Here is a 60,948-nt window from a genome sequence, read left to right as displayed (position 1 = left end):
AATGTGTGCTGTCTGTTGGGCTACCAGAGGGGCCGATCCTTCTGGATTTCCTGGAGCCTGGACAACTCCTGACTGCTGCATCGCAGTGCCAACAGAGCTGAAGGCTCCAACTTCCAGTTGTTTGCCTGAGGACTCTGTGATTTATTTATTTAAGTGCATAAACTGTCCCTGTCAGGAACAGATTGTAGGTTATAGCTGCTCTAAATGTGAAATGTTTTAAGCTGGACAAACTTCTTTTCAGTTTTGAGGAGCTGCAGTCAACGGGGGGTTCTTGCCTGGGATCTCTTGCAGAACAGGGTGTGCTTCCATCCTCCTCTTTCCTTCTGTGACCAGGGAATTGTTGGTTGTTTTTTGCAGCAACATGAACTGTGAAGACCGAAATGTGCTGCGTATGAAAGAAAGGGAAAGGCGAAATCAAGAAATCCAGCAGGGTGAAGAAGCCTTTCCACCCAACTCTCCTCTCTTTGCTGAACCGTACAAAGTTGTGAGTTTCTGCCATTTGTACAAATGTGTTTTTTTATTTTGTAGTGGAAATTGTAGGGAAATATGTGCTACAAATCTGTTTATATCTGAAATCTTTTCAGGTCCCAGTTGTCACCTTAACCAGCATTTAAGCAAGTATTGAAACTAAGGATGGACAGTTAGTTACTAATCATCTCCATAGGCAGATTTATGCTAATACTTATGAAGCAGGGAGTACTTTCAAGGGAGGAAAGGGATAATGAGACAAGATAATTTATTTTTTGAAAAAACCTTTTTTCTGCTTCTGCTGCAGTGGTCATTAAGTGGTACCATTGAAGGTTTTCATTATACAGTTCAAAACTCACTTTGAAAACAAAGCCATTCCCTTATCTCTGTTTTGTTTGCGGGAGGTCAAACATTGCAGCTGAAGACTTTTCTCCCTCAGGAGGGAAGTTGTGAGTTTTTTGATTCCTGTCTTCCCTTCTGTTTGCTGTGCCTGATAACTAAAACCTACAAGTATGAAGCTAACTAAAGCTGGTTGGGATACAGTAAAACTGATTTGAAGGGCAAAAAAGAAACAACAGAAAAAACCCCAACTGGTTTTTCAGGAAAGAACCCCTATAACTGTGTTGGCAACAAGTTATTCCAGTATAAATACCAATTAAAAATTACATAACTGAGTGGTGAGGTTGAGCTGATGTTATTTTACTGCTAAGTAAAGCGTTGTCTGACCAATACATTATAGACTTTAAGGTGACAATGTCTACAGTTCTTAAAGTCTTCCATGCAGCTCACCTATACATTCTTTGAAGCACTGGTTAGTGTTTCAACTATTCTTGGTCAATTTAAGTGGTGCTGTACAGAAGTACTACTTAAAATCCCTGTTGAAACTTGCCTGAAGGCCTAGAATTTGGCTGCAGATTAAATAAATCCACTTTCTTTGCCCAGAATGAGAACTGGAATATAAGAAAATAACAGAACTGAGTTTGTGAAGTGATTGATCCATTTATTTGAAGTCAGCTGTAATTCATCTGCCTCTCAGGGGAAAGAGGAAATTTGAGGGAGAAAAAGATGAGCAGAGGGAGGGAAAGAACTGCATTACTGTGGTTGGTTGGGGAGAATTGGGTCACTGTGACTCTTTGTAGGGGTTTAAGATACAGGGATCTTCAGGCCATTTAATTAGTATTTTTCACTTGTGTGGCTGCTTGCCTGTTTCCTTCACCTTCTAATGCATGGGACTAAAAACTCTATTGACTGTGTAGATTTTAACAACGGCTTCATTTTTTAGAGAATAAGCATGGATTGGGCATCAATAGACACTTTTCATTTGGCTTTCTTTCTATCAAAATAAGTGTAAACTGTCAAAATAAGTATGAAGTATTGCAAAGTATTTTGGTCTTTTTCCTTCTCTTCTCTGCCTGTAGGGATTTAGTCATTATTTTCTATGAACAGGTGTCTTCTCAGCCTCTGCTAAGACAGTGGTAATCTCCTCTGTATAGGAAATCCTATTTGACGTGCAATCAAGAGGGCAGTTTTAAAGGGGCCTGTATGCAGAAGAACACATAGAAGCGGTTTTTTATTTGCTAATGGCAGTTCTTTCATTCAGCCCTTGGTAGTCTTTGATAAATAGATATGGCTGACATTTTAGTTTGCTTCCTTTCACCTGCCTCCCTAAAAAGCAATGCTTTAAATAATGCTTTTCTTAGAGTTCTGTGTCCTGGGTGTTTTTGTGTCTTCCCAGGCTGAAGGATAAATCTTCTTCACAGATACTTTGTTGGCCATATGAAATAAAATGAGAAAATGATAACAGGGCAAAGTTGCATTTAAATTTGATCAAAGATTTTAATAGAGTTGTTAGTTACTTCTTTGTTTGAAGCACACAGACAGACTACTTTTTAAGTTATCCAGCTTTTCAACATTTAAGAATTCAGAGCAGTGTGTGAATGGAGCTTTCCAAAAGGCTCCGACTACAACTCATGGTTGCTTTTTGGCCGAATGTTCCAGGCTGTGTGTTGTAAGTGCACATCCACCAAAGTGCCACAGGCTGACAGAAGGTTGGATGGTCCTGGTACTGTCACTGCCTGGGTAGCCCAGAGCTATGGGCAGCTTTGGTGTCAGCAGCCTGTGTTGCCTACGTTCTTCTCTCAGTGGCTGTTTGATTCAGGGGGGGAAAGAAAGTGTGCAGAAATACAAAGGCCTTTGTGCTGCAGATAGGAACTGCATAATATTGCACAGCCTTGTTGACGTCTGAACACAAAAGGGAGGCTGTGTTTTTCTTTCTGAATCTGTCAACCTTGGATTCTGTTTCTTCACAAAGTTTGCGAAAAAATTCCATGTATGGCTGCCCTGAGCCTTTCAACTTTCTGCCAGCCTATTTATTTTGTGTGCGTACATCTTAGCCATGGAACTTTGTCAAATTCTCTGTTTCCAAAGTCTGTAATTTCCTCTGCCTTCTCCCCTCTGTCATTCTTGGCAGTGGGATTTCTCCAAATTCCAGCAAGTTAGTGAGCCGTAGGCTTGTACAGCCTAGACCCGGAACAGAATTCAGAAGGCTGAACACAGCGCTGGTTTACTTGAATCAAGCCACACTGTTCTAGAAAATCTTATTCTCCTTAACTTTCTATTTATTTACAAGTTATATGCTGCAGCATCTCACAGCATTTCTCTTGTGTGCAGAAGTCTGGTACACTTTGCCTACATGTAGAAAATGAGGCTTGTTTTGGTGGATGGGTGGATTTTATGTCTAAGATTGCTGGCATAAGATCATTTTCCCTGTGTGCAGCAAGTGTTTGCAGGGACCCAAAATCCTGACTGGGGCCTGTCTGCATTACTATAAATATATCTTATAATTATCAGGAAGTCTTTGAATCAGAAGATAAAACTTCATGAAAATAGGTCATAAAAAGTTTTATGGGTGCTGTGAAAAACAGATTCCTGACTCTTGATAAAAATGTTATCCCATCACCTAACGCTCTGTAATTTCATCCTGTGTAAGTCTTTAAAGCCAGGGGTTCACAGTCAAAAAATGCAGAGCAGGAGGACTGGTGTGTTTGTAAAATATATTCAGAAATGCAGCTGTTTCTTATTGGATGGAATCTTTCCATCATAGAACAGGGAGTGTGATGTCACTGACAGCTGTTATGTCTGTGTACCTGAGCGGTGACCTGCAGACATCTCTGAAGAGGTGCACTGGTCTCTGGGTTTGCTCAGTGTCCCGTGCTGTAGTAGTTGTGAAGGCAGCAGTCAGTTGCGTCGATCCCTTGTGATCCAGAAACTTTATTCTGAGAATTAAAAGTGAGGTCTGACCTGGGTTGTCAGATATTAAATGGAAATGGATCCTATTCACCACAGCCAAACCAAAAATGGACAGGTAAGAATTATGTACCTGACTACCATTCTAATCACCATTTTGTGTCAGAGTCCAAGCAATGGTTTCTTACCTGTTGAAGTGTCTTCCACTTAACTTCTGCAATCTGCTATGCTTTTGTGAAAAGCATTTCCATCCTTCAAAATGTTCTTAATTTCTTCTTTCTCAAGAAATTGGACTTGAAAAAATATATATTTCTGTTTATTTCTTTATTAATCTTTGAGTTTCTGAGAGACGTGTATTCAGAGGCAAAATAGATGGTGAGTTATTTGGAAGAAGTTGCACATTTAAGCATAACACCTCGTTAAAGTGCCCTTAACTGGAATACTGCCTTAGAAATAGGAAGCTGGCTGAGGTAAGCACTGAGGCAGACACTTTCTGTAGAATTTATGGTATGTACATTGATGAGAACAGTCCCAGTTACTCATCTTGTGCTCAGCACAGCGCAGTCGTTCTGCATATGTGGTATTTTGATTACTGTAGGGTCTTTTTTTTGGTTTTACCTACATTTTATCAGGTACTTTTATCAAGTATTTACCTACTTGTCTTAGTTGACAGGAAAAAGGAAACTGAGGAATCATGCTTGTACTCATTGAACCTGTGTGAAAGATAAGAATCAGTTTGTATTCTGAAGAGAGTACGGCTTTTGCTCTCTGTTGAAGTAAGAAGACTTCTGCAACTTGATCTTGACTTTGCAGTTTAACCATAGGTTGATTTTAATGTCTCTTCTTTCAGTCAGTAAAGATGAAGGGCATTGGGAACATCTTAAAGTTCCCTAAGAGGTTTTGTTTTTGAGAAAATTGCACTCTTTCTCCATTCCACTGACAATACTCATTCAAGTCATGATTTCAACTGCTGCCACTTTTGAAATAAAAATGTTAAAGGAAGTCAGATATATGTAAGTATGCCTTGCCATGTAGAGCTTTTGTGTGTTTATGAAGTTACAATTGGAAACTGCATTTATAAATTGCATCACGTCACTGAGCTGGCTGTTTGTGAAGACTGCTGTACAGCTGTGCCCCAAACCCCTGCAATTCACTGTCACAGAGTACATCTATCAGCTTGGTGAATTGACTCAAACATTCTCTGTTTTTATGTGTAAGGTCAGCAGTTGTCCTCATTTTAAAAGGAGGTCAGGAAGGTCCTATTTTAAAATGGCACACTAGCTTAGAAGTAGGTTTTCAGTAACACAATACTCTCTGATTATTTGTTTATTTATTTATTTTTTAACATTTCAAGTGTTTGATAACGTACTGTGTTTCAGGAGGCAGAATTGGGTTTTCTGGAACAGGAATACAGAGATCTTACCAGTGCTAGAATTGGCGAGGCTCTGTCTTTCAAGGCTAGTTTCATAGACAGCAAATCCACTGTATATCGAGGCAGGTATTTATCACTGTCTGTTGGCTTTTATACAGCCAGGTTGCTCAGTTACATGAGGATTTGGATGAAGGTGAGAAAGGGAAGATAGGGTTTGCAGAAGTTGCACAGTTTCTGGAGATTCAGGTACTGTGTATGACAACTGCACGTGGCCCATCTTCCAAGCAAGCAAGCAGGGACAGATGGGTCAGTGGGACAGATGAGCTAAGGATGCTCTTCCCATGTACTCGCTGCTCTGTCACTGCTGGGGAAGGCAGCTTGGGCCCAGGAAAGGGCTCCCTGTTTCTGTTTGGTTGTTACCACTGGGTTTTGTTTTTAGCATGTTGGTTTTCTTTGGGAGTAGGTGTTGGTTTTGTTTTGTTGTTGTTTTTTAAAGGATATGTGCCATCCTTTAAAGTCAGAACAATAGCTTGATTATGGCATGATTTTTGAGATGTTAAAATTCCCTTTGAAAAAACTCCTGTGATCTTTTGTTCCCTTAGGAGTCTCAACAGTCCAGTTTTGGCACTGGAGAACAGAGTAAGTACATTAAACTTCCTTTCCTATGTGCAGTGTTTTTGTTACAACTGAGTATTCTTAGTACCCCTTAAGAAGTCAGGCCATTAGATCATGAGACCTCTCCAGGCTGGTAATGGAATGGGTTGCACGTAAAAATTGTCCGTATTTTCTCAAGACTTATGAAATAAACACTTGATTTTATTTGTGGCTTCTTGCTGAGAACTGGAAAGTTAATAACTGTTGTGTAACTCACTCATAACTTCTAGAAAAGGGGAAAAAAATAAAATTGTTTCTTTAAATTGTTGTTATTTTTTTAATTCTCGAAAAATAGGCTTCCTTGGTTGATATGATTGAAAATAGCTGAGTGTGAAAACACCCACAGAGAAAACCCCTGGGTATGCTGGAAAGCAACGAAGTTCATATTTTAATAGAAAAAACACAATGCATTTTCTTCCTTTTTCTTGTCCACTTTCGCATTATGGATATGAAAATTGAAGAGAACTGCTCAAGAATTGTTAATATTCTTGAGTGTATTATCCCAGAATGTATTTCCAAAGTCTAGACAAATGCACCTTTTATTCCTATTTGACTGTGTCTTCATTTTGAATATTACTGAAATGAAGCATTTAACCAGGTAACATATCTGGCAAAAATGAATTAGATTTGTGCTGTTGCCTTCCAACAGTCTTACCAGTCCCTGTCAAAGTGATTAAACAGATTAAATAGTAAAAGCAGAATGGTTTATTCTTAGGTATTCACAAGCAGCTTAATCTAAACTCCTAATACAGTGGGGAATTAAGGAAACAAATTAAAACTTAATTCCATAAGGCTAGCCAATAGGTTACATTCTGGAAACAGCTGATCTTCAGGTATGTCATCAGGGAGGCCAAATAGATAAAAACACAGAACCATTTCTCAGCTCCATTTTCAGTTTTCTGTGACACTTCCAACAACCTCAGATATTGTTTCTGTTGTGCTATGTTTAGTAATTTACTAGAACTAAAGAACAGGGAAGGAAAAAGAAGACAAACCAAAAAGCAGATTATATCACAGTGTTCTAACTGTAGGGTTTGGTTTATGAGTTTGCTTTTTGGATTTAAAGACTTTTCATTCATTAAAAAGCTGCGTAGGAATGCTGAAACAGATTAAAAACTTGATTTAATTGATCTCCTCAGCATGTAGAGGGTAATAGAATAATTTTCATGGGAGGGTTTGGGCTCTAAGGTCCCTTAGATGCCATCCAGTTCCAAGCTTCCCCCCAGACCAAGCTGCCCAGGTCCCACCCAGCCTGGCTTCAGGGATGAAGCACCCACAGCTCTCTGGCAGCAGTGCCAGGGCTTCCCCACACTCTGACTAAAGAATTTCTTCCTAATATCTAAGCTAGACCTATCCTCTTTTACTTCAGGATTGTCACTTGTATCCTACCTTGATAGAAGCAGAAGTTTTTCACACCTTCAGAAACATATTAAGTGTGTGTTGGTTTAGACAGCAACGATTTAAAAAAGCCTTCTAGATTTTCTTGATTAAGGTCATTGCTTCTCTTGGCAGTCTGTCTCTGCTCCTCTCTCACTTGGTCAATGTGTGAGAGGCTGCACCTGACGTCAGCTGGTCCCTCTTTCTCCTGTTCACTCCGCCATTCTTGAGTTTGTTTGGCTAAGCCTGTTTAGTTCTGTCCACTTTGCAGTGACTGTTTTGCTGTCTGTGTTCAAAAGAGTACAGCGTTATTTCTTTTTCCTTCTAGAACGATATAATCCTTCATCAAAAACATCCAATGGCCATCAATCCAAATCGTAAGTAGCAGTTGAGAAAACATTTCTCACGTAACAGTCAACTTTTAAAAGATTCTGGAAGTAGCTGTTTCTTTACCAGAATGTGTCAGTTCTTGCACACTCTTTGTCATGCTTTACACTTAACTGACAGGAGAGGGAAAAAAAAGTTGATTTCAACCTATTTTCAGGAACAGTAGGGCAAATAATGGCACACCGGTGTAACAGGTGCGCTGTGCCTTCCTTCCATCCCCCTGCTTTCTTCTCAGCTGTAGGATACTGAGCAGGAGTTTGGCCCTAGGAATTGGCTGGTGAGCTGGAAGTGTATCAGTGTGTGAGAATGGGCACGATGGGACAGGATTTACTAAACGTGCATTGCTAAGCTGTCAGCTGGAAGCAGCTTGTTGCAGTTGCACAAATAGGATGAGGAACTGTTCTGTTATTAGAGGAGACAGTAAATTAAGTTTGAGATCTAGTTAAGTTTGTACGAGTAGTTACTCATTCTCTTAAGTGACTGACAGGCATTTTTATTAGTTGCGTACACAGACCTAACATTATGCTTCATTAATCAGACATCAGAAAGAAAAAATAAAAAAGCAGCAGGAAGAATCTAACTGTCTTTTGCCCTATTCATACCTGAAAAATTGATTACATTCTGTTTAAATACAATTTCCAAACAAAAAATGCCCATTCCACCTGATGGAATGTTTACTGAAAGCAACTGCAGATTCTGAAGGTATTCTAAGTTAGTATTTGTGATGCAGTTACGAAATGAAGTTTAGTTTTTCTGTTTACATTTTTAGTATTAATAAGATTAAAAAACAAATCATCTGTGAGAAAGAAATGGGAAATAATTGAAGAGTGGCTTGTTCATTTATTTATTTATTATAGACTATGTCAGTTCCTTAAAACATGAGGTTTCAGATGTTTATACACAGCCACTTCAATAAGTGGTAGCAGTAGGAGTTCATCATTTGGCTTTTCTTTTGTTATAGCAGTGTAGTCCTCTATGAAAGGGCTGTGCTGGTTCCAGAATGGGAGGGTGTAGGAAGGTGCAAGAACTGGAGTTAGCACTTCACATTAGTTAAAGTGAGGTGCATGGGAAGAGGGGTGAGGAGATGTTTGCTGTGTCAATAGAATTTCCGATAAAGCGATTGTGCTCTGTTAAGAAAGCGTTAAAAAGTGAGATAAATGCATCTTTTGATAAGGGTAGCAGCTGAAAATAGATGTCTAAGTAGATTCTCGAGGTTGCTGTTTCTTTTCAGATTATAAGTAGAACAGCTGTACTGTGAAATTGGGAAGTATTCTAATCCTTTCTTATCTTCTTTCTCCAGATGTGAATTGAACCAGACAGAGTAAGACGTTTTATTTTTGTAACGAAGGTGTTTTTAAATAAGCACAAATACCCCACTATGTTTTCTTTGTGTTCCTGTACTTTCAGTGTCATGAAATAGTATGTGTATGTATGACTACCCTAAATAGGAGCAATTATACCTTTGAAGAATAGTAGAAAATTTATGATGTCGAACAGTTGGGATTTTGCCACTAGACATGAAGCAATCACATTTCTTAATTCAATGGGAAACAGTATTCTTGTCCGTGGTGTGTAAGAGGTTGAACGCAGATGTTTTAGCTCCACCTGCATTAGTAAAACGTGTCAGAATTCCTTTCTAAACTTTAAAGAACGAACAAAGGAATCAAAGCACTACAGCCCGTAGTTTTCTTTAAAGAATGACTTAACTTGCCATTCTTAGACATTAAATGTTTTAAATGGTAACTTGTGGATTTCACCCACACACCCAGCTCTGTAGCATAAACAGTAACTTGTTGGAATATAGAAGAGTGCTTTGAATGTAATTAAATTACATGGAAAAACTTGTCTCACTTTCTCCCTTTTACTTACTTAGTATGTTGAAAGATGACTTAAAACTTAGCAGTAGCGAAGACAGCGATGGAGAGCAGGTATGTTCACAAGATACCAAAGATTCAGTAGAATAAACCAAGTGTATTGATGGTTTGTTACATCAGCAATGTTCAGTAGTCCAACAGCAAACTGAACAGCTGAAGGAGAATTTGCAATTGAGGTACGAAAAACAATTAGCAAGTTTTCAAACAAACTTCAGGTACTCTAAAATGCAAATGTGAGGAAAATGATCTGGTTTTGTGAGAACAGTACTTTTTTTTTTTACCTAGGGACTCATGCTTTGATGATTTCAAATGGGCTTTCTCTAAATGTGGAATGGAAACAGAGTCAGTTTCCTAACACACACAATGGGCTGCCACCTAAGGGAGAGCCCCTCATGTTCTGTGCTGGCTAAAGAGTGCATGGCACACAGATGTCCATGCAGCAACTGTTCAAGATAAGAGCTGCTGTGTGTGTCTTTTACTCCCAGGTTGTTTCTGTAACTATAAGTCTAGCAGCTCCTTTATTTTTATCGTATCTTTTGCTCCTTGGCAATATTAACTCTGTGCATCTCCAGCCAGAGATGGTGTTCAGCCTGCTGAATTAAACATACCTCTTGAGTCTGTGCTACCCAGCAGAAGTCCATGCTGCTTTTTTTGCTGTTCTCAGTTCCACTGTTTGTTATATTTTCACATGGAAAACTTGAAGATGGTGCATTTAGTTGTTTAATTACTGGGGCATGGAACATTTCTGGAATAGCACAGTAAAAATTTGTATCATCTGGTTCTAAAACATGGCATGGGGGAGTGGAGAAAATAGGAAATCTCAGAACTACTGTCAGAATATGGAGGGTTCTGAGATGACACGTTTGTGGTAAAAGCTTGGATAAAAGAACTGTGATTTATTTTTCCTTTTGTACAAGCCAAAGGCAGGCAAATTTAAACCTCTGTATTTCTGAATTAGAGCACTCTTCAGGCTAAGTATTTAGAATCTTTAAGACTTGATATCAATACTTTGCAATGTAATTGCATATGCTTCTAGAAGCCTCATGCTCTTCTTCTTAATTGCAGGACTGTGATAAAACAGTTCCAAGGAGCACACCTGGAAGGTAGGCATTCCTTTACTTTCTATGCTGCAATCCAATGGTAGTGATGTTTGGTCCAGTCAGCGCTTCTGGCTTGATCTCGTTTCTAAAATCAGTGTTAGTTGTTTGTCTTTGATTAGACCAGAAGGTGATTAGAGTTTAATCAGTGGCCAACACATATTCTGCAAATATTATACTGACAACATTGTGAAGGGGGGAGGGGAACAAGGTGAATTGTGCTCAGTTGAACTCTTTAGCAAATGTTAGTTAAAATATTACATTTTATTCTTCCTAATGGAAGAACTTCCAGGATGCCTTTGCACTGAGTAATGTTTGTTTATTTTTCTTCCTTTTTGTTTTCAGTAGTTCTGAACCTTCACAACATAACAGTGAAGGAGCAGATAATTCTAGGGATGACTCAAGCAGCCACAGTGGGTCTGAAAGCAGTTCAGGATCTGACTCTGAAAGTGAAAGCAGTTCCAGTGATAGTGAAGCTAATGAACCATCACAGAGTGCATCCCCTGAGGTAGGATTTGTCACGCATTTGGGCTGTCATCAGGCATTAATCCTGAGTTTTAAAAGCAGAAAAAAATGAACATGTTCTCGGTCTCTTTTTTTTTTTTTAACAAAAACTTGTCAAGTGTAGAATTATTTCCACATATTTCCACATATTCTTTTGCTAAAGTACCTGTAATTTGACATGATAACTATATTTTCTATAAGCACACATTTGCTATTTGAGGTGATTTTTACCATAGTTATCTGTTGGAGTGCAGAAGACATGGGAACAGTAGCTTAAAGACCAGTAGCTTTTAGTCTGGAATGCCATGGCAGCAAGTGCTTCCTGTGGACTGCAGTTCTTCTGATTGAAGGAAAAAGCAGACCTGCTATCTGTAGTTATATGCATTTTTCATTAGTTACTGACCTCAGATGCTCGAGTGCACCGCTTGCTTTGGCTTGCAGCACAGTAGGGCTGCAGAAAAGATGGAAGCCACGTGAAACACTGTATCTAACAGTGCTTTATTGAAATTTGTTTTTAGCCGGAGCCACCGCCAATAAACAAGTGGCAACTGGATAACTGGTTGAACAAAGTTAATTCACATAAAGTGTCACCAGCTTCTTCTGTGGACAGCAACATCCCATCCTCACAAGGCTACAAAAAAGAGGGACGGGATCAGGGAACAGGAAGTGGGTACGCTGATCAAAGCGGATCCAAGGACTCGATTTCTTCAACACCAGGGCGAGATTCCAAACCCACCCAAAAGGGCTCAGAGAGCAGTCGTGGCACGCAGAAATCACCTGCCCAGAGTGACAGCTCAACACAGAGGAGGACCGTGGGTAAAAAGCAGCCCAAGAAAGCAGAAAAGACATCTGTTGAAGAGCCTAGAGGAGGTCTTAAAATAGAAAGTGAAACCCCAGTAGACATGGCAACAAACATACCTTCAAACAGGCATAAGGCAGCCACTAAAGGTTCCAGAAAACCTAATATAAAGAAAGAGCCCAAATCTTCCCCTCGGCCTACAACAGAGAAAAAGAAATACAAGGCTTCAAGCAAATCTGCCCAGAAATCCAGGGAATTCATAGAAACAGATACCTCATCCTCTGATTCAGATGAAAATGAAAGCCTTTCTCCTTCATCACAAACACCCAAATACTCCGAGAGCAATAGGACTCCTGTTAAATCTTCCATGGAGGAGGATGACAGCTTTTTTCGGCAAAGAATGTTCTCTCCTATGGAAGAGAAAGAGCTTCTTTCACCACTCAGCGATCCTGATGAAAGGTACCCACTTATTGTGAAGTGGGTACCTTCACAAAATGGATACCTGAGCCTCTTATCAAGAATACCAGAGAAGCCTTACAAGGATGCTGATGTGCCCAAAGTGGAAAAGAAAAATGTGCCAGAGAAGCATGCAAGAGAATCTCAGAAGCAGCCTTCTGATAAGAGTTCCACAAAAGGCAAAAGGAAACATAAACAGGTAACAGTATCGTAAATAAAATCTTGCCTGTTATCTTAGCCTTTTAGTATCTTGCTAAAGGGGTTAAGCATATGGCCCAGTAACCAATGTCATACCTCACTGCAGTGGCTCAGTAATTTAGGAGATTACTTTGCCTACCTATTCTATGTAGAATAAATTGATCCTTCCTGTGCCGTTGTAATAGGGAATATTGGAGTTTTCATTCATGAAAGGCAGAGGGTTGTACCTTTAGATGTGTTAGCACTGTAGCTTGCATTCCTGGAGGTAGCACAGATTGTGTATCCTCTTAAACTCTTCAACTTTAGGATTAGGTTTATATAAAAATCTGGTCTTCGACATCTCTTACAGACTCCATGGGTTTTACAGTTCCTGGCATTCATAAGACACCTGTGTTTGACTCCCCAGCATAAAATCTGATTTCGTACCAAAGCCTTTGGCAGATTTTTGTTATTTCATAGTGATATGCGTGTTATAAAATGAACAACTTGAGACTGCCACTTTTCAAATATATGATACAAGGTAGTTGCTTCAGGGGATGTTTCTGTAGCCTGTACAGGTATTATTCTGTACGCTGCAAGACGCCCACTGAATTAAATCCGTTAAATGTGAAAAATTACTGTCTTCGTGAAGCTGTAAATGTAGACATTTATCTGGATGTGTTTCTTGTTTGCTGTATTCAGAATGAGGATGAAAACAGAGCCAGTGAAAGCAAGAAAACAAAACTGGAAGAAAAAGCTCCATCAGGACACAAGACTTCTAGCAGTAGGGAGTGAGTATCTTGCCTGTCTTTTCAGCACTGAAGGCTCAGAGTGATCAAGGAGAAGACTCATGCCTGTATCCATCTCTCCCTTACCTTCTTCTCCTTCCTCCACAACAAAATGTCTCCTTACTAATCAGTGGGTAATATTTCATGGTTTCTGATTCTTCAGTTTGAAGTTTCCATTAGTTGTTGGTGGAAATTCATATCCATAACTGAAAATATTGACTAGGTAAACCCTACTATGAAGGGTTCACCTTTTTCAGATCAAACAACAGACAGCTGATATAATTATATCATGGAAAAAAAATTCTCTACAGCGAATATTTGTTGAATTACTGATGTGTGAGAAGCTGCAGCTTCTGGCTACAGATGCTAGAAGTCTTTCTGAGTTAAATGCCTTCTTTGTTTCTGTTAAGAAATGTAGAAAAAATGGATGCTCGTCTGTCATGTTTTTTTTCCTTTAGTCCTGATATTTTGTTTTGTTGCTGGTGTGATTTTCTGAAGGGCACTTGGTTAAATGCAACAAGATGGTTTTTCAAAAACTTCATGTAAATAGTTATTTTGTGTACTGTTCTCTGTGAAAAGGGATGCCAGAATTAGCAACTGGAATCCTCAGCAGCCAAGGTAAGACTGTACCAAAAGGCCAATGGATTCTAGAGAACAGTTATCTGGGCCATCTTTTTTCTGAGCTGTTAGGCTGACTTGTCTGCAATAGACAGACTGGCGCTAATGCTGGCATTCATTTCTAACATTACAAGTGTTTAGGGTGTTTTTAAGAACTGTTGAGGGATGTGGTTTTATGGTTAGAACTTGCCTTCTGCGTTTTCAGGTCAGAACAGATAAAGTGGTGAAAACTAGTTTAATCAGGCTTCGTAACGTTTAGTTACTGTGGTGATAATTTGCTTCCTCTGAATCTGTCTTGCTATGTTTAACATTAAAAATCTTGTTTTATTATTTTTTTTGGGGGGGTGGGAAAGGAGAGGGAAAAGGCTTAAATGGGGGAAGGGTGTGGAGAGAAAAAAAGAAGTGATGCTGGATTTTTGTTTTATTTCTATTTTGAAAAGTAAAAAACAAAACTGAATGTATTCATTTTGTCCAGGTCTTTAAAACCAAGTGCTGTTAAAGAGAAGGATTTACTGCCATCTCCTGCTGCCCCAGTCCTTCAGAAGGATTCCAAACAAGAGCACGGGTCCCGGAAGAGGACAGCCAGTCCGTCATCATCCTTGAAGTCCAGCAGCAATGTTAGTAAGGACAGCAGCAGTGGCAGTAAAAGCTGCTCATCTTCTAAACAGAGGAAGATAGAGGGAAAAGGTTCTGGCAGTGCTAAAGAAACAAAGGTAAAGGGCTTGTTCTGTGAATGCCTTGAACTTATTTCTTAGCTTTGCATTTTGACGTGCAGTGTCATCTAAATAATTTGCAGTTGTTGAAATGTAATTAGTTTCAGATTTGCCTTGTTTCGTACCGTGGTGCTTAGACTCTAAATTGGAAAATAACTTAGGAGATATTGTCGAATGCTAATGTTTATTCCTACCAAATATTTATGTTAATTACTAAAGTGCATTTAGTCATCTTTTGATGACAGATGCTGCGTATTTGCTGTTTAATTTGTTAATGAGAAATATCACTACAGATCTGCTCACACTGAATGAATAATGAGGTTACTCTTATGTCGCTGGAGCAAGTACAGATCTTGTCCTCGTTTTAAGGAGAACAGGAGCTGGGTCCGTGCACAGTGCTGAGATACAAAGCTGTGGCTCTCATTTTTCACCCTAGGATTCTAGAAAGGTTCATCTGATTCCAGATCAGGATGGTACAGAGCTCTCTGTGGTTAGAGTAGAGAAAACACTGTGGAAAAGGTGATGCAGAAAGTGTTTTTTAAGCAACTTAGATTAAGAACAAATGTAGTTGAAGGGTTTCAAAAACATAAGATGATGATAGTGTAAGGTCATGATATGTAATGTGCTTTTTCATTAGTATATAAATGTGTATTACTGGACAGGAGTAAACTTGTGAGCACATCTGGGTATCTTCATAGAGTAATTTCTGTTGTATAACCAGATTTGAGTGTAATATGTTCAAGTTGGAGGGATTTCACCTTTATCTTTGGGATTCCAAATGTACCATTTCTCCTTGATTGCTCTGAAGTGTTCAGGAAGGGTAATTGATTTGGGGAGGAGTGAAGCAGCAAATTGCCATCGGCAGTGGCAGAAAGTAGCTTAGTCATTAGGGTGGAGTCCATGCAATATTTAAACTGGGAGACCTGCTGGATTAATTTACATGCCATTACTGTGAAATTTTAGAAACCTGGGAAGGTTGTGTGCATCGGTGTCTGCACTTACAGGAAGCCTGTAGATAGCAGATTTGCATCATAGACTGCTGCTCTGGCCTTTCCTTATTCATCAGCATAGAACTGTCCCTAAACCAGCTGTTAACTTGTTTGATGTTTTTCTTTTCATACTTTGGAAATGCTGCATTTCCCTGCATGTTTTGGTGGTGTTTTATGTTACACTGGTAGTTAGGGCATTGCTGTGCAAGTGCAGTGCCTCGCAACTTTGAGATCCTTCTAATTAGCAAGGATCTGATAAAGGCAGGTTATTAAATACTCTGTGTAATTGGCCTTCGGTCACGATGACTCCAAAGAACTGAAAGCACACTGAAGCTGGGAAATTGCCTTATGCTGTTGATCTAGTGAGAAGAGATTCACTTAGAATTCACAAGATGTTTTGATGTCCCTTCTTTAGCCTGAAGTGTCACATTGAGCCATGTAAAATTAAGGGGAGCAAGGGCAGCATGTTGTGAAGACAGCTGTTATTTCTCCTTGAAGTTGGTGTTTCTGAAATACTAATCTTTTCTACCCAGAGACATTCAGTAGTTTATTGTTGAAAGACATGAGAAGTCATAGAAGTATATATAGCCTCTTTGTTCAGAGTGGAAAATCATGATTTAGCAATAAGGGAGATCTCCTAGTGTAGTAGGGCTCAGCTTAATTATAGCCTCTGTGTCATCCCCTGTGCCAGCATGAGATGAAAGCCTCAGGGAAACTGTGTTATTGTATGGTGAATGGCAGCTAAAGCAGCTACTAAACTGAACTTACTGCTTACAGAGTGTGAAATCATGGGAAAAATGTGTACAGTAAATTCCTCTTTGTCTTTGAGAATATAAAAATAAAAAAAAGTCTTGACATGATTCGGTGACCATTTTCCTTTCAGGAGAAGATTCTGAACAATTCATCGAACTGCCCTCCTGTTTCTGCTCCATCTACAGAGAGCTCAAAGTCCAGAAGAGCAAAACTTGTTTTTGCTGACAGGTAAGAAAAGCAGAGGGTGCCTTTCCCTTTTTGGGGGTGCTAATCTTGCAGCACAGTGAGCTCTTCTGTGGAGAAGGGTTGTCCTGTTTGCTTCACAAAAGATGCTGAATACTAGTTCATGCTCTGGAGATCTGCATGCTGTTCTGCAGCAACGTGCTTCTCTGCCTGCTTTGTGCACCAAATATTTGGCAGATGGTGCACTCCTTGAGGAGAAACTCTAGTCTGCCCTGTGTGTTCCTGCAGAGCGTGGATGGACCAAACAGTAGATCTAAACAGTCCAGGGTTGTCCTGTTTTTAAGTGTTGATGTATCCATCACACACTTTCAGGATATCACTGCTGCCTGTTCTCTTTTAACAGAGTCTGCTTTGCCCATGGTGAGCAGTTGTTGTCTTTGGTAGCAAAGAGGAGCCTTCATTTTTTGAACCCAAATGGGATTGTGATGCAGTACCTCCTGTTATTGTAACTTGAGTTAGAGGGGGATGAAGTGAAAGCTGTAACATTAACAAACTTTTGTCATAAAAGGAAGTACAGAGTAGGTGGTCTGACTCCTTAAATGTGTCTTCTATTGTAGGACTTACTCAGCTAATCATTATTTACAGCAAGCAAAGAAGTTAAAACATAATGCAGATGCATTGGTAAGCAAATCTACAATGTTTATCCAGTATTTGCACATTATGCTGGAGTTTGTTTACTGCTTGTGCTGTGTTGCTGCCTGTCTGTACTAGAACTTTCTGGTATTTCCTCTCAATATTTTCCTTATTTTTTTTTATCCAATCTTCTCAGTCTGACAGGTTTGAGAAGGCTGTGTACTACCTAGATGCAGTGGTGTCATTCATTGAGTGTGGGAATGCATTGGAGAAAAATGCTCAGGAATCCAAGTCCCCGTTCACTATGTATTCAGAAACTGTGGAATTAATCAAGTAAGCGCTGTAAAGCACACACAGAACTCAGATGGTTGGGGAAGAGGGCTGGAAATCAAAGCTTCTGCATTTTACTCATGTTCTGCCACTAACTTTTGGAGTCCCTTGCTCTGCACTAAGAACGGATCACTAGCCACTTTGTTCCAGTTACTGAAGCTTCAAGTGTGTTCTTGAGGGCTGAGATCCTTTATTCCAAAGTTTGTGATGTCTTAACAATTTGTGACATGTGCAGAGCAGAACTATTCCAATTATTGCCTAGCCACGTTCTGTTTAGGGTCTGAGGGAAAGACCTGAAACAGTGAAGGAGTTGAAAGTTGAATTTCATAAGAACTTGGTGGCTGATAAATGATTGTATAATGTTTCATTTACTTGATAGTTTTCTTGTTGGTGATTTGTTTATAGGTACACTATGAAACTGAAGAATTACTTGGCACCAGATGCTACGGCTGCAGACAAAAGGCTAGCAGTGCTTTGGTACGTGTATCCTGAACTTTATATTACACACTGATTAATTACACACACAGATTTCAGTCTGTGAAATGCTGTCTTACACTGAGTTTTCAGGTGTTTTGAACCAAATAGGAGTTTTCTGTTTGACTGTTCAGTACCATTGATGCTATAGATCGATTACTGTAAGGGCTTGTTAACAGCAAAGTCTTTCAGCTATTAAGAAAATGACTGACTGACTTCGACTTTGACTTCCATAATGTTCTGTCAGTTACTGCTTTTATTTTAGAACGTGATGTCATTGGTAACTTGTCGCATGCAATGGAATTGTTAATATGGCTAAAAATGATAGAGGTGCCTTTGTGAATTTCATTATCCTTAGTGTTTTGATAAAGTTACTGTTGATGAACTGAGCTCTTCATTTGCTCTCTTTGTAAATTATAGTGTTCCAAAATAACAGACTACTGTTGAGTTGGTTGCACGGTCAGCTGATGTTGGGCTGTGACCTAAATGCTTCGGGAAACTTTGAGATTACATTAACAAGCAAACTGTTGTCTGGTCTTGGCTTTAATTTTAGTAAAATAACATAATCAGAGCACACTGCTTTACTCATTTGAATGAATTTCCAGTTCTGTTTTGAAACTTTCTTGGAAAGGAAATTATCTATTGGATTTGGGAGGAGTAGCAGAAGGAGGGTTTGGGGTCTTTGCTGTGTGTTCACACAGTGATATGGCAAAACTTGAAATGGCTGTTAAGAACTGTCATTTGCCTTCTGGACTAATTAAATGGCTGCAGCAAGCAGTTGAACAAAGCTGACTGTGTCAGGTGGAAAAGGGAGGGGGGACTATAGCAGCATGCACCAGATTCAGTGTGTCCTGACATGAGAAAAAAGTGAAGGCTGTATCAGTAAAGTCACTGCAACCTAGTTTCAGCTTAAGGCACAAAACTGTTCTTTACTTTCTTGAGAAGTAAAGGTGGTGTGGGACTTTGTCTAGTTACAGTTTGACAGTTGGCTGTTTAGTGTTGGGAGAGAAAAGTTTTTAAAAACATGGGTACTCCATTTTTGACTTTTGGTATGTTGTGATAAGCCTGACTTTAACTGGAAATGTTTTGTTGTTCTGTCTTTGGTTAGTCTTCGGTGCCAATCTCTACTATACCTAAGGCTTTTCAAACTGAAAAAGGAAAGTGCATTGAAATATTCTAAAACTCTGACTGAACATCTGAAGGTAATTGGATATATATTTTCTTCAAATATTAAAAAACTAATCAAATTGAAGCTCTACATTACTTAAAATTCCTCTGCCTGGTATTCAGATTGCTGCACGTGAACTTCCAGTATGCCCTAATTTAGGAATGGACCTTGAAAGTACATTCAAGCTGAGCAGTTTAAAGCTGGGAGGATACAGCATGACTATGATGTCATCAACCCATTGGTCCTAATGATAGCTTCCTATTAATATTTTGGTGCAGCTTTTAGTAAATTTAGTTGGCTTCAAAGAGAATTTTAATTTTGTTGTTGATATAACAAAGTTAAAACTTTGCTGATTTGTGTCTTAGTCATCAGTGAAATGGATGCTTTTCCCAATTTTGAAAGTACTTTGATATTATTTAGGATATTTTGATATTATTATATGCTTAAAAGAAAAGCCATGAGAACTCATGTTCAGAAATGAGCAATTAAACAACCAGATAAAATATAATTAGCTGAGGTATAAACATACGTTTACTTTTTCCCAACAGAATTCCTATAATAATTCTCAAGCACCGTCACCTGCTATGGGAAGGTAGGTAGTAAAAGTTTACCTGTATTTCTATGTTTATAGCTCATTCTCCACATAAACTGTGAGTTTGAGGTGCTCAAAGAGCAGCTTTTACTTTCTTGAGCTTCTGTTGTTTTTGTTCTAATTTCTAATTGTTCTAAGGTCTAGATTTTGATCCCTTTGTTCAGGTAAGTGTTCTGATAAGAGGTTGAGAAATGTGCTGTACAGAGATATTCTCAGGCAACTCCTTGTTGGGAGGAATGAACAAAAAACTTCTCAGTGTGTCCTTAACACACAGGTCACTTGTCTCAGTGGTTTGTTGTTTTATGTAATGCTTTTGCTCTCAAAACAATAGCTTTATTAGTGCTGCAGTGATGCACTTGTAGCCCAGATGGCTACAAGTGCTTTCACAGTAAGCTCTTCCATGGTACAGCAGTTTACTTCTGTTCTTGAAACCTGACAACAGACTTTTTATAGATTACTCTATCAAAACAAAACAAAAACCAGAATTTTAGGAGGGCATTTCAGATATGCATCATGTTATTTGAAAATACAACAGCAGTATAATTGCCTTGCTTTAATTTTTTCATTATTACTATGTGAGGTTCAATTTATTTAAACAACAGATTTGATTGAAAGATGCTGCATGTTGATTTGGCTGTGAGGCTAAAATACAGGAGCTGGAGGAACATGAGAGGTTTTCAAAAGCTCACTTGTTTTAGGGCCAGTCCTGAGTTCTCAGTGTGTGAAGTAGGAGTGCCTTAGCATCCCATGTTCTGAGCTGTAGGAAGACATTTGCATGACACACCTGACATATCTGTGTGCGTGTTTTACAATGTAATGTTTTCCTTTGGATAAGCAGCAAGCCTGTTGGTATGCCGTCTCCAGTCTCTCCAAAGCTGTCTCCAGGGAATTCAGGAAATTACTCCTCTGGGGCAGCCAACCCTTCAGGGAGTGGGTCTTCGGTGACAATCCCCCAGAGGATCCATCAGATGGCAGCCAGCTACGTCCAAGTTACATCCAACTTCCTCTATGCCACTGAAATTTGGGACCAAGCTGAACAGCTGTCTAAAGAACAGAAAGGTAAGGGTAGGCAAAGGCAAGTTGTAACCTAAGATGTATACATTGTGTTAAATTCTAACAGGTTTTCAATTTTGGAGTTAACAGTGCATAATGATAAATAATTGGGTCCTTTGTAAAAGAAAGATGGAAAGTAATTCCTTTGGTGACAGCGATGCTCTGGGCTGGCTGTCCTGGTTGTCAGGTGGTGTTGGAGATCTAACATTTCCTACCAGCTATGCTTAAAATAAATAAATAAGTCTTGCATTTCCTGCAAGTTTTTCTCTTTAGGAAGTAGAACTTGGTGCATTTCCTTTTCTGAAATCCTGGAGTGAATATACACATTCGAGGGAGAAGGCCAAGAATGCTTTGTAACAGTTAGGCCACAGTGTAATTATGCTTACCTTCTGCAAAACAGTAAAGAAATGGGCTTAGAAAGGATCTCTTTCTCTTTCTTCTGCCATCTTCAGCCGTCTTTCATTTCTTTTGCCTTGATCTGCAATGTTTGTGCTGAGGTGGTGTTCTTTTAGGGAGAGCAATATTTCACTTACGGCAGCCAATGAGAACGACTGTGCCTAATTTGTGTTTCTGTTGTTTTAGAGTTCTTTGCCGAACTGGATAAAGCTATGGGCCCTCTGGTTTTTAACTCGAGCATCATGACAGACCTAGTGCGTTACACCTGTCAGGGACTACACTGGTTGCGCCTGGATGCCAAGTGATACTTCGAACTGAAGGAATGGAAAATTGAACACATTTTTCTTGCTGCCTCTGATTTATCTCCACAACACTGTGTCATGTCAATAAGGAAGACTGCCATAACACATTGCTTAGTTGACACTAAAAACAAAGAATGCTTTCACATGTCTCCCATCTTGATTTGTGTTTTGTGTTTTAACCCAAAACGATCTTGTTAATGAACTCCTTCAGTATTCCCTTTTTAAGTTATTTAAATATTTTTAAATTTGCGACATATAAAGGTGTAGCTTGGCTAATCTATCATGGATGGATCAGTCATTGGAATTCCCGTCACAATACGTAAATAGTCGGTTTAAATCCTATTTATTTTAATTTTTTTAATTTTAATTTTGAAAAGCCCAGTTTTTGGGTAGTTTTTAGCTGTTTCTTCCCTAAATTTTACCCTTCCAAGTACTTAGGAAAAATTAAACATAGACACTTTATTTAAGTACTCTGTGAGCTTTGTTACTCTGTAATGTCTTGTGGTGGTAGAACCTGTAAAAGGAATTAGGATTGATAGGTTCTAACGTGTAGAAACACCATACTTTTCATGCCTAATGCCTATGATCAACTAATAAATGACAGCTAGAGTTTTATTATTGCAGAATTTGTACTAAATAGAAAAAATTCCAGATATTCTTCTACGTATTAAAATACTTCATTTAAATGAATTTTAAAGAAATTTATATGGACAAAAAATTTAGCTGGTTCTGACTTGGGTTGCTTTCAAGGCAGTTTCAAACCATTGGTTAACACTATAGCAAATCATGAAACAATTTGAATGTAATATCAGAGTAATGGTGTAGGAATGAACTTCGGTCTGATAGGAAAGGCATATAGGAAAGGTTTCTGAAATGGACAATCTTGTGCTTTTTTTTTAATCTCTCTTCATTTAAAACGCATTTTGTTTGTCATTTTTTGACACTTGCAAAATCAGCAGTTTTGTGGTGAAAAAAACCAACAGTAGTTAAATTCCTACCAGAACTGCCATTTGCAACTTTCTCATTGACTGGAAAATCAGGAATCTTAAGTAGAGACGGAGGTCCATTTTTTTTTCTGCCTGAAAAAATGTCTGGTGGTTAATGGACACTACAGCATGACAGTGCAACAGCCATTGTGGGGTGGGGGAGCACACCTGCTATTACAGGGAAGTTGTCTAATCGTTTTGATGCAGAATGGATTTAAAACTTGTATTTACCCCATGTTAATGAAGGTCCCATTCGTGTTTGATGCATTTGATGGAGCAGAATATTCATTTGAGAGGGAAGCGAGTTGGTGTAACAGAAACAGTTTGTGGAGTTGCAGTCGACTGCTCTCAAAACCAAAGTACCTTTCCACATGAGGTGCTTGTCTGAGTCAAAGGTTTAAAATGCTACTGCTTTCAGTATTGCTTAGTGCCCCTAACATGTCTGGTGTGCCTTATGCCTTACTTTTAGATGAAGATTTTATGAACTGTTTACAAGATGTTTTACAGCAGGACCAGGTGTACTGTATGCAGTGGTCTTCTGCAGTACTTGGGTAAAATTCCATTTCTTTTTCAAAAGTACCAGTGTCTGTCATGCAAACTGACTTCTCATTGCAGTGGTCTTCTAAAGAGTCAAGCTCTGAATACTTTAGAGTGCGATTGTGGAATGCTGCTTTGTTTTATCTCCCATTTAACCCTTAGTTCTGTACCAGAGATGAACGTGCACGTTCAGGAAAAAATATTGCACTAAAGTTTTGTGTCGTCATGGTTAAGTGCCAAAATCATGGCAACCTCAAAAGAAGGAATAGAATTCTACGCTACTTAGTACTGCAGTATGTCCTATGGGCTTTAAGAGTTTAGAAGTTTTGAAATGAGTAACCTACTAAAAGGTAGCTGCATATTCGTAGAGCTTCCTTTGTGTTCCAGCGTGTTTTGTACTTCCAGAAGAGCTTTGCTACATACGAACCAACATGTGTTTGGTTAGCGGACCTGTGACTTTTCCCGTTAGAGCTGAATCACTGATCAGGTCTGTTGGTTGGAGCATCCTTTTTATTAAATCACTGTGCAAGATTGCATTCTTTTCGTGTTTGCTGTTAGAGACAAAACTCTGTACCCTCAGACTCTGCATCCTGGTTAATAGGACACTGTCAACTAATTTTTCCTTTAATACTCTAAAGTGCCTAGCACTCTTTTGACGCTATATAAAAAATACGTTTGTAGGAGTTGCATTCATAGTTGTTTTTTTTTGTGTAGTGCTGCACCGGCCGGTGAGGCTGCTTCCAGCTTGCTCCTTTGTGCACCGTGACCATGACTGTAAGCAGGAATGGTCTCATCTCTGGGAATTTATTTTCTCTTTTTATTTCCTTAGAGTCCCACAAATACCTTTTAGTGTTACACGCAGTTGTCTCTTACAAAAATGTTTTGCTTGTCCCCAGGTCAGTGGGTCTTTGGGTAACTGAAAGACTTCTTACATTGTGTTAAAATGTGGACCTGGAATGGCTGACAGAATCCGTCACAGGGAAACATTCCCTGGAGTGCTGCCCAGGTTTTCTGTCTGTATGGGAGATACACAGTGGTCTTGTTATTTGAAAAATGCCTTACTCATCTGTGGCTATTTCAATCAGAGACACTTAAATTTCACACTTCCAAAAGCATATCTGATTTGGGCTTTACCATTGTTTCTAAGACAGAAGTTGTGTACTTTGTCAGATTTCATAGCAATTAAAAAAATGCAAATACTGAATATGCTTCCATCCCGGTGCCACGATGCAGACTAACAGTCCAACTCTGTCCTTTTGTTAACCTCTACACAACAGCAGTGGAAATGCAGACAGCGTCAGCACTAAGGCAGGCTGCGCTGGTGGCTGAGGAGGGGATCCCTCACTCCCAGCTTCCTCAACGATTCCCTAGATGATTGGATCTTAAGCACATATCAACACTGAGATCTTAATTCCCTTACCGAACGTGGTCCCAGTTGGTGAATCTTAAAAATGGCTTAATCAGACTAGGCTTGCTCAGATATCACTATTATTTGGATTTGCTGTGAAACTTGCAGGTTCCTAGATGGTAAGGTGCAACCATTTATACTTATAAACAAATCTTCAGGACACCAGAGTAAAACAGCCCGATACTTTTATTTTGATTTGAAACTATTAGCCATAAAGTAGAGCGTGTGAATGGCTCTTCTTGGCTTTTGATGGCAGTATGCAATTTGTATTGTATGTGTCTTTTAACATATATGTATATATATATATGAAATCAGTCTGTCCAAAGTATATGTTATACTTGTTTTTAGATTATGGTGCAACTGACTATATTGATATATTATTTATTGAGTGCTGAGTCACCATCTTACTGGTGATAAATCTTGCATATTATACAGGAGTGCAATGTATATTCCTTTAGATTGCTGAGGCTTGATTGCTGTGATAACAAAGGAAAAGAAGAAGAAAAAAAAAAGCCCTGAAATGTATTTATGAATGGCCCCAACATACAGAGTCAGTACTTTATGGGAATGATGTGCTTGCCCGGGGCAAGTAAAATAAAGCCGTAGGCAGATAATGATGTAGTTTTCCAGAATGGGAAACTATTGGAAAAAGAGACTACCTTTGCTGTATTTAATATTTCAGTTACCTAACAGATATTTACTGTCACCGCAGCGTTTATGTTAAGGGCCTGAGCAAGTCAAGTTTGAATTACCCATTGGGGAGTAAGCAACTTCCAAATTTCTAGATTTCTGACAAAAATTTTGGTCAGGGTTTAAATTATTCCATCTAATGAAACAGTGTTATGGAAACCTGTATGTTAATGCTGGATATCTTGAAGTGTGAAGACTAGCCAAAGCTTTTGGTGGCCAACTCAGACAAATACAGAGCTGTTCCAGGAGGCAAATCTCCACAGTGTGAAAGTTACCTAAAAGCAATCAATCAATCAGGGAATCGTGATGTATGTCAAACTCCATTACTTTTCAAGGAATTGGTTTCTGATGCCACGATGCCATTTGAAAGCAGCGGTATTGGGGGTGGGGGGAGGCAGGGAGGGAGGGCTTAGCGATGTAATAAGTACATTTTTCTCTCAATACGAGCTCTGGTCGTTGCTAGATCAGCTATCGACAGCATTAGTTCTTTGCTCTCTGCCGATCTCAGCTGAGTTTCAATCGAATACACTATACTGAACAATTTGAAACGCTGTGTTACAGCGTTAGGGTTTATATAGGCCATCTTTATGTAAAAGTTTTAATTTCATCTGGAAACTTAATGGAAACGTACCTACTCCTGTCATACCTCTCTGCGTTTGCTATTGGAGCTGATACGGGCAAATTGGAATGCAGTGTTCCCCGACTTGGTTTTTATATGCAGCCCGGGGAATCGGTGCTGTTGGGTGCACAGTACTTCTGCAGCGCTTCTTTTCGGCTGCATTGATGTTACACATCTGAAAACTCAACTCTAAGGACCAGGCATGACTTTTGCAAGCACAGTTCCTGACATTTGTATCTGGTCCCCCTTTTAAATTGTTTTAAGAAATTTTGTATATGGAGGATAAAGTGCTTATATATTTATTAAAAATCCTTTATCTTAATTGAAATTATTATTTGATGAAGAAGGGTTTTTTGGGGGGAGGGTTTGTGGGTGAGGGAAGGTAACTTTTCACCTGTCTCTTATAAATGAAGCCCTTGTGAATCATACAGAAAGGTACTGCTAGTAACTAATGGGATGTCTCTGTTTCACACTTTGTACATGACAAGTCCATGTGTTACGTTTTGTTTCTATGGGAATATTTAGGCGTCCGTCTTCAACCAAAACCTAAAGAAACACACCAACTGTGATTTTATTTGTTGCAATACATTTGAAATTTCAAAGGGTACTTTGGGGCTCAAATTAGGATTTCTAAGTCAGTATGTGCATTTCACGTAATAAAGCTGTTAATGGTGAGCAAAGTATTATATACTAACTAGATTTTTTCCACATCTGTATAGTATATTCTATGTATTTTGTGGTATTGAGATTATAGAAAGTTTAGTGTCTGAAACATGCGTTTAATGTGTATTTTTAAACAAATTTATGGCAATTAAAATATTTGGAGAAAAGGGTATCACATTTCAATTTGTAAAGATCTTTTTAACTACTGTGTCATTAAAATGCTTTGTACAATGCAAAACTGTAACTGGAGAAACTAAGTTTAATAAATATCAAATAGATTTTCTGTATTAAACTTCAAAGTGGTCCTGTCTGTTGAAAGGGCTGCGTGCTCCCTGCTGCTGTATTTTTAAGCAGAGGTTTCTTTTTTGACCCCAGCACTCTGCATAACAAGGGAAGATACCGTCCAGTATGTGAGGTATGTTGAAATAATGGGATTATTCAGACGGGGAGGTCAGCTTGGGACGTAGGCAATTTTGATTAGAAATAATTTAAAAGTAAATACTTCTTCCAGTTATCACCAGATATATTTGGTATATTGAATCTGCTAGCACTATTATTATCAGTTTGTTTGCTCTCTCTTCTAACAGGCTTTTATTTGAAGTCCGGCTAAGAGTTCAGCTATTGAGACTGAAATGAGACAGAAGCGTGATCAACTTTACACACTTGCCAGGTTGAACGATAAATGTCTAAAGTCCACTGTGAAATAAGCACTTCTGCTTGAAGTGCCTGATGTGCCGTCAGCAGACACTGTGGTCACAGGATGCAAGGGGAAACCCAGGTAGTTTGCGGAATATAAACTTTTAATACGCACCTTAAAATAAATATATATATATGAACAATTACAAACAAAACAAACATGAGATGCAGAGTCCTTTTATTGAGCTTGGCCATCCTCAGTGCGTGCTGCAGAGGTACAACCCCGGTGAGCGAATGCTCTCCATCTTTTTGAAGTCCTTTTACCAGTTCCTGTGGCAGGAAAGTCGAATGTACTTGTTGCTGATTTGCTGTCGTAGCTTCTGAGTGGTCAATAAATACGTCACAAGTAGAGCTGAGCCGTGGCAGCAGTAACAGCAGTGGGTGTTCTTAGAGGCAGGTCACTCGGAGGCAGTTCTAAGGAAGCAGCGGTTCTTCCTGGAGGACAAAACATCATCAGGCACTGACAGCTCAGACTGGCGGCCATGTAGGGCTTACACAAGTCTATCCAGCCCTAGCGGTGCTCATCTTACTCAGCCATTGCAGCAGTGCTGCTGTTATCTCACTGACTTAATTCAGTTTGACTTTATTCGTTTTACATTCTTTGCTTCTCATGGTAACTGCAAAGAACAGCTTACCCAGGTCTGACCCAGTAGTCAGATAGTGGCGTACAAGTTACCCATAAGAGACACCTTTCTGTCTATTTATCTTCCTGTAGCTGCTGTTACAGTTCATCCATACTAGTTGGTAGAACCACAAGAAGCATTTCAAATGCATGCAAAAGAGGAGCCTGACTACCATTTCCTGTAGCATTTGCATCTAGATGATGTATATGTTCTGCTCTTCTTCCATTTGCTTTCTGGCAGTACAGTAGGTGCCACAAAATCAGCTTTCAGTCACCAAGTAACTTCAACATCACTTTTTATATGGATTTGGACAATTTACTCATACTTCGTGTGCATGGCAACTGAGGAATTTTTGCTTTAGTATTTTAGCTCTCTTCAAAATGAGAGCTGAACTAGTCCCTTTTAATTAATATATGCTTTAAAGTGAATTATTTTGGCCTTAAGGATTAATTTTTAAAGCCTCAGTACCTAAATTCAGTCTCGAACTCTGTGTTCTTTTTTCTCTTTCTAAGATGACTTTTCTGGGGTTGCACTGCAATGGCTCAGGCCTGTCATCAAGGGCACTTGGACTCTGTTCTGTTTGTACTGCCAACAGAAGAGGTCTCAATCTATTGCTCCATCCTTATTCCTGGCATCTTTTTCTTTTATGCACAGAGTTAATCTCATATCTTAATTGATTGAGAAGAAGTAGGAACTTCCTCCACATAACACAGTATCAAACGTCTCCAAGCCATGATGTTGATTAGGGTTAGTACCTGCATAGCATTGTAATGCATTCACTGTTATCCCTACATGAGGCTCCAACGGGTCTCAGTGAGACTCCTCTCCAGAAAGGTGTCATCCGCTTCTGTCTCTGGAGGGGCTGTGGTTGGTGCAGGGAAGCAGAGTGTGCCTGGAACAGAGCAGCCAACTGTCAGCAACATGCAGCAGCAGTGGGCAGAGGGTCATTTTGATGCTCGGGTCAATCATCTTAAGCATTACTAAGTGAAGGACTTTAAATCTTCCTTGTTTTCAGACATTGCTCTCTTAAAGCATAATTGTTTGTATCCGAGTCCTAAAGAAATAGTTATTAAAAATCAGCATTTTAGTTACTTTGGGAGGGAAGGCACAATTACTCTGAAAAGTAACTGAGCAAGTGACCCATCTTCACTAGGCAGACACTCTGCTTCTTTGGGATGCTGAGTCCCCCAAAAGAGCTCTACCCACACTGCTGACTCCTGCCAGTTCCTCTCGTTCATGCACGTCTTTGCTGTCTGACATCTGAACTAGCACTTCAAACAGTAATCTGTGCTTACCTGACTGAGCAGCAGTGAGAAGAATAAAAGGAATGCCATGCTTTTCCAACAGTGCATCTTCACAGGATGAGCTGCCACTTCAACTGTAGGAGCAGCTGTGGGTGGAGGAGGTTGGAAGAGCCCCGAATAGAACTTCCCAAGCTACAGCCAGATTTTTATAGGCTTCATTCTCTTATCGTTGCATCAGCTGTCAGTCATTACAGGAACAAAGTTCATTTAGGAGCAAGAGGGAATTACAAAGTTAGCATCTACTGAAGCGATCTGGTTCAAGGCCTATCTATCTAGCTAATGATTTACTCTCCTTCCACTTGTACTTTGTCTGGTCAGCTTACCAGATTTGCCAACTGTTCTTTCTTTAACACCTATCTAGCATGTTACCAGAACTCCCTTGTGTGCCTGCAAGTAAAAGTGTGGGTGGCCAACAGTCTCATGGTGAAGATCAAAAAGCCATAACCTTATTTGACTTCTGTGACATTCACAGCATGCACAGCTCTGAGTTTGCCAGCTGGGAGGTAAATACTGCTCTCCTGAGAGTATTTTGAGCAGAGAATCAAACTTTCGACTCTGCTTCTCATTCTTGGTGTGTGAAAGAATCACAAGCAAATAATTTAACCTTTATTCCCACAAAGCAGTACTTGAGAATCAGATATAATATTTTCCATGTGGGGTTTGGAATGTCAAAATAATGTTATTACTTGGTAGGTAAATCACAGATCTGTCCTTTCAAGGATCCTCATGTGCAGTTAATCTCTAGATAGCTAAGCAAAAAAGTAGAAGGGATGGCTGCAAGGATTTTATGGAGGTGAGTTGCTCTATGTAGCAAGACTGGTTTATGGAGATGAATGCTCTCTGCTGTACTCTGCCTCTGTATCTCATAGTCTACCTCACGATTCATCTTCTGAAAGGTGCCTACAAAACTCCCACTGATGTGGACAGGCAGACTGTAATTAAGGGAAATCTTAAACTCTTCTGTGGTGATAGAAGATTGCCAACAGCCCAGAGAAAATAATGTTTAAAAAGCACTACATACTGCTTCCCATTTCTTCCAAAATATCAAAGTTGAAACATGCTTCCCCCACTTGTCTCCCACTGAGACAAGTAGGAGTAGGTGTGTGTCTAAGATTACTACTCTGTAAATGCACCTTGTCACTATTTACTCCTTTTTGGCTGTGATGCTTCATGCACCCAGCTACCACGTATGTCCAGGTTTGCTGTATCTGTCAAGGAAATGACTTTTTTCAGTTGCAGAGTAGCAGAACACCAGTATAGCTGTGTCAAGCTCTGCACGTAGATTTGGAAGCAGTCTGTTTAAAAACAAATATTTCAGGTACTGTACAAAATAATTGTGCTTCAGCTACATTATAAATCCAAATGTGAATGCAGTAGGCTACAGTTTTCTGTGATTGCCCAATATGGAGGCATAAGTGCCAGCGTGGAAGGCAAGTTACATAGATTAAGATAATGCCTGCTTGGTTGTCAGGTTCCAGCCTACAAATGATTACTGCGAAGCCCAAATTTCACTGGGATTAAATGAAAGCCCTTTGCAGCATATTGCCTCCAACCCACTGCAGGAAGATTTGCTCCTTTTCTGGCGTTCCTCTTACATTTTCCCACTTCCCCTTATTTGTCTTGCTTCCCTGTGAGGAGGAATCAAAACTGGTCTTTATTTTGCATTCTTGGGTCTCACATAATCACTGCAGATCAAATAGCTGAACTTCAGTGTTGGTTGGTTGTTTTTTTTACATTTTGCTGTGAATTTCTCAACTGTTTCTTCTACTGAATCCTTTCTTTACATACAACTGAGTTTTAATTACTGCCTTCACCTGTGGAGCACAGGTTTGAATGGCATCTCAACTCTAAGAGTGCCTCCAGCATGTCATTGTTTCTCAGCATTTTTTGCTAGCTAAAACTAGTCGTGTGATGATACATCAAAATTGTTGTGTATTATAAGTTCTTTATAGTGTCTTTGTAGTTGCAGATCCCTTCTGGGCTGCATCTGTTTCATCTGTGCAAGAAAAAAAAGGGACTGATTGTTTCCATGTGCGCAAATGCAGTGCAGTCCAGATGTCTGTTGCAGGCCAGTAGATAGCCACTGCAATTGTTTAAACAATTGAAAAGAATGTAAAACATTGCTGTGTTGCCACTTTTAGCATTTAGTGAAGGAACATCAGAAATAAATGAGGGGACAGATTGATTTTCAGCTGCATTGTTCAGACTCTGAAATGCTGCTCAGCTGAGCTCCCACGTACCACCTGGCAGGTGGGAGCCATCACTGCAGCAGCATGTCAATGTGCCAGGTTTGCTTCTTGCTCCCTGCTGCACGGCTGGGCCCGCAGGCAACTGCAGAGATGAGAACAGCTCAGCGGGATTGCAGCAGGCGCTGCCAGCAGCAGGAACAGACAGGGAGCAGCTCCAGCCCAGCTGCTGACCCTGCAGCATGAAGGTTAAAAGCCAGGGCCTGGCAGCGGTGCTGTCGCTTGAAGCTCACGGGGCTGCTGGGTTGTAGGTAAACTCAGCAGTGGCAGCTGAACTTGCCACCTGTTTACAGCAGTCTAGCAGCTGGTCTGGACATAGTTCAGCTGTCTGTGAATGGGAGCAGAGACCTCACGAGAGGCTGGGCTCTGTTCTGAGCTGCTCATGCTCAACAGAACTGCTGAGAGGTACCAAAAAGGAAGTATTGACTCAAACTCCCACAGTACGAAACCTTAGATGTCCTGTTATTCAGGCTACGAATCAACTCCTGTTGCTGTTTGAGGGTAAGTAAATAAGACCCAAACAAGAGTTCTGAATGAAGTATGGCTGCCGACATGTTTGGCTGCTCAGAATTGGAGAACCCAGTTTATTCTTCCCTTGCTTAAGTAGAAATAGAACTGAAATAGATTATTTTTAGCAGAACTTACAGCACTGAGTAGCTTGCTTTGCTTGTTTCTGCCAACCTCAGATTGCACTTGGGAGTACAGAACAAGAAAGCCTGCAGCTATTGGAAGTGTATATCCACAGCTTGCTGAAGTGAGAGACTGAGCATCTTTGACTTCCAGACAGCTCAGCCCTTAACCCACAAACGATCTATCACAGAAGAACGTCACACTCTCCAGATTAGATAAATTTTCAGTACCAGCTACAGGAATAGCGTGACAGGGAGATAAAGGTGTTACTTTGCTTGAATTTGAGGCAGACAGCTCAACACTAAGAAAAATAAAAGATAAAGGAATGGGCCAAATGTTCTGGACTTTGCAGAGGGAAACGTGTCATACATGTAAGAGCCCCGGGGTGAATTTTGTAGTCATGCATTTGAAAATTTAATGGTAGTAATAGAGTTCCTTAAATCATCTTTGGGTGTTAAAATAATCCTTTTACTTCCTTGTAGTTCCCTAGGAACTGCTTTTAATTCAGCCAGTTAACGCTAACCAAACATCAGAATTGCAGTTTATCATCTGATTATTATTAATAAATATGATAACCTGGTAACTGTATAAAGGATCAAAGCTCATATTCAATTCTGAACCATCAGTCAGGCTGGGCAATTTTTGTCAGTATCATATCAGACTGTTCTTCACAGGTACACAGACTGGAATATGTTCTAATTCAAGCAAAAAGTGGCCAGTGAGAGGAGGATAAAAGGATCAAATTGCTCACCAATGCTCTGCTATTTCTCATCACCTGTACTGTAGCCAGGGCTGCCTTCAACTGAATACACTGAGAAATGTATCTAGAAAATAGAGTCAGAGAGAAATGTGAAATAAAGCAATTTGAGCTTAGAGGATTTTAGTACTGTTATCTCTGTATGGCATTCACCTGGCAGATAACGGGGTATAATTCACCTTAAACAATGTAAGACACAGACTTCATATAAAGATACAGGCCAAAGTTAAAGTTTATTAGGCATTATTATGTATTATCTCCCCGTCCCTCTGGTTCCGTGAATGAGCAATGGAACAAGTAACGCAGAGCGGTGACACTGAGCAGTGCAGTCACTGGTCGTTCTCATAGTCAGCAGGATTCTTCCTCTTCAGCCTCTCAAACTCTTGCATGCCCCACGAGTACAGCAGGTAGGTGCCCAGGAAGGCTGGAAACGGAAAGGAAACACTGACACAGGGCACGGCACAGAGCAGCACGGGCTGCCCGCTGTGCTTCTACGGCAACACAGCCATGACACCTCGCTATAAAGCCCCATTGCCACCATAAAGCCCCACTGCCACCGTAAGGCCCCATTGCCACCATAAGGCTCCATTGCCACTATAAGACCCCACTGCCACAATAAAGCCTCATTGCCACTATAAGACCCCACTGCCACTACAAAGCCCCATTGCCACCATAAGACCCCATTGCTCACTGTGCCCCCCCGAGCTCCATCAGGCCCCCGCTCAGCCCCGCTCCTACTCACGGGGCGCCACCTTGAAGACCTGCGAGCTGAAGCGCCGCCACACATTGGGCAGCCCGTCCGAGAAGACGTTGGGGATGGCGCGCTGCTCGAAGGGCGACAGGCTGTACGTGATGATGTGCCGCACCTGGGCCAGGTTCCCGAAGTGGATGCCCATGGCCGGACCGTGTCACCTTGTCACACCGCCCCGCTGCAGCGCGACTCAGAACGGAACCTCACATGCTGCTTCTGCTTCCTGGCGGCGAGGCGGCCCTTGGTCGCCATTGGTTGCAATGGGTGCGTTATCACTGCGCAGAGGATGCGCCCTCGGATCCATCACGTTTCTGATATGAGGTGATACGTTTCTGTAGCTGCCCCCATTACAGCTTCCACAGCCTGAATGCTTTGTCCTCCATTGACTTTTCCACACTCGTGATAAAGAGCGAATAACTTCACATCTCCGTGTTCGCTTCTGCTGAACCAGCTGCAGGGTGCGCAGCATCTTTAATCCCCTAAAAACACCAAAACGCCCTAAAAACTGTGAGAAAAGGCACCACAGGGCGCTGCCAGGATCTGTCACTGCTGAAAGAGCCGCAGCCACAATGTGAAAGGAGGCGGCTTCAAATACACACACGTTTGGCAGAGCTCAGCTCCCATCGTTTGGAATGGATCGGTGGGAGTGGCGTACATTCAGAAAGCAACCCTTTTTAAAGCCAATCAGACACAGCACCAAGCTGAGGCAGGACTTTGTTTGACGTGGAACCATTTCGCCTGGAGCCCTTGGTGAGATGAACCTCACACAGCGCCAAAGTCAGCACTATTTTTAGTTCAGCAGCTTCAGGCCAACGCAATGGGCAGAGCTGGGCTGTGTCAGGCAGCACCGCAGCTCCAGGCTCATGCCGAGGGACTAAAGCACGTCTGCTGCCCTGCCAGTGCCCTGTGAGCCATGTACAGTCCTTGGGCTCCGTGCTGTCCCCACCAGGCTGTGCTCCCAGCCTAAGCCCCACGGAGCCGTGTGAGTCATGATCTAATGTTAAGGGCTGGTAGAGAACGGGAGTTTACGCAACAACATGCTCACAAATTGTTTTAAAAGCTATTCTTCGCAACTAAAAAAACCCCCACACTCAAAACAGCACCATATTCTATTAAAAAATCCCTACCAAAAGCAGCCCCCTTTGTGTGAGCTGCAGCCAAAGCTCTCTTAGCTTGAGTTGTTCTCATCCTGAAACAAGCATTTTCTGCAACATTCCTACTACAAGAAAAACACTGGGGGGGGGGGGCTGGAAATTTGGAAAGGAAAAAGAATGAAATACTGAGAATAATTTTAACATGAGCCTTTCCTCTTATCCAGAAGCTTAACAGAAGTGCCATTACAAAGGATTTCTTTATATAAAGTAAGACTAGCAGACACTGAATTCAAGTGATATGTGTGATAGGCACTCATTTTATTTATTATTAAATCTGTACCAAAACAGCTTAAAATAGGCACCTGGTAGTTGAAACCACTTCTGTTCAAATGCAACATTATTCCAATAAAAAGATATTTACATTTATTTCCACATTCTAGAAAGCCCGAGTGGCTACAAAAACAGTGCTATTATATAAACACCCACTAATTAACTCCATGCTCCTATTCAGTTTGAAAGAGCCGTCAGAATTACACAAACAGCACAAATATTCTGAGATTACAAAACACCTAAAGCAAGTGTGAAGCAGGTTAAGGTGCACCCCCTACCGACAAGTGCATTTAGTAGCTATCATGTCCTCGTATTCTTTGTAGACTATGGAGCCATCAGGCTCTATGGTCAGGACGCTCAGAGGGCTGTATTCAGCAGGAACACAGGAGGGCCTGGGAACAGAGGAGTCCAGTTTCTCATATATGAGGTTCTGCACCATTGTATGTACAGGTGAGCCATAACGGTGCCCAACCACCCTTGGACAGTCACCCTTGCAGTACTGAGGGCTGTATCTATGCGGTGCTATGATCCATTTGTCCCATTTTAACCGGCTGAAGCTTAAACGGAAGCTGTGAAGCTCGCACTCGTTTTGAGGAAACAGAAATTGTTTGAAATATTCACTCAGGTTTTGAGGCGGAGTTGCTGGAGCTTCCTTCAGATTCTCTTCCCTTCGATGCCTGGATGCCCTTTTAACCTGCGTGTTCTCTCTTCCTTTGTCACCTGTCACATCAGCAAACAGGCTGTTCCTCTGCCTGGGCCGCGCTGGGCTTTTCCTTCTGTGTCTAAGTGAGTTCCACCTGTGATAAGCTTGCTCGCTGGTATCGTTTAGGTAAAGAAGAAGAGAAGGGGGGACCAGAGCCATATTAATGAGATTATCCTGTTTAGTGTTATGTTGTGGGTTACCCATCAGACAAGTGAAGTTCACAGCCATATGAATATTCCTCCTGTTAGTAGCAATGAGAGGCTGCAGAAAAGAAGTCACATCAACCTCAATCCACTTGCGCTTTCTAACTTCAAAGTGCAGGCTAAAAGCTACAGAGTGTGAAATGCTGGGACATTCTTGGCTAGAAGAATCATGCTCCTTAACAGCCAAATGGCACGTGCTCGTAAAGGAAGAAGTGGGAACTGAGGTGTCAAATGAGTAGAGCAAGACAGACTTGAGTAAGTGCTCGAGAGCAGTAACACGGTCCAGGTTGAAGAGCAGATCCACTGAGTGAAGGTCTCCTGAAAAGAGAAACAAAGATCTTGCACAGTTAATGCATCTTGATTTGCCACCGGTACATAAATGCTCTGACATAGTGGATCACCAGAAATTGGTAAGCAGCAGAAGAAACCAATTTAGATGCCCATATTTTTATTATATGGAATGTCTACTTCAGTCAGAACCAAAACTTATCAACAAAACCAAGAAGGCCCAAGGTTTCTAAGAGGCACTGAGTGCAGTTAAGGAACAGCACACAAAGTTGGCAGTTCCAATGGGGAAAAAGGAACCAGAGCCTTTGGACTGTGCAGGAAACCATGAAATGATGTAAGTTCTAACGGGTGTGCTGCCATGTTCCCTTTAAAACTTTAGATTTTTAGCATTAGCTGCAGTTATTGTTCCTACTCACACATTCCTGACCAACAGCTGCCAGTGATGCTGACTAACAGCAAAGCAGAAAGTCATTTCTGTCAGTTTGCTTCTCTCTCATGAAACAGAATGACAGCTTCCAAGCTATTCTGAATGCATATTTCTGTCTCATTTGTCCCTACTGTAGTACACGCTGTTTGTTGTCATTTCCCATGATGTTATTTGTATTTACTGCAATTTCTGTCTCATTCTGAGGCTGATGAAGCCCCGTGCTGGCCTTCTCTCCAGGTGTAGAGCTGAATGCTCAGCACGCTGCTTCTCTTACTGCTCAGCACTGCTGCTTCTCTTACTGCTCAGCACTGCTGCTTTCCTGAGTTAGAGATTGTTCTTTGGTAGACACAAGTGCATTAAGTGATCTTCAAACACAGAGAAGCAAAGGGTTAAGAGTCAGATGTGGTCTCTGTGGATCTTAATAAACTTACAACTTTATGTTAATGATTTTTTTTTATCTAAAGTTATGAATTTCAACAGCAGCCTCCAAATTTGCTCCAAGTTGATTTGGATTCAGACCACTGCTTTAACTGCTGCTGTATTTAGGAGACATTGGCATGAGGCTGCCTGTTAAAAACCAAAACGCCTCCAGCAGCCTGTGCTGTAAATCACCTACCTGATCACCTACCTGTAATCAGGTCCCTGTGGCAGTGCTGGCACTCAGAACACGGGGTGAAAAGTCGAACAGTGTTATAGAGGTGGCTCTTGTGGGCCTTTGGGATTCCCTCCTTGGTGGCGTACATCTTATACAGCCTCTTCATGTACCGCAGGGCTCGGGAGTCCAGCTGGAGCCTGGGGGTCCCACGTTCCCAGCTCTGCCATCCCTGGTCGGACAGCACTTTGAGCAGGGGGGGCAGGAGCGCACAGCCTTGGCTCGCTCCCTTGGGCAGCCGCAGCAGCGGGTAGAGCTCGCGGAGCTCAGGAGCTCTCATAAGCCCGGAGCCCTTGTCTGGAGCTGCGCGACCCCTGGAGCGGGGGGAGCACTGGATGCTGAAAGAAAACCAGTGAATGCAGCAATAGAAACAAACGCAGACCCTCCAGGTACCCTCCATGCTCTTCAGAGCTGCAGCCTAACAACGCCTCCCCCAAAATATTCAAGAAAAAACGAACGCACACGAGTGCGAGCCCTTATATATGCTTCAGCTGTGACTCTAAAGGGAGGTTTCTTTGTGATTAGAAACCAAAGGGGAAGATCTGCAGCTGGCTGTGGAATCCACGTGCGTGTGTGTGCGGCCGGGCTGAGTCTCTGCACGTGGAAGCGTCTCACCAACAAACGCTGCTTCTCAGGGTTAAACTTCTCCACCTGGTGAAAACTGCAGTGCACCATGTTCGTGGATCAGCCCCCAGGGGGAGCCGGGAGCCCAAGTGATGCCGCCGGTCCGGCTGAGTGAGCGCGATCTGCCGGCACTCCGGTATCAGGGTGTTAGCTGTTAAAGGAAGTTCAGCAACAGCACCAGTTATCATTGCTAAATATATATAAGATGCTAAATATTGTTGCTCCTAAAGATTCCATCTGGAGTAGTAGTGAGTGCTTGGTGTGTTTAGAAACTCGTTGCATGATGTAAGGAAAGGGGTGGAGTTTTGTTTTACTTAGTAAGGAAAACGTGTTTTCATGCCAGATGGTTTTAATTAGAGCTGTGCTATCGGTAATCTAGTGAAGTGTCACCTGTAATCTGGCTTTTGCATCTTAGGGCTTCTAAATAAGGTGTGCTTGTTCAGAGAATGCTTAATTAACTTACAGAATTCTTTCATTTGGAATGGAAGGTTTAATTCAGATACCAATTTTGGAGTGTTATTGACAGCTAGTTAGCTGAGAAGGGTCATAAACACAGTGCAGCTAAACAAGCAGCTGTACCACCTGCAAGGACAGCAAGAGCAACAGGATGCCCTGTGATGGTGAGAAACTAGCCATGGTTTTGTGAACTCAGCAAGGGAGTAACTATCAGGATGATAACTCCAAGTTGCAAAGATACTTGGGGATGGTATGTAATTGGGAACCAATGATGAGCTCCGCTTTTGCACTATGTATGAGCTAATTATCTGTATTATAAATGTACACGCAGCCAAGCAATAAATGAGATTAGCTGATCATATGTCAATGACAGGTGTGGTCGTTTGCTTTTCTCCCTCCATCTCCAACAACCAATCTCTAATGTGAAACAACATAACCTTTTTGCTTAGATCTCTTAGAGCTGTTCTGACTGTGATGAGATAAGGGGATGCCATCAGGTCTAAGGCCATCTGTGTAACAGCGCTTTGGATGAGGTCGGTACTTCTGTTTGTTTTAAAAATGCATCCTTCAGTGACACCTGAAGAGCTGATCTGCTGCTCTCCTGTGCATGTAAACCATTCCCTCCCTGTGTTAACGTCAGACAAACATGATGTGTGCCCCGGTGGCGCAGTGGTTAAGGATGCCGCCTTGCAACGCTGGGGCCCGGAGTTCGAATCCCCCCTGTGGCGCAAGTGGTAGAAGTGCCGCTCTGCTACACAGAGGCTCGAATCCCGGGGGCTGGACTCAATGATCTCTAAGGTCCCTTCCAACCCGCACGAGACTATGATGATGATGATGGTTTCTGCTGTTTCATGACTATTAAAGCTGCTCTCCAATATCTTTTCTTTCTTCTTCCTTGGGAAACACCAAGTACCTCATTTGTACTATCACAAACTAATGGCAATCTTTGAATTTCTATGAAGCAGAGAAGACTTGGTGCTTTGCCCTGTAGCAAGATAATGACATTTGTTTGTTTCCATGAGAGAGCGGAAGCATCAATTGCAGGTGCAGCTGTTCTGCCCCAACCAAGTGCTTTACTTGGGCTTGTTGGGCTGATTCAGAGTACTGTGAAATACAAGAAGCAACAGGTGCTCTCTGTAAGGTCCCTTGATAATGCTGTAGGTCTGTAGCTAACTACTTCTACACTGTAACTGTGAGCTCAGTGCCTGCTGTGGAGCTGTGTCCTGCTCTGAGTATGAAGCTTGCTGCACGCAGTGCTGTGATGAGCTGTGTTCTCCATGCCAGGAGCAAGGCACACTGCATAGGTGCACTGTTGCTCCTTTGGATGCATTACCAGCAGGAAGCTGAGCATATAGCACAGCATTGAGAGACTGGGCAGTTTGTACCACTGGAATTAATAACTGTTCTTGGCAGGGTAGTCATTCAGTTGGTTCATTTAGTAGAGTTCAGTGACTGAATAGGCAGCAATGTGAGAAAAGCTGTACTTCACCCTTGGTGAAAACAACTGCCTGGCACAGCACGGCCCTGCTTTGGCCACTGGAATGGAGCCTGGCCCTCCTCTGCTCATGGGCTGCTGGGGCTGCTTGGCTTCATCCAGTCCCTTCAGTCCTGCTGCAGTGAAGGTATGTGCTTGTGGAGTGCTCACTTAGAGCTCTTCTGTACTGAAATCTTGGTTTACAACTCATCCACTCATTGCTTCCCATCAGCCATGTTATGTGAGGTGATAAATGTTGATACGTAGTGTTCAAACATGGCACTCACATCCTCACCCGTTCAGCCTATACTGCGTAGAAGCTGGTGGGTCTCTCCTTGTTGTAATCAGGTGTTCATTAAAAAAGAACGATGAGAGCTCATTCCTTGGCTGCTCAATCCAACCAGGGCCATGGGGCAACTCAGGCTGTGCCCTTTGTTAAGGAGGAAGGCAGGAGGTGAGGTGGTGGCTCTGCAGTGCTGCTGTTAGCGTGGATTCTTTGTAGGGCGGTACCATGCAGTGCTGTCATCAGCTGCATGGTCTGGGGAAAAGCACATGTGGTTAGAGTGTGCTGGTTGGTCATTAAGAACAACCAAAGCACTCGTAATATATGCAGAGACAGGTTGGCAGAAGACCTTCACCCTTTTCTATTTTACTTTTTCTATATAAAGGGGAAGGACAAAAACCCAAATGAACCCCCTCCTGACAAGCCAGGAGGTGGGTGCTGATGCTTGGCTTTCTTCCTCCTGTTTTTGTGCTGCTACAGAGCTGAGATCTGCCATGTCCTCACGTTGGAAGGTACCTACAAGCAGCAGCACGGCACTGATGCTGCCGCTGTCACCTGGCGCAGGGCAGCTGATGGGGTAGGTAAATAACAGTACCCACGTGTGACGTTTTTCGGATGTTTTAAAATAGTTTTTAAATAAAATAGCAATTCCAGCCGTTCTGGCAGCCACCGGCTGGTAGGAAAACAAGGAATCGTTCGTTTTGTTGTGCTGCCGTGCATGTCCTTGTGTGACCCTCAGCCATAAAAGCACTGGGCTGTGAAGCAGCCCCTCGTGGCCGCTCCGAACTCCACGGACCGGAGCCCACGCCGTTGCTCCGCCCGGCGCTGCCCGTTCCTGCGACTTCGGGGCGGCCGCTTCGCCCTTTCCCCGTGTCCGTGGGGGTTCTCCTCCTCCTTTCTCCCCAGCAGCTCCGCTCCAGCCGCACGTGTCTCCCTGTGACCCCACCTCCGTGCCTCCCCGGGGCCGGGCCGGCAGAGCGCAGCGCTGCGGGGATTGGGCCGAGCGGGGTCGGCTCCGCTCCGTGAGTTGCGCCGCTCGGGTCCAATAGCTGAGAGTGCGTGTACCCATCTGGAAGCGATTTGGGACTGACGGAGGTAGACGGATTTGGGAAGGGCGGAGGGGGAGGGATCGCTTATGCAGCGATTTGAGGGGCCGGTGAAACACTGCAGTGCTTGGGGAAGTTCCGAAGTTGTGCTCTCGGGAGCTGCCGTGCGGGTGTTACTGCGCTGATTCCTGCCTGAAGCGGTCCCGGCTGGAAACGGACTCTCGGAAATCCCTCCCAGGGATGCTGCTCTCATCTGTACAGCGCTAAAGGTACAGCGTCCTGTTGTCTGCTCAAAATGGTCCTGACGATGATTGTGTCTCATGTGATGTTATCTCCGTGGTGAAAAGAGCCCTGCTGTAGATTGAATAAGCGGCGTTACGTGGCTAAGGTGGCTCTGCCGTGCATCGACATGCCATTCTCTGGGCTTTAAAATCTGTGTGGTCGCAGTCTGAGCCGCATCGCTAATTCCTGCGGTCACTGCGGGGTCTCCTCTGAGCAGCAAAGGTCTGAGCGCCAGGACGGGGCAGGGAGCGAATACACTGCGCTGCTGAGATCTGAGCACTTAGTTGTGTTGTGAGATGTTCGGATGTGTTGTGTTTAAGAAGTGTCTCTTAGCAGTGTGTGTGTGTGTGCTTCGGTGTGAAAGTCCAGGAGAAAACGTTAAAACTCATGAAACGATTTGAGCATGCAGCTGGAAAACAGGAATCCAAAGTGAATGAATCGGGCAGAGGTGTGGCTGGGAAGGAAAGGTGTTTGCAGGGGAGGGGGAGAAAATCCCAGCAGACTTTCCAGTGATTTGGGAGAGCAGATGCAAATGATTTACTTATGAATCTGCCTGGGAGGTTTCGTGTGCTCTGATGCTGCCTCTTGACTGCTGTGTTTGGTGCTGAGCTGCGAGTCTGAGCACGCGTAGGGCCGGGGATGTGGGAGTGCTGCCGTGCTTCTGAGCCACCTCTGTGCTTTGGAGTTGAACTCTCCTGTTCAACTTTGAACAGTGAAGTCAGCTTTGGAGTTGAACTCGCTCGCTGCCTTGTCCTGACTTTGCTGGAGTTTGTTTCAGCTGATAATTTGCACTCTGGTTGTTTACTCGGTCTGGGTTTTTGGGGCAAAGTTAGCAGAACAAACCCTGTGTCCCTAACGATGATCTTAGGGGATCAAATGCTGTCTTCCCTATTTTCAGTAGTTCTGAGCTGTCACTGAGCAGCTGCGTTTCCCATGATTTGGAGAAAGGAACTAATTTTTGTTTTGCATGGATTTGCATTAGGGATGCACCTTTTGTTCTTCCCTCTGAAGATCTTCCCAAGTCTGGCCAATTAATAATCAACAGAAAATGCACTCGCTTTGATTTTCATACCTTAAATGTCTGAAGATTGTCCTTATCCTACTGGAATCTCCAGGAGCTCCCAGCCATGGCTGGGCTGACTCTGGGCTCATCCCAAGAGATAAATGACCCGGCTGCCTCCAACCCGTGCCTTCAGGTGCAGAGCCCGACTGTCACTGTGGGCTCCTGGTGGGCATTGGCCACACTGGAACTGGGGGTTCTGACACTGTGCCCCAGGACCTGGCAGAGCTGAGCAGGTGGGAATGGGGCTGGGAGGGGTGGGGTGAACACAAATGGAGTAGGAGTTCTGTGAATGTTCTTTAAACATAATTATAGACGTGTATAATTTCCATACAGACAGCTGAAAGCAATGAGAAGGGGGGAAAAAAGAGCTAATCACAGTTAGTTCCTTTTTGTTTGTGATGTTTTCTTAACCTTAGTTATTAAAATGAAGCTTTAATTTCTTTGAAAGTTATCTGCAAAGGAAAGACTGTGCTAGAAATATGGTTGGTGCCAAGTCTCAAACACACTCCAGTTTCTATCACCTTCCTCTTCATCATCTGCTCTTGTGACATCAGCTCGCCATTACTGCAGGTGTATGGCAGACCTGGAGATCCACCTGAACTTAATGCTCCTCTGGAACTTAATTTTGTACATTTTCAAAAGTGATCAAATGTGTTTAAATATTTCATGACCTGACAGGAACGTTTCCTGATAGTCTTTGCTGTCAGAAGGGTGATGATTCTGTGGGTGAGGATTCAGGCACTGAATACTGGAGGGTGCTGAGGTGTCAGTGAATGGGCTGAGCTGGGGGTGAAGTTGGTCACAGCGCTCCTGGGGGTGTCCCGCTCTGGTAAGTTCAGGTTCCTCTGGCTGTACAGTGCACACCAAGCTGGAGTGGAGGGTGGGTAACGAGAAAATTATGCCCAAATACAGTCCTGTGTGTTGCCACAAATGATGCAGGATTTACATTTTTCGTTCTGTGCGTATGTATGAGCATAGGCTTTATGTTTGAGAATGAGATATTTGTGACTTTTTGATGTGCAGATGGTCACAGTGCCTGTACTCATTGTCAGGGGTGTGCAGTGTTACGGCAGCGCTTGAGCTTTGAGGCTCTTCATGAGGCGAATGAAAAACAGGATAAACATAAAGTGAATGAATGTAAATAATCAGAGTAAACAGCAACTATAAGTCACTACAACTATTAACAACTACGGACTTGTCAATAATAGATGTGGTCACTTTCTTAGTTCCAAGTGCTGATCTCTTTGCTTCCAAGGGGAATTCCAGGGATGGCCTTGGGAGCTGTGGATGGTCAGTATGTAAAGCTCAATGTTATGTCTGTAGTGATGTAATGTGATGTCTGTTTGGAGACCTCTGATACTCTTTAGAGTTTGGTTGGTAGAATAATAGAACTTTTACTTCTGGAAATGTGCTCGAGCTGCCTTGCATGATGGCTGGGTTTTCTTCAGAAGCCATGTCCAAGGGCCATTGGTTCCACTCCTACTGGGTTCATGTACTCATCCATTCCAGTGCAGTAAATTAAAGCATAATAACAATAAATACATGTTATCAGACGTCATCCAGTGCTAAACGGTACTTAATACCCAAGAATCTTCATGTTGTGTCTCTCTATGCACCCTGGGCACTTTTTGCCCTAAAGAACAGCAAGCTGCCAGCTCACACGGCTGTTTGTTTACCTGTGAGGGTGGCGGAGCTGCCCCAGCCAACATTTGGAACTTAATCAGGTAATGCTCCTTTTCTTTATGTCATCTGCTAGCTGCATTATTTATTTAGCCTCCCCACAACAAAGACACCATTGTTTTTGAGTGTTGCAAGAGAAAGCAGCATGCCTGCCACTGTCTGTGACCATACTGACACCCCTGAGCCACTCATTTCTTCATTTCTCTAATGCAGGGGAGGAGCGTTTCCTGATGGCAGAACAGGCAGCAGCTGGGGGGCTGTTCTATGGGGATCCTGTCCCAGAGGGACTCTGGTGTCCTTCTCTGTTTACTTCTCTCACATTCTGTGGTGCCTGTGAGAGAAACAAATGGGCCACAATTGCCTGGGAGCGATGGAGCAGCATCCTGCACTGCTCCTCAGTGCTGCCACTGTGCAATCCCCAAGTGTTTCTTTAAATGTAGTGACAAGCTTCGTTTACATTCCGGCTCAGTAATTATCTGTGAAAAAAGAAAGCACAGAAGTTGTGAGCAGCAATGCTTTTGTTGGACAGAATGTCCCATGAGCTCCTTATCCATTGCTTCTCTGCACAAATAAGATATTGAGGTATTTGCACGGGATGAGCTGTGTTAAAAAGGGTACAACAAAAGGGTAAAACATATACAGATTATTCAATAGATGTATACCGTGTTCAGCATAATCTTATTAAAATGAGGTTTAGACATTAGGAAGAGGTCATAAATGTAGCGAAAAACTGAATGTGTTTTACTTTAGGGGATGTTAATTACTATCTTCTTCAATCCAGCCCCTGACAGCAGCGAGGTGTCTGCTATTTCCATTGGTATGGTTTGCACTTCAGTGACTGGAGCTGCTTCCAGGCTGTGGCTCAGGGGTCTCTCGTGGTGTGTGACAGCTGTACCCAAGGAAGTCCACTTAATTTAATAAAATATTAAACGGTATCATTGAGCCCATTGTATGCCTATCCAGGCTGCTGCAGCCCTTTGGTTAAGACACTAAACTGTCCCTGCTTGGGGTGATACAATGTTTGGTGCTCCCCAAGAATTCTTCTCCATAGGTTCAAAGAGATTGGGCACTGGATGTGTAGCATTTAAACATGCTTACAACTTGCTTTCAATTGGGAAACTTGTTCAGCTAAACGTTGTTGTAATGAGTCCTTCAAATATGATTTGATTGTTCTGACCTAAAGACCCACAATTACATATTTACTGGGAAGAAATCCCATAACCTGACCCAGTCAAAGCCCACAGTGGAGGTTTCTGTGGCTGTAAGTGTGGCTGTGCTTTCACAACACAAATCTTTGGCCTCAATACCGACATTTCAGGTAACTGGTATTGGTGCTCACTCTTCCCTGGCACACAGCTGTTTGCTTCTGCTCCACGCTGCGGCTGGAAGCCCTGTGTGCTGTAACTGCCTGTACTGCTGGAATAGGGAAACCATCCCCATGGGAACGAGGGCAGGGGAAGCCTGGCTGCAGAATGTGTTGTATGAAACTGGGGTCTGGAGGAGTGCAGGAGCATTGGTCTTTGATCCGGGGCACTTCTGTATGAATTAGAGCAGTGGTAGTGCCCTTTGTATTGCTTTTTGTGCATAACCAACCTGCTAACAAAAAAATTAACTATGTCTTAGGAAATGCTGGAGAGCTACTGATTATGTTTGCTGGAAGGTTACGCAGCAGGATTAACTCCTATAGGAATTACTGGGCAATGGTAAAAGGTACTGAGTGCGCAGCTGCAGCTGCACGGTCCTCTGCCCCTCTCACTGCTCTGATCGCTCAGCAGTGCAGCTGCCAGGCCTGGGGTTAATGAGGACTCTCAGTGAAATCATCTTCTCTGTTAGGCTGCTGTTATTTGGATGGTTTGGGTTCGTAAAGCCCAGGATCGTTATGTTTCCTTCCTCTCTCTGATACCATTGACCTAGTTTTTGAAGCTGGTAACTCTGAGCAGCCATCTGTAACCCAGCTGATACCAAGTAATGAAAATAACAGAGAGGTAACAGCCCGCTGGGTGGATTGCAGCTTTATGGGGAGCATTTGCTGTTTGTATTTCCACTGCTCCCCCTCTGAGTTTTGCTTTCTGACCTGTGGTGTGAGGCAGAGGGGGGGTCCAGGAGCAGCATGGGCTTACAGCAGCACTGCTGCTTTGGTGGTGTTAGTACTGCATGGTTTGTGCTAAAAGAGAACAACAGAGCATGAGGTGCTGGTCAGGTGAGCTGGCAGCAGCCACCTTTGTTGGCTGTTGCTGTTTTGTGCATTTTAACCAGAAATACAGCTCAGTGTCCTCAGGAGCTGCGTGCACGCACGGATTAATCCATGGCAAATTGTTGGCCTGTGCTTCCACCCCTGGGGTAAACGGTTCCAGGTATACTGAATACCTCTCCAGGTAAAAGCAAACTGTGGCCTACATTTTGCAGCCAATGGGATGGAAAAGAAGGCATTAGCAATATCAGTGGTGGCATATCACCTAGCTTCTTTTGACTCCAATTCATACTGGAGTTCTAGCATGTCTGGTACAACAGCACTTAATGGAGGTGTAACTTCATTCAGGCCACGGTAATCTACCGTCAGCCTCCATTCCCCACTGGTTTTACGCACTGGCCATATGGGGCTGTTAAAAGGCGAGTGCGTTTTGCTAATCACTCCCTGATTTTCTAATTGGCGAATTAGCTTGTGAATGGGGAGCAATGAGTCCCTATTGGTGCGGTACTGCCGTCTGTGAACCACTTTGGTGGCAATTGGTACCTCTTGGTCTTTTACCTGGAGCAACCCCACAGCAGAAGGATCTGACAGACCAGGTAAAGCTGACAGCTGCTTAACACCGTTTGTGTTAACAGCAGCTATCCCAAAGGCCCATCGATACCCCTTGGGATCCTTAAAATATCCCATCCTAAGGTAATCGATTCCCAGTATACATGGAGCCTCTGGACCAGTCACAATAGGGTGTCTCTGCCAGTTTTTACCAGTGAGGCTTATTTCGGCCTCCAATATAGTCAATTCTTGGGAACCCCCAGTCACTCCATGTATATATATTGGTTGTGTCCCTTGGTGACTTGAGGGCATTAGGGTGCATTGTGCACCAGTGTCCACCAAGGCTTTATATTTCTGTGGTTGAGATGTGCCAGGCCACTTAATCCACACAGTCCAGTATACTCTATTGTCCCTTTCCCCCCCCTGGCTGGGGGCAGGGCCCCTCTATTGTTTACCTCGTTGACTTGCAGCAACTGGAACTCTCCCCTTCTTGGAAGAGTTCACCTTGGTAGTTGTTTCACCTTGTAATTCTTTCACTTGTGCCTGAAGTGCAGAGGTGGATGAATTACACCACTTCTTCATGTCCTCCCCATGACTACAGAGGAAACGCAACAAGGCAAGACGTGTAGTCCTATCGTCTTTTGCTTGAATACGAGGTGTCTTATCATTGTCATTTGCTTGAATACGAGGACGTCTCTTTTTAATGGTTGAGATTTTCGATGATACAAGTCGAGAGGAACTCATGTTGTTTAGCTTCCTCAATAGGCGATTGTGGAAATCCTGGTTTCCATCATCTTGTACCACCGTGGATTCATCTACATCAGGCACATTAGCCAATTTGTCAATAATATCATTTTGTGTTCCCTCCACTTCGTTTAACCTTTCCACAATTTTGACAATGGCTGAAGTATACAGATTAACTTCTGTGGCGCTTATAAATAATTCAAGTTCCTGAAGTCTGCCAATTAGTTCATTCACAAAGGGTTTCCTGTCCCCTTTGCCATATACTAATGCAAGTGCACTGGCATGCTTTTCTGGAGCTGCTTTTGTAAAGTCACGCCACATTTGTCGTGGAACGCGGACTGCTTCAGGATCATGTAATTGGTCTGGATCATTACGATTGAACTCGCGGCTGTATAGCATTTCCACCAGAGCATTTTCTCTCAAAAATTGGATACCTTTCTCAATATCAGTCCATTTCTTTCTCTCAGGCTCCAAGTCCCGTTTAAAGGGGAATCTATCTCTTACCGCTATCAACATCCGCTTCCAGAGGGTGTAGGACCGATTTTGGCATGTGCCAATACCTCTGTCCACACGTGAGTCCCTGGAAATGCTACCCAGTTGGCGAGCTTCACTGCCATCAAGCCACGCACTGTTGGCACCATTGTCCCAGCAGCGAAGTAACCAAGTGACCATATTTTCTTTTGGCTGACGTGTGTAAGCCTTTCTTAGATCTCGAATTTCACTCAGTTTAAAAGATCGATCAATAATGGTCGTAATACTTTGCTCACCTTTTGCTCTATCAAGAGTCCCAGGTGTTGATGGTGGCAACTGTGTTGATGAGGCTGCCCCATCTATAAGTTTGGACTTGAGAAATTCTCGTAAAGAAAAACTAGCTTTTGGCTCCTCTTCTGACTCTGACCCTGACGCTTGTGTTATTTCCTCCAGGTAACCCACCTTCTTTTTCCTCTCTCCTAACTTTCTCTGCTCCTCTAACTTCTTCTGCTCCTCAAACTTCTTCTGCTCCTCAAACTTCTTCTTATACCCCTCTAACATCCTCTGCTCCTCCAACTTCTTCTGGTCTTCTGACTCCCCCTGCTCTCCCGAGTCACCTGAGTCTCCTGAGTCCTGCTCTCCTAACTCCCTCCGCTCTTCTAACTCCTTCTGCATTTTCTCTAACTGAGTTGAAACTTGTTTTGTCTTTCACCCTCTTACAGGGGCAACCAACATTGTATCTGGTGTCCCCGATGGTTGGTCCAATTGGACTACATGTGCCCCCGGTGGCTGGTCAGATTGGACTACATGCGCCCCCAGTGGCTGGCCCAATTGGACTACATGTACCCCTGGTAGTTGGTTAAATACATTCAACTCACCCTGGAGGGCACATAGCTGGTCTCGGAAAGCGTTCCGCTCAAACTGGACGGCACCAAGCTCAGTCTGGAGGCTGTTGTAGTTGGACTGGAGAGTGTTGTACCCGAACCGGAGGACGTTATGCTCGGCCTGGAGGGCAGTGTGCTCAGTCTGGAGAGTGTTGAGCTCGGTCCGGAGGGCATTGTGCTCAGTCTGAAGAGCGTTGTGCTCGGACTGGAGGGCATTATGCTCGGACTGAAGAGTGTTGTGCTCGGTCTGGAGGGTGTCACAATTGGGTTGAAGGGCATCGTGCTTAGGCTGGAGGGTGCCGCACTCAGACTGGAGGGCGTCATACTTGGACTGGAGAGTATTGTACCCGGACCGGAGAGCGTTGTGCTCAATCTGGAGAGTATTGTGCTTGGTCCAGAGGGCATTGTGCTCAGTCTGAAGAGCGTTATGCTCGGACCGGAGGGCATTATGCACAGACTGAAGAGTGTTGTGCTCGGACCGGAGGGCATCGCAGTTGGGTTGGAAGGCATCGTGCTTGGCCTGGAGGGTGCCGCACTCAGACTGGAGGGTGTCATACTTGGACTGGAGAGTATTGTGCTCGGTCTGGAGGGCATTGTGCTCGGTCAGGAGGGCATTGTGCTCGGTCAGGAGGGCATCGCGCTCAGTCTGGAGAGTGTTGTACTCGGACCGGAGGGCGCTGTGCTCGGACTGGAGAGTGTCGTGCTCGGACCGGAGGGCGCTGTGCTCGGACTGGAGAGTGTTGAGTTGGGATTGCAGGGAGCTTTTCTCATCCCAAAGTTTTTCTGTGTCAGCTCTAAGATTCTCTTTCTCGTACCAGATTGAGTCTCGTTGGTACAGATCTTTTCTCGCAGCTTTAAAAGCTTTTTCGCTCTCTACCTTCTCAGTCCAAAGTTTTTCTGCCTCAGCTCTAAGACTCTCCTTCTCGGCCCTGAGACTCTCTCTCTCAGCTTCAAAAACTTCCCTCTCAGGAATGGTATTGACTAAGGCCCGATAAGCATTAGCTAGGCCCAAAATCATTTGTGCCTCCTGAGATCTGCCTGAGCCACAACATTCCTGCCTCAAATATGCAATCAAACTCTCAGGATTCTTCAAGTGTTCAGGAGTGAAGCTCCATAACACTGAAGATGTCTGTCCTTTGAGAATCTCTTCAAAGCCTCTCCACACTCCCTGCCACTCAGTATTCTCTGGTTCTAGGGAAGACTTCCTCCGGATGTTATAAATCCAGATACTGAGTGAGATTATTATAATAATCAACAGTAAGATCAGGGAGATTAAGAGTGTGGCCCACTGATCATTCAAAAACTGCATAAAGGATTCATAGAAAGAAAGAGGAGCACGCTTAAAAATCACCATTTCTGTATAATTAGTTGCATTAGTTGCTCCCTCTGAAGCTGTACGCAGATACGAAGTGAGCATTGCTAACCATGCTTTCAATCCATTATACAATTGTATAGCTCCATAAGAAAAAGTGGCTAGCTTAAACATGACCCAATATGTTCGGAGCATCTCAAAAAAGGAACCAATGGCACACAGTCCCTGGTAAAAAAATTTTAGTAGAGAAAACATTTTTTTTTCCTTTTTTTTTCTTCAATAGAGAGGAAAAAAAGTAAAAGAAAACAAAGCTCAGCAGTGTTTATAAAATATACCGGAGTATTGGCAGTCCACCTGGACTTTCAAGGTCAAGCTCGCAGGTGCAGAATCGCAAACCTGAGATAGCTCCTTAACAGGGAAAAAAACTCGTAGCTCTGTTAAAAGCTAAAAGAGCAACAGAAGAAAACACAGAAAAACAGCAACTCAAATTGCCCGCATTCAAAAGGGGAGAGAGCGTCAAGGATGGGGAAGCGTCAACAGCTGTGCCGTTATCAATACCAACACCCCGTTCTCTCATGAAATTCTTTCATTCCTACGAGCCAACTTGTAATGTTTTGCATGCCATCTGACACTCCAGTTCATCAGGCATTGTTGCCTGTAGGTAATATGAGAAGTAGTGGTTGTTGGTTGTTGAATTGTTTCATTTTTTAATGAATTCTGATGGCAAACAAGCAGCGTTCCCTTTGATGAGACTGTACACCAGGCTGTGACAGCTTGTGTTGTGATGTGAGGTGGAATTAGATGGAAGAACATTAGCAGGGGGAAGATTGAGTGAGGGACTGAGTGAGTGTTGGAGCTCAGTATGCTTCATAGGGAGCATGGGAATGATGGTGGAGTTCTTTATTCCGTAGTGAGGCTGGAGAACTTTCTGTTCACCAGCTGTGCAGTAAACCAAGGGTACGTACTACCGTGTTTAAGAACCAGCTGTGTTGTCTTAGGAACGTGGTGTGAATAGGCACGGAAAGATTTTTGTCTGGTTTTGTCTTCTGTAGAGACATTTCAAATGCCTGCAAAGAAGGAAGTGTATAGGTCCCTACTTAAGAGCGGTTGTACAGGGATGGGCTGCGGATCTGGAGTGGTAGAACCGAATGGTCCACTCGTAATGGGAAGAAGCGTGTTGTTATCCCCTGTGCTGGGTAGCCCAGCTGCGGTCCCAGCGCTCCAGCTGTGACCTCCTCAGGGCTGAGCAGAGGGCGGGATAACCGCCCTTCACCCACGGGTGGCACCTGGCCTCACGCAGCCCAGGACAGCGTTCGGCAAGGCAGCCCGGGTGGGTTCCTTGCAGGTTCAGCCTGGTGTCCAGCAGGACTGGTGGTTCTGCTCCAGCTGGCTGACCCCAGCTGTAGCACGGCCTGTGGATGTTGGTCCAAAGGAGCAGAGGTTTGCCATTGCCCTCTCTGAAGCCCGTGGGGTTCGTGTCTGGAATGCAACAGTGGCAGCAGTTGCACGGCAGTAGGAAAAAGGGGAGAGAGCGTCAAGGATGGGGAAGCGTCAACAGCTGTGCCGATGTCAATACCAACACTCAATACCAACACTTTGTTTTTCAATTGTTTTCAATGTTAATTTATTGTTTGCAGTCTTTCTGTTTTCTATTTGAGGTTGAATTGGACGGTGATGACAAGGGTCTGTTGGGGCCAGTGTGTGTCCCAGGTGCTGCCTGGCCCCCGCCTCCTCAGCTGCCCCATGGGCTCTTCTATTGCTGCCGGCGGGGTGGCCTCTTCTTTGATGGTGATGATGCCTTAAGAAGGGTTTTTAGCAAGACTAAAAGTTAAAAGCAAGACTAAAAGGGAAAAGCAAGACTAAAAGGGAAAACCAGCAGTGAAAGGGAAAAGCAAGACTAAAAGGGAAAAGCAGCAGGGAAAGTGAAAAGCAGCAGTGAAAGGGAAAAGCAAGAATAAAAGGGAAAAGCAAGACTAAAAGGGAAAAGCAGCAGGGAAAGGGAAAAGCAAGACTAATAGGGAAAAGCAAAACTAAAAGGGAAAAGCAAGACTAAAAGGGAAAAGTAAGACTAAAAGAGAAAAGCAGCAGTGAAAGGGAATAGCAAGACTAAAAGGGAAAAGCAAGACTAAAAGGGAAAAGCAAGACTAAAAAGGAAAAGCAGCAGTGAAAGGGAAAAGACTAAAAGGGAAAAGCAGCAGTGAAAGGGAAAAGCAAGACTAAAAGGGAAAAGCAGCAGTGAAAGTGAAAAGAGTAAAAGGGAAAAGCAGCAGTGAAAGGGAAAAGCAAGACTAAAAGGGAAAAGCAGCAGTGAAAGGGAAAAGACTAAAAGGGAAAAGCAGAAGTGAAAGGGAAATGCAAGACTAATAGGTGTCACGGGTTACTTAGATCTACCTATGCCCGTGACACGGGAAGCCACCCCGTGGGCCCCCCCCGGGGCCTGGTAAGTAGGGGGAAAAGGCGAGTGGGATAAAACAGCAACAATCTAAGGAGGAAAAACTTATTTTACTAAATATGATATCGAAATACAAGATAACACAATATAATATAACTGAGGCTAACAAATCGAACGAAACAGAGAGAGAGAGTCCCCGAAAACTGAGAGTCCTACTATGAACTCTAGGCGACACGGCTGGAACGCATCCCACTCTCCGAAAAGTTCGAAAGAAGAAGGAGGGCACTCCAGCCTGAAAACGAGATTATATAGAGTCCTGGTCCCGTAACTTATTGTTACTCCTGTTGCTCTCTGGGATATGGAGTCTTCTTCTGTTGACTGCACATTCAAGAGAAGTATCCATACTTGACATTATGTTATGATGTGGAATACTGATAGCAAAATTACAAAATTAAAAGACCATGATAGGGAAAAGCAGCAGTGAAAGGGAAAAGCAAGACTAAAAGGGAAAAGCAGCAGTGAAAGGGAAAAGCAAGACTAAATGGGAAAAGCAGGACTAAAAGGGAAAAGCAAGAATAAAAGGGAAAAGCAGCAGTGAAAGGGAAAAGCAAGACTAAAAGTGAAAACAAGCAGTGAAAGGGAAAAGCAAGACTAAAAGGGAAAAGCAAGACTAAAAGGGAAAAGCAGCAGTGAAAGGGAAAAGCAAGACTAAAAGGGAAAAGCAGCAGTGAAAGGGAAAAGCAAGACACAAAAGGGAAAAGCAGCAGTGAAAGGGACAATCAAGACTAAAAGGGAAAAGCAAGACTAAAAGGGAAAAGCAAGACTAAAAGGGAAAATCAAGACTAAAAGGGAAAAACAAGACTAAAAGGGAAAAGCAGCAGTGAAAAGGAAAAGCAGAAGTAAAAGGGAGAAGCAGAAGTGAAAGGGAAAAGCAAGACTAAAAGGGAAAAGCAAGACTAAAAGGGAAAAGAAGCAGGGAAAGGGAAAAGCAAGACTAAAAGGGAAAAGCAAGACTAAAAGGGAAAATCAAGACTAAAAGGGAAAAGCAAAACTAAAAGTGAAAAGCAAGACTAAAAGGGAAAAGCAAGACAAAAAAGGACAAGCAAGACTAAAACGGAAAAGCAGCAGTTTAAGGGAAAAGCAAGACTAAAAGGGAAAAGCAAGACTGAAAGGGAAAAGCAGCAGTGAAAGGGAGAAGCAGCAGTGAAAGGGAAAAGCAGCAGTGAAAAGGAAAAGCAGCAGTGAAAGAGAAAAACAAGACTAAAAAAGAAAAGCATCAGTGAAAGGGAAAATCAGCAGTGAAAGGGAAAAGGAAGACTAAAAGGGAAAAGCAGCAGTGAAAGGGAAAATCAGCAGTGACAGGGAAAAGGAAGACTAAAAGGGAAAAGCAGCAGTGAAAGGGAAAAGCAGCAGTGAAAGGGAAAAGCAGCAGTGAAAGGGAAAACCAAGACTAAAAGGGAAAAGCAAGACTAAAAGGGAAAAGCAAGACTAAAAGGGAAAAGCAAGACTAAAAGGGAAAAAGAGCAGGGAAAGGGAAAAGCAAGACTAAAAGGGAAAAGCAGCAGTGAATGGGAAAAGCAGCAGAGAAAGGGAAATGCAGCAGTGAAAGGGAAAAGCAAGACTAAAAGGGAAAAGCAAGACTAAAAGGGAAAAGCAAGACTAAAAGGGAAAAGCAAGACTAAAAGGGAAAAGAAGCAGGGAAAGGGAAAAGCAAGATTAAAATGGAAAAGCAGCAGGGAAAGGGAAAAGCAAGACTAAAAGGGAAAAGCAAAACTAAAAGTGAAAAGCAAGACTAAAAGGGAAAAGCAAGACAAAAAAGGACAAGCAAGACTAAAACGGAAAAGCAGCAGTTTAAGGGAAAAGCAAGACTAAAAGGGAAAAGCAAGACAGAAAGGGAAAAGCAGCAGTGAAAGGGAGAAGCAGCAGTGAAAGGGAAAAGGAGCAGTGAAAAGGAAAAGCAGCAGTGAAAGAGAAAAACAAGACTAAAAAAGAAAAGCATCAGTGAAAGGGAAAATCAGCAGTGAAAGGGAAAAGGAAGAATAAAAGGGAAAAGCAGCAGTGAAAGGGAAAATCAGAAGTGACAGGGAAAAGGAAGACTAAAAGGGAAAAGCAGCAGTGAAAGGGAAAAGCAGCAGTGAAAGGGAAAATCAAGACTAAAAGGGAAAAGCAAGACTAATAGGGAAAAGCAAGAATAAAAGGGAAAAGCAAGACTAAAAGGGAAAAGCAAGACTAAAAGGGAAAAGCAGCAGGGAAAGGGAAAAGCAAGACTAAAAGGAAAAGCAGCAGTGAATGGGAAAAGCAGCAGAGAAAGGGAAATGCAGCAGTAAAAGGGAAAAGCAAGACTAAACAGGAAAAGGAAGACTAAAAGGGAAAAGCAGCAGTGAAAGGTAAAAGCAAGACTAAAAGGGAAAAGCAGCAGTGAAAGGGAAAAGCAAGACTAAAATGGAAAAGCAGCAGCGAAAGGGAAAAGCAGCAGTGAAAGGGAAAAGCAAGAATAAAAGGGAAAAGCAAGACTAAAAGGGAAAAGAAAGACAAAAAAGGAAATCAGCAAGATTAAAAGGGAAAAGCAGCAGTGAAAGGGAAAAGCAGCAGTGAAAGGGAAAAGCAGCAGTGAAAGGGAAAAGCAGCAGTGAAAGGGAAAAGTAGCAGTGAAAGGGAAAAGGAAGACTAAAAGGGAAAAGCAGCAGTGAAAGGGAAAAGCAGCAGTGAAAAGGAAAAGCAAGAATAAAATGGAAAAGCAGCAGTGAAAGGGAAAAGCAAGACTAAAATGGAAAAGCAAGACTAAAAGGGAAAAGCAGCAGTGAAAGGGAAAAGCAGCAGTGAAAGGGAAAAGCAAGACTAAGAGGGAAAAGCAAGACTAAAAGGGAAAAGCAAATATAAAAGGGAAAAGCAAATATAAAAGGGAAAAGCAAGACTAAAAGGGAAAAGCAAGACTAAAAGGGAAAAGCAGCACTGAAAGGGAAAAGCAAGACTAAAAGGGAAAAGCAGCAGTGAAAGGGAAAAGCAAGACACAAAAGGGAAAAGCAGCAGTGAAAGGGACAATCAAGAATAAAAGGGAAAAGCAAGACTAAAAGGGAAAAGCAAGACTAAAAGGGAAAATCAAGACTAAAAGGGAAAAACAAGACTAAAAGGGAAAAGCAAGACTAAAAGGGAAAGGGAAGAATAAAACAGAAAAGGAAGACTAAAATGGAAAAGCAGCAGTAAAAGGGAAAAGCAGCAGTGAAAGTGAAAAGCAAGACTAAAAGGGAAAAGCAAGACTAAAAGGGAAAAGCAAGAATAAAAGGGAAAAGCAAGACTAAAAGGTAAAAGCAAGACTAAGAGGGAAAAGCAGCAGTGAAAGGGAAAAGCAAGACTAAAAGGGAAAAGCAAGACTATAAGAGAAAAGCAGGACTAAAAGGGAAAAGCAGTAGTGAAAGGGAAAAGCAGCAGTGAAAGGGAGAAGCAGCAGTGAAAGGGAAAAGCAGCAGTGAAAAGGAAAAGCAGCAGTGAAAGAGAAAAACAAGACTAAAAAAGAAAAGCATCAGTGAAAGGGAAAATCAGCAGTGAAAGGGAAAAGGAAGACTAAAAGGGAAAAGCAGCAGTAAAAGGGAAAATCAGCAGTGACAGGGAAAAGGAAGACTAAAAGGGAAAAGCAGCAGTGAAAGGGAAAAGCAGCAGTGAAAGGGAAAATCAAGACTATAAGGGAAAAGCAAGACTAAAAGGGAAAAGCAAGAATAAAAGGGAAAAGCAAGACTAAAAGGGAAAAGCAAGACTAAAAGGGAAAAACAGCAGGGAAAGGGAAAAGCAAGACTAAAATGGAAAAGCAGCAGTGAATGGGAAAAGCAGCAGAGAAAGGGAAATGCAGCAGTGAAAGGGAAAAGCAAGACTAAAAGGGAAAAGCAAGACTAAAAGGGAAAAGCAAGACTAAAATGGAAAAGAAGCAGGGAAAGGGAAAAGCAAGACTAAAATGGAAAAGCAGCAGGGAAAGGGAAAAGCAAGACTAAAAGGGAAAAGCAAAACTAAAAGTGAAAAGCAAGACTAAAAGGGAAAAGCAAGACAAAAAAGGACAAGCAAGACTAAAACGGAAAAGCAGCAGTTTAAGGGAAAAGCAAAACTAAAAGGGAAAAGCAAGACTGAAAGGGAAAAGCAGCAGTGAAAGGGAAAAGGAGCAGTGAAAAGGAAAAGCAGCAGTGAAAGAGAAAAACAAGACTAAAAAAGAAAAGCATCAGTGAAAGGGAAAATCAGCAGTGAAAGGGAAAAGGAAGAATAAAAGGGAAAAGCAGCAGTGAAAGGGAAAATCAGAAGTGACAGGGAAAAGGAAGACTAAAAGGGAAAAGCAGCAGTGAAAGGGAAAAGCAGCAGTGAAAGGGAAAATCAAGACTAAAAGGGAAAAGCAAGACTAATAGGGAAAAGCAAGAATAAAAGGGAAAAGCAAGACTAAAAGGGAAAAGCAAGACTAAAAGGGAAAAGCAGCAGGGAAAGGGAAAAGCAAGACTAAAAGGAAAAGCAGCAGTGAATGAGAAAAGCAGCAGAGAAAGGGAAATGCAGCAGTGAAAGGGAAAAGCAAGACTAAAAGGGAAAAGGAAGACTAAAAGGGAAAAGCAGCAGTGAAAGGGAAAAGCAAGAATAAAAGGGAAAAGCAAGACTAAAAGGGAAAAGAAAGACAAAAAAGGAAATCAGCAAGATTAAAAGGGAAAAGCAGCAGTGAAAGGGAAAAGCAGCAGTGAAAGGGAAAAGCAGCAGTGAAAGGGAAAAGTAGCAGTGAAAGGGAAAAGGAAGACTAAAAGGGAAAAGCAGCAGTGAAAGGGAAAAGCAGCAGTGAAAGGGAAAAGCAAGAATAAAATGGAAAAGCAGCAGTGAAAGGGAAAAGCAAGACTAAAAGGGAAAAGCAAGACTAAAAGGGAAAAGCAGCAGTGAAAGGGAAAAGCAGCAGTGAAAGGGAAAAGCAAGACTAAGAGGGAAAAGCAAGACTAAAAGAGAAAAGCAAATATAAAAGGGAAAAGCAAATATAAAAGGGAAAAGCAAGACTAAAAGGGAAAAGCAAGACTAAAATGGAAAAGCAGCACTGAAAGGGAAAAGCAAGACTAAAAGGGAAAAGCAGCAGTGAAAGGGAAAAGCAAGACACAAAAGGGAAAAGCAGCAGTGAAAGGGACAATCAAGAATAAAAGGGAAAAGCAAGACTAAAAGGGAAAAGCAAGACTAAAAGGGAAAATCAAGACTAAAAGGGAAAAACAAGACTAAAAGGGAAAAGCAAGACTAAAAGGGAAAGGGAAGAATAAAACAGAAAAGGAAGACTAAAATGGAAAAGCAGCAGTAAAAGGGAAAAGCAGCAGTGAAAGGGAAAAGCAAGACTAAAAGGGAAAAGCAAGACTAAAAGGGAAAAGCAAGAATAAAAGGGAAAAGCAAGACTAAAAGGTAAAAGCAAGACTAAGAGGGAAAAGCAGCAGTGAAAGGGAAAAGCAAGACTAAAAGGGAAAAGCAAGACTATAAGAGAAAAGCAGGACTAAAAGGGAAAAGCAGTAGTGAAAGGGAAAAGCAGCAGTGAAAGGGAAAAGCAGCAGTGAATGGGAAAAGCAAGAATAAAAGGGAAAAGCAAGACTAAAAGGGAAAAGCAAGACAAAAAAGGACAAGCAAGATTAAAAGGGAAAAGCAGTAGTGAAAGGGAAAAGCAGCAGTGAAAGGGAAAGGAAGTCTAAAAGGGAAAAGCAGCGGTGAAAGGGAAAAGCAGCAGTGAAAGGGAAAAGCAAGAATAAAATGGAAAAGCAGCAGTGAAAGGGAAAAGGAAGACTAAAAGGGAAATCAGCAGTGAAAGGGAAAAGCAGCAGTGAAAGGAAAAAGCAAGAATAAAATGGAAAAGCAGCAGTGAAAGGGAAAAGCAGCAGTGAAAGAGAAAAGCAAGACTAACAGGGAAAAGCAAGAATAAAAGGGAAAAGCAAATATAAAAGGGAAAAGCAAGACTAAAAGGGAAAAGGAAGACTAAAAGGGAAAAGCAAGACTAAAAGGGAAAAGCAAGACTAAAAGGGAAAAGCAGCAGGGAAAGGGAAAAGCAAGACTAAAAGGGAAAAGCAAGACTGAAAGTGAAAAGCAGAACTCAAAGGGAAAAGCAAGACTAAAAGGGATAAGCAAGACTAAAAGGGAAAAGCAAGACTAAAAGGGAAAAGCAAGACTAAAAGGGAAAAGCAAGACTAAAAGGGAAAAGCAGCAGTGAAATGGAAAAGCAAGACTAAAAGGGAAAAGCAGCAGTGAAAGGGAAATGTAGCAGTGAAAGGGAAAAGCAAGACTGAAAGGGAAAGCAGCAGTGACAGGGAAAAGCAGCAGAGAAAGGGAAAAGCAAGACTAAAAGGGAAAAGCAGCAGTGAATGGGAAAAGCAGCAGAGAAAGGGAAACGTAGCAGTGAATGGGAAAAGCAAGACTAAAAGGGAAAAGCAAGACTAAAAGGGAAAAGCAAGACTAAAAAGGAAAAGGAAGACTAAAAGGGAAAAGCAGCAGTGAAATGTAAAAGCAAGACTAAAAGGGAAAAGAAGCAGTGAAAGGGAAACGTAGCAGTGAAAGGGAAAAGCAAGACTAAAAGGGAAAAGCAAGAATAAAGTGGAAAAGCAAGAATAAAAGGGAAAAGCAAGACTAAAAGGGAAAAGCAAGACTAAAAGGGAAAAGCAGCAGTGAAAGGTAAAAGCAGGACTAAAAGGGAAAAGCAGCAGTGAAAGGGAAAAGCAAGACTAAAATGGAAAAGCAGCAGTGAAAGGGAAAAGCAGCAGTGAAAGGGGAAGTCAGCAGTGAAAGGGAAAAGGAAGACTAAAATTGAAAAGCAGCAGTGAATGGGAAAAGCAGCAGTGAAAGGGAAAATCAAGAATAAAAGGGAAAAGCAAGACTAAAAGGGAAAAGCAAGACTAAAAAGGAAAAGCAAGACTAAAAGAGAAAAGGAAGAATGAAAAGGAAAAGCAGCAGTGAAAGGGAAAAGCAGCAGTGAAAGGGAAAAGCAGCAGTGAAAGGGAAAAGGAAGACGAAAAGGGAAAAGCAGCAGGGAAATGGAAAAGCAGCAGTGAAATGGAAAAGCAGCAATGAAAGAGAAATGCAGCAGTGAAAGTGAGAAGCAGCAGTGAAATGGAAAAGGAAGACTAAATGGGAAAAGCAAGACTAAAAGGGAAAAGCAAGACTAAAAGGGAAAAGCAGCAGTGAAAGGGAAAAGGAGCAGTGAAAGGGAAAAGCAAGACTAAAAGGGAAAATCAAGACTAAAAGGGAAAAGCAAGACTAAACGGGAAAGCAAGAGTAAAAGGGAAAATCCAGACTAAAAGGGAAAAGCAAGACTAAAAGGGAAAAGCAGCAGTGAAAGGGAAAAGCAGAAGTGAAAGAAAAAAGCAGCAGTGAAAGGGAAAATCCAGACTAAAATAGAAAAGCAAGACTAAAATAGAAAAGCAAGACTAAAAGGGAAAAGAAAAAGTGAAAGGGGAAAGCAGCAGTGAAAGGGAAAAGCAAGACTAAAAGGGAAAATCAGCAGTGAAAGGGAAAATCAGCAGTGAAAAGGAAAAGCAGCAATGAAAGGGAAGAGCAGCAATGAAAGGGAAGAGCAGCAATGAAAGGGAAGAGCAGCAGTGAAAGGGAAGAGCATCAGTGAAAGGGAAGAGCAGCAGTAAAGGGGAAGAGGAGCAGTGAATGGGAAAAGCAGCAGTGAAAGGGAAAAGCAAGACTAAAAGGGAAAAGCAAGACTAAAAGGGAAAAGCAAAATTAAAAGGAAAAAGCAAGACTAAAAGGGAAAAGCACAAGTGAAAGGGAAAAGCAAGACTAAAAAGGAAATCAGCAGTAAATGGGAAAAGAAGCAGAGAATAGGAAAAGCAGCAGTGAAAGAGAAAAGCAGCAGGGGAAGGGAAAAGCAACTGGGGAAGGGAAGAGCTGCAGTGAAGGGGAAAAGCAGCAGTGAAAGAGAAGAGCAAGACTAAACGGGAAAATCAAGACTAAAATGGAAAGGCAAGACTAAACGAGAAAAGCAAGACTAAAAGGGAAAATCCAGACTAAAAGGGAAAAGCAAGACTAAAAGGGAAAAGCAGCAGAGAAAGGGAAAAGCAAGACTAAAAGTGAAAAGCAGCAGTGAAAGGGAAAAGCAAGACTAAAAGGGAAACGCACAGTGAAAGGGAAAACCAGCAGTGAAAGGGAAAAGCAGCAGTGAAAAAGGAAAGCAGCAGTGAAAGGCAAGAGCAATACTGAAAGGGAAATGCAGCAGTGAAAGGAAAAATCAGCAGTGAAGAGGAAAAGCAGAAGTGAAAGGGAAAAGCAGCAGTGAAAGGGAAAAGCAGCATTGAAAGGGAAAAGCAAGACTAAAAGGGAAAAGCAGCAGTGAAAGGGTAAAGCAGCTGTGAAAGGGAGAAGCAGCAGTGAATGGGAAAAGCAGCACTAAAAGGGAAAAGCAGCAGTGAAAGAAAAATGCAGCAATGAAATGGAAAAGCAGCAGTGAAAGGGAAGAGCAGCAGTGAAAGGGAAGAGGAAGACTGAAAGGGAAGAGCAGCAGTGAATGGG

The 60,948-nt window shown here is 42.4% G+C and overlaps 4 protein-coding genes across 4 annotated transcripts; 1 reads left to right on the top strand and 3 right to left on the bottom strand.

Moving 5' to 3' along the window:
* The first annotated feature begins 346 nt into the window (after window positions 1-346).
* Window positions 347-26,605, top strand: LOC146759336 (AF4/FMR2 family member 4-like). The gene is made up of 18 exons (XM_085510221.1): window positions 347-484; window positions 5,689-5,725; window positions 7,446-7,494; window positions 8,805-8,825; window positions 9,378-9,432; window positions 10,444-10,481; window positions 10,821-10,983; window positions 11,498-12,433; window positions 13,114-13,202; window positions 14,293-14,530; window positions 16,403-16,500; window positions 17,073-17,136; window positions 17,285-17,421; window positions 17,824-17,895; window positions 19,001-19,094; window positions 19,609-19,652; window positions 20,491-20,711; window positions 21,288-26,605. Exons 1-18 carry the CDS (start codon window positions 362-364, stop codon window positions 21,404-21,406), a joined length of 2,598 nt encoding a protein of 865 aa, XP_085366347.1. The 5' UTR covers window positions 347-361; the 3' UTR covers window positions 21,407-26,605.
* Window positions 26,606-27,085: 480 nt separating this feature from the next.
* Window positions 27,086-29,071, bottom strand: LOC146759335 (liver-expressed antimicrobial peptide 2-like). The gene is made up of 3 exons (XM_085510222.1): window positions 28,921-29,071; window positions 28,381-28,517; window positions 27,086-27,437 (listed from the first exon to the last, which is right to left on the bottom strand). Exons 1-3 carry the CDS (start codon window positions 28,975-28,977, stop codon window positions 27,401-27,403), a joined length of 231 nt encoding a protein of 76 aa, XP_085366348.1. The 5' UTR covers window positions 28,978-29,071; the 3' UTR covers window positions 27,086-27,400.
* A 3,705-nt stretch (window positions 29,072-32,776) lies between these two features.
* Window positions 32,777-33,532, bottom strand: LOC146759334 (cytochrome b-c1 complex subunit 8-like). Its single transcript, XM_085510223.1, has 2 exons — window positions 33,305-33,532; window positions 32,777-32,986 (listed from the first exon to the last, which is right to left on the bottom strand). Exons 1-2 carry the CDS (start codon window positions 33,456-33,458, stop codon window positions 32,892-32,894), a joined length of 249 nt encoding a protein of 82 aa, XP_085366349.1. The 5' UTR covers window positions 33,459-33,532; the 3' UTR covers window positions 32,777-32,891.
* Window positions 33,533-34,597: 1,065 nt separating this feature from the next.
* Window positions 34,598-37,533, bottom strand: LOC146759333 (growth/differentiation factor 9-like). The gene is made up of 2 exons (XM_085510219.1): window positions 36,987-37,533; window positions 34,598-35,961 (listed from the first exon to the last, which is right to left on the bottom strand). Exons 1-2 carry the CDS (start codon window positions 37,408-37,410, stop codon window positions 35,012-35,014), a joined length of 1,374 nt encoding a protein of 457 aa, XP_085366345.1. The 5' UTR covers window positions 37,411-37,533; the 3' UTR covers window positions 34,598-35,011.
* Between the last annotated feature and the right edge of the window lie 23,415 nt (window positions 37,534-60,948).

The sequence above is a fragment of the Coturnix japonica genome, chromosome 10 (genome assembly GCF_054131305.1).
Source record: "Coturnix japonica strain WE chromosome 10, WE-NBRP24, whole genome shotgun sequence".
NCBI classification, from domain to species: Eukaryota; Metazoa; Chordata; class Aves; order Galliformes; family Phasianidae; genus Coturnix; species Coturnix japonica.
Note: the sequence above shows the minus strand (reverse complement) of the source record. Positions and strands in the feature narration are given on the sequence as shown.

What these genes read in the sequence shown, in the direction of transcription:
- LOC146759333 (XM_085510219.1), bottom strand. Translation starts at nt 37,410, where the DNA reads ATGGAGGGTACCTGGAGGGTCTGCGTTTGTTTCTATTGCTGCATTCAC. An exon ending in CCACAGGGACCTGATTACAG is followed by an intron (nt 35,962 to 36,986) that starts GTAGGTGATCAG and finishes TTCTCTTTTCAG; the next exon opens with GAGACCTTCACTCAGTGGAT.
- LOC146759336 (XM_085510221.1), top strand. Translation starts at nt 362, where the DNA reads ATGAACTGTGAAGACCGAAATGTGCTGCGTATGAAAGAAAGGGAAAGG. An exon ending in AAGACTTCTAGCAGTAGGGA is followed by an intron (nt 13,203 to 14,292) that starts GTGAGTATCTTG and finishes CATTTTGTCCAG; the next exon opens with GTCTTTAAAACCAAGTGCTG. An exon ending in GAAACTGTGGAATTAATCAA is followed by an intron (nt 17,422 to 17,823) that starts GTAAGCGCTGTA and finishes ATTTGTTTATAG; the next exon opens with GTACACTATGAAACTGAAGA.
- LOC146759334 (XM_085510223.1), bottom strand. Translation starts at nt 33,458, where the DNA reads ATGGGCATCCACTTCGGGAACCTGGCCCAGGTGCGGCACATCATCACG. An exon ending in GGTCTTCAAGGTGGCGCCCC is followed by an intron (nt 32,987 to 33,304) that starts GTGAGTAGGAGC and finishes TTCCGTTTCCAG; the next exon opens with CCTTCCTGGGCACCTACCTG.
- LOC146759335 (XM_085510222.1), bottom strand. Translation starts at nt 28,977, where the DNA reads ATGCACTGTTGGAAAAGCATGGCATTCCTTTTATTCTTCTCACTGCTG. An exon ending in TCTCACTGCTGCTCAGTCAG is followed by an intron (nt 28,518 to 28,920) that starts GTAAGCACAGAT and finishes GCTCTGTTCCAG; the next exon opens with GCACACTCTGCTTCCCTGCA. An exon ending in TGCATTACAATGCTATGCAG is followed by an intron (nt 27,438 to 28,380) that starts GTACTAACCCTA and finishes TTTGTCCTCCAG; the next exon opens with GAAGAACCGCTGCTTCCTTA.